The sequence below is a fragment of the Rana temporaria genome, chromosome 4 (assembly GCF_905171775.1).
Source record: "Rana temporaria chromosome 4, aRanTem1.1, whole genome shotgun sequence".
NCBI classification, from domain to species: Eukaryota; Metazoa; Chordata; class Amphibia; order Anura; family Ranidae; genus Rana; species Rana temporaria.
The window spans coordinates 442726882-442798970 of NC_053492.1; the positions used below are offsets into that span (position 1 = coordinate 442726882).

The 72089-nt window shown below is 44.1% G+C and overlaps 1 protein-coding gene across 2 annotated transcripts; it reads right to left on the reverse strand.

Moving 5' to 3' along the window:
* Positions 1 to 10221: 10221 nt before the first annotated feature.
* KCNG3 (potassium voltage-gated channel modifier subfamily G member 3) lies at positions 10222 to 53269 on the reverse strand. 2 transcript variants are annotated; one of them, XM_040351524.1, is made up of 2 exons: positions 52093 to 53269; positions 10222 to 11236 (listed from the first exon to the last, which is right to left on the reverse strand). In XM_040351524.1, the coding sequence occupies exons 1-2, from the start codon at positions 52725 to 52727 to the stop codon at positions 10588 to 10590; spliced, it is 1284 nt and encodes a 427-aa protein (XP_040207458.1). In that variant the 5' UTR covers positions 52728 to 53269; the 3' UTR covers positions 10222 to 10587. The 2 variants fall into 2 exon arrangements, with proteins under 2 accessions (XP_040207458.1, XP_040207459.1); XM_040351525.1 differs by having other exon boundaries at positions 52123 to 53268.
* Positions 53270 to 72089: the final 18820 nt, after the last annotated feature.

The window sequence follows — 72089 nt, forward strand, 5'->3', positions numbered from 1 at the left end:
TTATTGCTGGGATTTGGGGATTTGTAGTCCTCTGTAACTGCTGGTATTCTGCATTGCATTTTATATAATGTATGTGTGTGCGTGTGTACGTGCGCACCGGAGGGGCGGCAAAATGCACCTTTGCCCTAGTTGGCAAAAATCCTTGCACCGGCCCTGGTGCAGGGCGTGAGCTCTCAGCAAAGAAAATTGTTTACATAAAGCGGGAAGAGGTTAAATAAAAACCTCCAAAGGCCTTGATAAGTGGATGTCAGTATGAAGGAGTAGGCATTCCAAGGCAGAAGGCATTTGTATGCAGACCACCCTAGGCAATGCCTATATGTGATGCTGAGCCTCCATGAGACACTAGATTCCAATGAATGAAAGGGGCGGGCCAGGGACAGTCAAGAAGGCAAAGAATAAAATAGCTAATGCTGGAGGTCGGTCCCTCAGGGAGAGAATGAGGCAGACTCTATCCTTTTTGTTTCAGCTTCTAATGCACATTGTATGAGGCTCTCAAAGAATTTCAGTACAGGAGACGAGTCTATACACCGGTGCAAAATTAAAGGTAAGGCTGGAGTTCAGGTTTACCAGCAAGCCAGCACAAACTTGTATTCCGATACTGTGAAAATAAATTGCAGTATATCTTTAATTTTTCATTATATTTTGAAATTCTGCAACACTCTATATTATTAAATTACTATAAAGGTAATAAACCAAATACTTTATTATCAAAGTGTTTTTATAAGAGACACCAAAGATAAATTACATGGTAGTTTATGTACTGGAGCAGTAAATGAGTGGAAGGAGAGGATGACTATATGATTGAAAAATAATGGTAAAGAATAATTGTACTTTTAGTGTATACAGCTGTCGTTGTCCATGAAAAAGAGGTCTGTGTACTTTAAAGCCTGTACTTTAAAGAGCATGGCCTGTAGCCCCCTCCTTCTGCTTATGTGCTGTGCATGAAGTTGTTGCAACCAACTACCACTAGAGGGAGAACTTGAGAGACAGGAAAGTGCCTCTGCCTTGAAATGAATAATAACCCAACTGCTGCCTCTTAAGATTGGTAGTTCTTCAGTTACACAGCAGGATATAATCTGCAAGTGGTAGGTTGCGGGTTGTGGAGTTGGAACACATTTATTTGTTTATGTAAGATAGAGAGCCTCATTTATCTGTGTAGTTTACACAAGAAGCCACAGCTGCCTCTGTGAAGGAGGTTAAAGTGGAGGTTCACCCAAAAGATAAATTTTTAACATTACATTCAGCCGAGTTGTCCTAATGACAATCGGCTGTTTTTTTTTTATTTTCCCATACATACCGTATTTTCACCGCCGCTTCCGGGTATGTCTTCTGCAGGACTGGGCGTTCCTAATTGATTGACAGGCTTCCGACCGTCGCATACAGTGCCTCACGAGTTGCCGAAAGAAGCCGAACGTCGGTGCGGCTCTATACGGCGCCTGCGCACTGATGTTCGGCTTCTTTCGGCAACTCGTGACGCGCAGTATGCGACGGTCGGAAGCCTGTCAATCAATTAGGAACGCCCAGTCCTGCAGAAGACATACCCGGAAGCGGCGGAGAATACGGTATGTACGAAAAAAAAACAAAAAAAAAAACAGCCGATTGTCATTAGGACAACTCGGCTGAATGTAATGTTAAACATTTATTTTTGGGTGAACCCCCGCTTTAAAAAATAAGGTGAAATTATTCTTTAAACACGTATCACAAAAAGCATAGCTCCATAAGGTACCACATCCATGCTATAATTAGAATGCAGAGAAAATTAAAACAGACTTCACTATAAAAATCAATTATTGATATGTCAAATTAAAAATACTACACTCGATCTTAAAAATAAAAAAATGACATATCTAAATAAAGCGTACAAACACTTATTTAACTATATGTATAATTACTTTAAAATGCTGTATATCCCAGAATTTGATTTGAATTAGGCATATTGTTACAAAAAAATATATATATTTGTATGCTTTATTTAGATATGCTAGTGTTTAAAATATATATGGGATTAAAGGTTAATACAAGATTAATGTTTGTTTTTTGTTTTCAATGTGTGTTTAGTGTGGAATTTCTATTGCATCTTGAAGAAACAAAGTCTGTGAAATGCGTAGAGATGGCATTCCAATGCACTATTGATTCCACCAGCATTTCTCAACCTTTTCAACACAGAGGAACCCTTGAAATAATGTTACAGTCTCAGGCAACCCCTGCTAAAATGACTATCTACAACTAATAAATTAGTGTAATAGTCAGTGGAAAGAATGCTCCTTACTACTTGTGGTCATTGGGAAGAATTACCCCCTTAGCCTAGGTTCACACTGCTGCGAATTCAAAATCGCGGTAAAATGCGCGATTTTACCGCGATTTCGCGGCTGCGATTTTGGCCCGAAATCGCAAAAAGTAGTACAGGAACTACTTTTTGAAATCGCAGATGCGGCGTCGCACTGATTAGGACAGTGCCATTGCCGACAATTGCCGCCGATTTGAGATGCGATTTGACATGTCAAATCGCATCTCAAATTGTTCCAAATCGTACCCAGTGTGAACCAGGGCTTACAGTTGGAAAAAAAGATCAGTGGTGTCAGTGGGAACTTATCTGAGAGGCAGAAATTGCTCATTGCTCAAGGAACCTCTAACAACCTCTAGAGCAGTGGTTCTCAACCTTCCTAGTGCTGTGACACCTTGATAAAATTTCCCAAGTTGTGGGGACCCCTAACGGTAAAATTATTTTCGTAGTGTAAGTTGTCAGCACCCAAGACAAAACAAGTAATTTGCGCCCCTAACCCACGGACAATTAGCGCTCCCTGAGTCTCTTCTACTCGTACAGTATTAAAACCCCTTGTGGTACATTTTAGGTTTTACCGCTCTTTCTCTTCGTTCTCATTTCTTTCCCTTTTATCCCTCTCTATCCTAATTTCTTGTTTTTTTTCCCCATCCCCTTTTCTAGCCGTCTTTCTCTTATTCTTTCTCTCCCTTTTTCTTTGTTCCTCCCCCTCTTTTCCTCTCCCTTCCATGTTTTCTTTATTTTTATTCCTTTTACTACTCCTTGGTTAGGGGAATGGAGTGAGTGGTAGTGCTGGTGGGGAGTTGGTATGAGTGGCAATGTTGGGGGGAGTTCTGATCAGCCAACTTAGGTGCTCTTGATCAAGGTCATCTGCTGATCTGAGAACTGTAGTTGGGACTCTTAATGGCAACTCTAATCACAGGTAGTGTTACTCACTGTGTCTCCGACTTTGTGGTGTCTCGTAGCAGTGACACATATGCTGAAATCAGGTTCTCCTCCAGCCCCTCCCACTTCACATTTCTCACCAGTCATCTGACCTCTAGTCTCTGCCCCCCCAGCCATGCCATGAACTGAATGGGCGGCTGCGAAGAGGCTGAGTGGGTGGCCGCGGGCTCCAGGAACAGCCCAGCTGGGCGGCCGCGAAGAGGCAGGGAGAGCGATGTGGGCTTCAGAAACAGCCCAGGATTCGGTGACCCCTGGCAAATTGTCATTCAACCCCTGAGGGGGTCCTGACCCCCAGGTTGAGAACCACTGCTCTAGGGGAACCTTAGGGTTCCATGGAGCCCTGGTTGAGAAACCCTTATTACACAATTGGAAAGCATAGGTCCTAATAAGATATTGTAGCTGTAGAAAGGGCTTTTGACATGATGGTGTTAGGTGTACCTAATGGAACTCTATAAATAATGGTAAGGGGTAAGGTAATTTTTTGCTTTAAAAAATTTATGGAGTTTTTTTTATATCTGATGTATCAATATCAAATCAAATTATTTGATGTTTATATTATTCTCGAGTGGTACCGGTAAAGTCTGTTCTAATTTGCTCTGCATTCTTAAAAACACAGTTGACTTTCTAACCATTAGGATAAATCTATTAGCTGTCATTCTAGTACATCTTTTATTTTTTTGCCTAAAATGGCACTAAGAGTAGCCAAACAGGCTAAGCAGAAATGTTACATTAATGTGGTATACTGTATATCAGCTTCTGCGTATGGTGAATATTATTAGATGCTCTTTTACATAATGCAACTTCTTAATGTCATTTAGATTGCTCCTAGAAAAATATGAAGCTATGGGTTGAACTGATTGTTCACAATCACCAGTTGTTCTTGGCTACATTTGCCTTTATTAATTAAAACATTCACTTAAAAGGTATCCAAAACAGGCAGCACTAAAATTGTAACTCCATCAAAAACTATCCACATACTTTTAGGTGGACAACAAAAAGGACAATGACTTGTTGGCTATTACAAAGAATTGGACAGGCCAGAGATGAAAATTTCCCATAATATACCGACATCTCTCCCCCACCATGGCAGTAACCAGCTCAATTTGTCATGCAACTCAACCTTACAGGTTATTACAGAGACTCCTGCAGTGACCAGGGTCGCTATTAGAAATCATAGGGCCATGTATAGCCTACCTGACAGGGACCCCTTGAACATCCAGAGGACAAAAATGAGGCACCATGCCAAACACACAGTGGTAAATTGTGGGTATGGAAAAATTGTAAGATCATTGGGAAAAGCTTAACAATACAGAGCGCAGGTGTCAGGAGTATCTATTGTACAAAGTGCAGATTAAGGGGTATCTACCATACAGAGTGCAGGTTCAGAAGTATGTTATGTACAGAGTTCAGATGTCACTTAATATTACATCATCTTCTCCCAAAAGCAAAAAAGAGTCCACTGTCGGGTCTGGGCCCTCCTCCTAAACTAATAGGATCCAGGAGAACTTTACTATAAATGCTGGGAACCATGGACCACAATAATACTCTACCTGCACCCCACAGAAAATATAAATTCCCCTCTTTGCCTCCTAACCCCAACTGGGCTAATGGGGTAAGGGTCCAGTACAGGAGGGCAGACTCTGCCCTCCATCAGCAGCCCAGGTAGTAACACTCCATCCTACTATTAAAAGGGAGCTAAATATATCTTAATGGGTCAAACTGCAAGTTTGGATATGGAATCTCAAGATTTTTTTTGAAATGTTAGCAGCTAACTGTATTTACACAAAAATAGTACTCAATTTTGAATCAATTTATTCAAACATATTGCAGTGATCAGAACACCTAATTGGTTTTCTCTAATTGTTCCATTGAACACAATTTAGTACAATAAAACTACTCAGCAAGGCCTTAACTGCAAGGGTAATTGATTGGCAATTTGCAAATAATTGGTAGTGTTGCCAAACTATCCCTTTAATTAATATATCTAAGTTATAGAACTTCCCCAGTAATTAGATTCACTCAATGCCTTACCTACATTTAATCAGATATAGAACCCAGGTAATCTATATGGATCAGCAATCAATAGGATGGATTAGCAACCTGGATGGCTGTCATTAGATACTGCATTTCATTACTGACTATGATACTGTGGGGGAAAAATTATTTGATCCTCTGCTAATTTTGCAAGTTTGCCCAATTACAAAGAAATTAATTGTCTATAATTTTTATCATAAGTGTATTTTAAATGATAGAGACAGAATATCAACCAGAAGTTCAGAAAAAACACATGATACAAATGTTATAAATTGAGTTGCAGTTCAGTGAGTAAAATAAGTATTTGATCCCCAAGCAAAACATGACTTAGTACTTGTACTTGGTGGAGAAACCCTTTTTGGCAAGCACAGATGTAAGACGTTAGTGACCAGGGTTGCACCCATCTCAGGAGGGATTTTGGTCCACTCTTCTTTACAGATCTTTTCTAAATCCTTACAATACATGGCCCCACCCATTGGCCCCTCTATGTGGCAAACTCAGTCTGTACCTTTAGCAGAGAAATGGCCCCAAAGCATAATGTTTCCACTTCCATGCTTGGCTGTAGGGATGGTGTTCTTAGGGTCATAGTCAGCATTTTTATTCCTCCAACATGGCGCATCCCCCTCCTCAAGAAGGCACATGTACAGTAATGCCCATGAACATCTAAATGATTCAGAGAAGGATTGGGAGAAAGTGCTGAGGTCAGATGAGACCAATATTTAGCTCTTTGGCATTAACACGACTCGCCGTGTTTGCAGGAAGAAAAATGCTGACTATGAAGCCTCGTACACACGACCGAGAAACTCGACAGAATCCATCAAGAAACTTGGTGGGAGAGCTTTTTTGCTGAGGAAAACAGTCGTGTGTACGTTTTTCATCGAGGAAACTGTCGAGGAACTCGACGAGAAAAAAGTTCCCTTTTTCCTCGACAGGAGTCTCAATTTCCTCGTCGTGTTCCTCGTCGGGCTGGTTTTCGACGAGAAACTCAAGCGTGTGTATGCTAAGAAACCCTTGCATGCTCAGAATAAAGTATGAGACGGGAGTAAAAGTAGCATTTGTAATGGAGATAACACATTTTTCACGCTGTAACAGACTGAAAAGTGCTAATTGTCTCCGACCAAACTTTTACTTAACACGCAGTAACATGAGATTAGAAAAAGCAGCCCCAAGGGTTGTGCCAGCGGAATCAAACTTCCCCTGCCATTGAATGTGTTGTACGTCACTGCATTTGAGAACGAGGAGATTTTGTCTTGACCGTGTGTACGCAAAGCAAGCTTGTCGAGTTCCTCGACAAGCCTAACAAGGAACTCGTTGAGGAAAACGATGTGTCTTTTCAGACGAGTTCCTCGGTCGTGTGTACGGGGCCTTACCCTAAAAACACCATCCTTACGGTCAAGCACGGCGGTGGAAACATGATGCTTTGGGGCTGTTTCTCTACTAAAGGTACAGGCCGACTTTGATGCATTGAGGGGCCAATGGACGGGTCATATTTTGTAAAATCTGAGATGAGAATCTTTTTCCCTCAGCTAGAACACTGAAGATGGGTTGTGGATGGGCCTTCCAGCATGGCAATGACCCAAAACATACCACCAAGGCAACAAAGAAGTGGCTCAAGAACAGACACATTAAGGTCATGGAGTTGCCGAGTCAGTCTCCAGACCTTAATCCTATAGATACTTTATGGAGGGAGCTGTGACAGCGAAGAAACCTTAAGATCTGTAAAGAAGAGTGGACCAAAATCCCTCCTGAGATGTGTGCGACCCTGGTCACCAACTACAAGAAACGTTTTATCTCTGTGCTTGCCTACAAGGGTTTCTCCACCAAGTACTAAGTCATGTTTTGCTTAGGCATCAAATACTTGTTTTACTTATTGAACTGCAACTTACTTTATAGAATGTGTTTTATGTTTTTTTTTCTGGATGTTTGGTTGATATTCTGTCTCATTTAAAATACGTCTATGATAAAAATTATAGACCCTTCATTTCTTTGTAAGGGCGCAAACTTACAAAATCTGCAGGGGATCAAATAATTATTTTACCCACTGTATATCATTAATTGGCAGGTGTGTGATTAAAAAAATTATCAGTTTGTTTTGGTACCTCTCGAAAGAAGCAGTTAAAAGAACAATGGACACTAAAGTAATTTTTTAGTTATCAGTCCAGCTTGTTGATTTGAGTTGACCTTGACGATTTTTAAGATCAGGGGCGTGCCACAGATGAGGCAAAGTGAGGCAACCACCCCAGGTGGCACTTGATGGTGGTGGTGGGGGGGGGGGGGACACTAAGATCTGAGTGTCTATACCTGCACCATGACAACCAATAGTGCTGTACGGTCCAGCCACCTGCGACCAGGCAATCAATGACACTGTATGGCTCAGTCACCAGCACTCTAGTAACAAATAATGCATAGCCATACAGCCTCATTGGTTGCTGGACCGGTTTCCCAGCAACCAAAAGGGGGGGGGGGGCAAACATGGGGTGGAATTTGGAGTGTTCACGGGGGGAGGCAACAAAAACAGTGGTTAACCCAAGCATGCTCCTATATAGGATTCTCCAGCAGTGAGAGCTAAATAACCTGACTCTGTTCCTGTCAACCATGGAATTTTGGTGTTCTCACCCATCTGTGCATGTTTCTCTTGTTATCCCCATAATCTAATATATAGTATATATTATGGAGATATCATGGAGATAACTTTGCATACTGTAAAGTTTATATTGGTGACGTCCTTATTCAACCTTACAATGTATGTAACAAGCTATGCAAAATGCTCTAAATGTTTTGTTTTCTAGTTATCCTCAAAGAATACTGTTTTTGAATGAAAGAAAACAAAAAAAAAAACAACTTACTAAATAAAGGAAACACATGCTAAGTGCTGCAACCCATAATGACCAATCAGGTTTCAGTTCTGAGTTCTGATTGACTCCTACAAGTTACTACATCTTGCATATTTTACATTATACTTAAAAGCATGTCAAAACAGGATTATTCTCAGAATCACAATAAAAAGATCTGTGAAATGTGGGTCTAACGTAGCAAATAATCTTGGGGTATATCAGTTATGTTTTACTTTTCGGATATGTCAGGAGTGCTGTTTTTATGCCATGCTTGAAATTACACAGACACTACTAATGGTCTTTAGGTCGTTCGGTCGTTTTTTCCAGCGTTTTTTTCCGGCGTTTTGTCACGCGTATTCATGCTTATTTGCGCGTTTGCATACAGCGTCGTCCGACGTTTTTGTACTCCAACGTTTTTTTATTTTAGCCAATAGGAAAAATGAACATCTTTTCATCATTTGTTGTTATGTTGGTAGATTTTTTTTATCTTCTGCCTGGGTGAAATGTTTTATTGATTAAAGCGACAAAACGCCCGTAGCAAACGCTCGTTGTCGCGCTAGTCGCTTGAATCGAGCGTTTCCATTACTTTCTATGGGAAATAGAAACGCTCAAAAATGCCCAAACCGCCCGATTCCCCCGACAAAAAAGGGTCCGGAACTTGTTTGAGCTTCAGGCATTCGGCGTCAGGCGTTTTGGAGTGGAGATGTGAACCATCTCCATAGGCAATAATGTATTTTTTCCCCGTTAGCGTTTTTGAGAGTCGCGCTTCAGGCGCCAAAACGCTCAGGTGTGAATGCAGCCTTAGGATTGCATTGTTAACATTTGTTCAGTGAGTTGTTCATTTAGATTAGACTAAATGGTGCTAAGATCCCAAGGGCGAATTTTCTTGATAACTATGATCCAAAGATATATAATATAATATAACATTATTGGAGGATAACAAGACAAAGTTTTCTAAAAAGAAAAAAATGTCTGTAGGTGTGGGTGAATAAGGCAGAACAAATACAGTAATTAGTAGTTTATTGCCATGTGATATAATCTAGATGCTACATCCAAAAATTCAGTTTTCATTGTTTTATTACATGGATCCACTGACTTTGCCACATGCGTGTATTATGTTCTTTTCCTTTGTTGTATTTTCAATATAAAAGCCAATGAACAAATGTTATTACATGGGTTTCTCCTTTTAAATATACTGGAACCTTCTGTCTAATATAAATCTGAGGTTGCTGTCTACCGAGGAGAGAAATAAATAGAGCTAATCCAAGTGGAGACAAAATAACATTTCATAGGATAAAACAGTGATTCACAAGAAATGAGGTTTTGCAGTGGTTATATAACTATTTCAAGTGAGAAAGAATTGATTGCTCAACTATGAAATATTTCAGTATGGGAATTGTATGGTTTAGGGAGAAAATAACCATAAGATAAAATAATGAATACCTTTGACTCATGCAGTTTAGTAAATTTACCCTTATATCAAACTAAAGATTGTTAATGAACTGGTGGTAAACAAGTTAGGCCCCGTACACACGACCGAGTTTCTCGGCAGAATTCAGCCAGAAACTCGATCGGAGCTGAATTCTGCCGAGAAACCCGGCCGTGTGTACACTTTCGGCCGAGGAAGCCGACGAGTTCCTCGTCGAGCCAAATAGAGAACATGTTCTCTATTTCCTCGTTGTTCAATGAGGAAAGTTGGCTCGCCGAGATCCTCGGCGGCTTCACACAGAACTCGACGAGCAAAACGATGAGTTTTTCCCGTCGAGTTCCTCGGACGTGTGTACGGGGCCTTATAGTTGTGCAGAGTAGTGCAAAGAAAATACACTGAAAACTTCACAAGGCGTCCTGTAAAATGATGGAAAAATACCCCTCAAAAGAGAAGTTATTTTCTAAAACACTCTCTAATCTGGTGTCCCAGTTTTGGCAGAAGTAGGGACAGTACCAGTTGTGCATTTCTGCTTAGGCTTGGGAAAAGTTCTGGACAGCTGCACTCAAAATGAATGCCTTTATTGTAGAAAGATTATAATCCAAAGATACAAGCCACAGTAAACAGCAAACAGCAGAACACAGGCGCTGACACGTTTCACACGTTCAACAGTGCTTATTCATTCACTGTTGAAAGTGTAAAACGCGTCAGCTCCTGTGTTCCGCTGTTTGCTGTGGCTTGTATTTTTAGATTATCATCTTTTCTACAATAAAGGCATTAATTTTGAGTGTGGCTGTCCAGAACTTTTCCTTACCTAATTGCTATATGCCTAGCCTGCACCTGTTGTTTCCATCTTGAGGGGGAGCTTCATTTCCAGACACCCACCTGGAGCTGTAATTCCTCTTCCCCTTGGAGCTTTAAAACCAATTAAACCAATGTTGGTTTATACCAGGGATGAGACGGATGACACTGTGCTTCCTTACTTGTGCTGCCTGTTAGATACTGAAATTTAAGTAGAAATGGCTACCATTGCGTAATAAAATAAATATATAACAAAGCTTTTGATCCTATTGACTTAAGTATTCATTCGATAAAGTCCTGCCATACCTGGCAGATTTAAATTTCAGTTCGTGATAACACTGTACAAAACTGTGGTATATGAATGTTATAGGCAAGGCCAGAAGAACAATCCCGCTGACAACACAAATTCCACCGAGTATCCTGCCAGGGACAGATATCGGGTACATGTCCCCATAGCCCACCGTGGTCATGGAAATGATCACCCACCAGCAGGCTGCTGGTATGCTGGCATAATCCTCGTTTTTTGTTTCAAGGTCCAGGCCATGCTCCAAGAGCTGAGCAAGTGCGCCAAATATTGACATTGCAACGCAAATAAACACCAACAGCATGACCATCTCCCGATAGCAGCGTTTCAGAGTGAGGCCTAGCGTCTGGAGGCCTAGGAAGTGTCTGGCGAGTTTTATAACCCAAAATATTCTCATCATCCTCAGGACCCTCAGGGTTACCCCAGCCCTTTGCAGTTGCAGGTTTTCGTCAGTGAAAACTGCCATGAAGATGGACACATAATAAGGAGAGATGGCCAGCAAGTCAATGATGTTCAAGGGCTTTCTGACAAAGTCACATTTATTCTTCGAGACAATGAACCTGACGATGCACTCTGCCGTGAACCAGCCAATGCAGATAGCTTCAATTATCCTGTGAAAAGAAAACACACTGAATAATTTATTTCCATAGGAACATTATTAAAAGGACATCATTCTTTGCAATACAATAGTTTTATTAATGTTTTTCTAGATTAGGCAACCTATAAAAGCCTGCAACACTACATACTGAAAAGTAAATGCATATCAATCAAATGGCAGAATACCTAAAAGGAAAGTACCGGTATATTGTTTTTTTTATATGTTTCATTTTAAGGTGGAGACTAAAAAAAATAAAATGTATAATTTTGAAACTGGTATAAAATATTTAAATATGAATAGTTTACATTTTAATTTTCAGCCAACAGGTGAAACGGTAAGCTTTTTTTATGTGTTTTACAGGCTATCCTTATTTGCTTTGCTAAAAAAAGTTCTGTATACAGAGCTTTATAGCTCAAGCTGAAATGTATACAGACAACTAAATATGTCTGAGAAGTGCCTCCTTCTCAGACATATATGCTTGTAACGGAATGACCCGTGACAAACAGAGACTTTGGAAGAATGAGGGGTACTCCTGTACCGGCGTCACCAAGGAGTCTTATGTCTAGGGTCACCTTATGTCCGATAGGGCCATAGGGTGACTGAGAAATTATAGCCTAAATTACAGCACAGGGGACATTACTGATAGCTCAAATTGCAGGAGATATTGCAAAGTGTTGGTTTATTCTATGACTCATCTCTCTGTGTAGACTGTTGACATGCTAATTGAGTCTGGTCCAGGATCTCTCATTATGTATACTAAATACTGTTTTGTGTGTGGAATGGAACTTGTCAAGCTGTATGCAGAGACAGAACGTCTGTCTAAAGATGTGGATTGAGGGGAATTCATTGTGTGATGGTGTTTTGTTTGAATTCTGTTAATGAAGGAATGTGACTTCTCAGGTGCAGTGATTAGGTCATGATAATTATAGACCGGCGCCGAGATGTCTGGAATGTTTAGCAATTAGCCATCTGAAGGTGTATTGAAGCCCCCCCCCCCCCCAGGGTGTGATGTGTGGGTGGAGAGTTTGATTGTTCCTGTAATCACTGAAACATGCCTTGAAAACTGTATATAAACTTGAGAGCTAACCATTAAAAGTGTTCATACATTTTGAAGCAGAGAATAGAGCGGTCAGTCTCATTTTCTGGGGAATTGATATGGATCGTGCCTGCTGGTTTGTCTGTGTGCCGGATAAGCTGTCGTGGGTTGATGGAAGGTTGTAAACGGTGGTGACCGTTACAATGCTCCACTGGAAATTTTAAGCACATGAGGGTCTGAAAGTAAACAGCTTCTGCTGTACACTTTCTCTTAATAAATACCATAGTGCTTAGTGTGCATAGTGCTTTTTGTGTTTAAAATGTGTATTTATACTATATATACACACATAAAATATCAGTTTAAAATAATATAAACCTAAAAATAAAATCGACCTAATACAATAATGCTTTCTCTTTAAAGTGATTGTAAAGTCAGAAGTTTTTTTTTTACCTTAACCACTTAAGGACCGGAAGGATTTGCCCCCTTAATGACCTGGCCATTTTTTTGAGATACGGCACTGCGTCGCTTTAACTGACAATTGCGCTGCGTGCGACGTTGTACCCAAACAAAATTGATGTCCTTTTTTTCCCACAAATAGAATTTTCTTTTGGTGGGATTTGACCCCCTCTGCGGTTTTTATTTTTTGCGCTATAAACAAAAAAAGAGCGACAATTTTGAAAAAAACAAAACAATATTTTTTACTTTTTAGTATAATAAATATTCAAAAAATGCATTAATTTCTAATCAGTTTAGGCCAATATATATTCTTCTACATATTTTTGGTAAAAAAAAATCGCAATAAGCGTATATTGATTGGTTTGCGCAATAGGTATAGTGTCTACAAAATAGGGGATATATTTATGGCTATTTTATTATTTGTTTATTTTTTTGCTAGTAATGGCGGTGATCTGCAAATTTTTTTGGAACCATTGACATTTATACAGCGATCAGAGATAAAAATAGTCACTGATTACTGTATAAATGTCCCTGGCAGGATAGGGGTTAACACTAGGGGGCGGTCAAGGGGTTAAGTGTTTCGTAGGGAGGTGTTTCTAATTGTGGGGGGAGAGGACTGACAGGCAGTAGAAAGGGATCGCTGCTCCTGATCACTGGGAACAGCAGATCTCTCTCTACTCACCTGTCAGAACGGGGATCTGTCTGTTTTCATTGACAAATCCCTGTTCTGGCTATCTGAGGAACGATCGGCCATGAGCATCGACTCCAGCGTTGCATCGTGGGCATGCGCAAAAGTAGCTGACCTACACCTATGGCGATTCGCACAGCTGTACCAACCTGCCGCAGTATAATGACGGCGGCTGGTCGGTAAGCTGTTAATGCTTTTTATGCATTAAGATAAACAACATCCTCCCTAATACTTACCTGAGCCCCATCTAGATCCAGAAATGTTGTAGGAGTGTCTCGGCTGCCTGGGACTCCCCTCCTCATTGGCTGAGACAGTAGCACGGTGTCATTGGCTCCCGCTGCTGTCAATCATAGTCAGTCAGCCAATAGGGAGAGAAAGGGGAGGGGCCAGGCCGAAGCTCCATGTCTAAATAGACACAGGGAGCTGTGGTTCGGCTAGGGTGCCCCCATAGCAAGCTGCTTGCTGTGTGTGGACTCTACAGGAGCAAGGGGCCAGGATGCCAGCGAGGGACCTGAGAAGAGAAGGGATGGGGCTGCTCTGTGCAAAACCACGGCACAGAGCAGGTAAGTATAACATGTATGTTATTTTTAACTAAAAAATGTAGAGTTTAGTATCACTTTAAATAGTAAATAGAAACCATAATAATATAATATATAATGTAATATAACTTATTATATTTATTAAATTTCAGTTTAAATGCAGGCACACTTAAAGGAGTTTTAAAGTCTTGAGGTTGTTCACCTTAATGCATTTTATGCAATAAGGTGAAGAACCTTCTATGGTGCAGCTGCCCATCAGAGCCCCCCTTTTACTTACCTGAACTCATCCGTTCCAGCGACGAGCATGAGCCCAGAAGCTCCAGCCGCTGTCTTGGGTCCTCATTGGATAGATTGATAGCAGCAGGAGCCATTGGCTTCTGCTGCTGTTAAAAAAATGCAGTGACACGGGAGCCGGGGGAGGGGCAAAGTCCTGCTGTCTGTGTCAATGCGGCTTTTCGTGGGCGCCCCTTGACAGTAACGCCCACATGGTGGCAAATTTAAAGGGACGTACCTGTACGCCCATATGCCTGTTCATGGCATTCTGCCGACGTAAATGTTTGTGTGGCGGCCGGCAAGTGGTTAAGGACAGTGCAGCATCACTTGCATTTTGTTTATAATATTATTTCTCTGTTATTAAAAATATAATATTCTAGCATTATAGTAAACATTGCTCTCTTCACATTTATAACTTAATATACTTTTCCCTTGTTCTACTCAGGTGCAAACCTGCAAATGAGGCAACGCCAACGTGATAAAAGAGCCCAGACTTCCTGCAATGTGTGACGTCAACTCCCTGCTCCCCAGCTTTAGCTGCACAGACTTAGTCAATATGTTCTAATTAATAATTAATTCATTAATAACCAGAGTTTATTCTCTTCATCCACCAAACAAATGTAAACCTGCCCTGCAAATTTATATAATATTGGTGGCATTGGGGAAAAATTCAATTCCTTAGTGAGAACACATTGATACATGAGGCTCTTTGTGTGCAGGTAGTCTTAGGCCCCGTACACACGTCCGAGGAACTCGACGTGCCAAACACATCGAGTTCCTCGTCGAGTTCAGTGTGGAAGCCGCCGAGGAGCTCGGCGGGCCGACTTTCCTCATTGAACAACGAGGAAATAGAGAACATGTTCTCTTTTCGGCCCGACGAGTTCCTCGTCGGCTTCCTCGCTGAAAAGTGTACACACGACCGAGTTTCTCGGCAGAATCCAGCTCCGACCGAGTTTCTGGCTGAATTCTGCCGAGAAACTCGGTCGTGTGTATGGGGCCTGAGAAGACTTCACAGGTAATTAGGAAAAGATGAAACCAAGTGGCAAGCTCTGACACATGTTAGCGTCAGAACACAATTATTGCCATAGAATCCAGACTGTCATGATTATTCACTAAAACAATACAGAAAGCAAAGTGCCATACCTATGACAATCAGTCAAAGACTTACTTTTCTGGTTTGCCTCCAGTAAAGTAACATTCGAATGAATGGTATGGGTTTTTGCAATGTGCACTTGCTCTGTTTATTGAATGACCCTGTATACGTGAACTAGACAGGTTTAGTATCAGTTCTAGTATGTAGCTATGCCATTAGAAATTGGATATAGTTTTTCATATTGCACGGAATACCTATGTAGTTTACAATGAACCTGTGCTATGACTACAAAGGAGCTTACATGGGGCTGGGGACTTCTCTGCGCAGAGATCACTGGGTGCTTGTCATTACCCGCAAGATCCCCGTTTGGTCTTCCAGGATTCCTTCCAGGAATCAGATCTCTACTGGGATTCTTCACAGTACGTTGATGTGTTCCCAGTGATGCTGAGTGTGTCCTAGGCAAGAAGGGTACTTAAGTACCAGTCTTTGAAGTGGATGTTGCTGTGTCTTATTGTCAGTTTACCTTTGAACTAAAAGTTCTATAATGCCCCGTACACACGTGCGGGATTTCCGACGGGAAAAGTTCCCGTTGGAAATCCAGAGGGGAAAGCCGAGACCCTGCTCGGTCAGTATTTCCCCCTCCACATGAGAGGTTTTCCCATAGGGAAACTGACAAACCCTGCCGGGCAAAAGTCCACCGGTTTTCCCGGCGGGAAAAAAGAGAGCAGGTTCTCTTTTTTGTCCGGCGGTTTTTGGTCAGTTTTCCCGTCGGAAAAACTACGAGGAGCATACACACGGCCAAAAGCTCTCCTTGCAGTTTTCCCGCCAGGAAAACCGGCCGTGTGTACGAGGCTATAAAACTACCTGCTAGTTGCCTGCCTGATGCTCACCTGAATTCCTTAATTGACCTGATTAAACTCTTGATGGCTTCGACCCAAGCTTGGACCTGACTATTCTCTCACATGCCACAACTCCTGCCAGAAACCTGGACCACTCTATTGTCTACAGCAGGCATGTCCAAAGTCCGGCCGGGGGCCAATTGCAGCCCCCCTGGTGATTTAATATGGCCCCCCTGGAGATTTGGACATATATAGCCATTGCAGCCTCACATGTGCCTTGTGCCCTGGGGGCCACAAAAGATAAATACCGTATTTATCGGCGCTGCCTCGGAGGGGACAGGACATGCGCCGTCAGATTACATAAAGAGAATCTCCTGTTTACTCGGCAGCATCTGTAATAGGAAGTCCCGTTTCCTGGGATGCCATTGGATGACTGTTCTGTTTATCATAGGAGGCGGGACTTTGTATTTAAGAGGCCACGAGTAAACAAGAAATTCTCCTGTTTGTAATCTGACAGCACTTGTCCCTCCCGGTCCCCTCCGAGGCTGCAGATGGGCATCGATCAGGCTGCACTGATAGCAATGGTAAGGCTGCATTCATGGCACATGTGAGGCTGCATTGATTGCAATGATAAGGCTGCATTGATTGCAATGGTAAGGCTGCATTGATTGCAATGGTAAGGCCTCATTCATGGCAATGGTGAGGCTGCATTCATGGCAATGGTGAGGCTGCATTCATGGCAAAGGTGAGGCTGCATTCATGGCAATGGTAAGCCTGTACGTGTTATACGCTGATAAATACGGTATATCCAAATAACACGTCCAAGCTCAACCTTAGTCCTGAGCAGCACTCAGGGATTCGTTGGGGCCACAAAAGAGATATATACAGTATATCCAAATAACACGCCTGAGCTCATCTCTTCACCACATACAGCTACAAAGGCAAGAGAATTCTCGTTAAGCAGTGTATTAGTGCTCGGGCAAGCACACTTAGATCATTTTAATGGTTCAAAGAATGTCAGGCAAAATGGTCGGCCCTCGAGCATGTTCTCTTCATCAAATGTGGCCCTCTTTAAAAAAAATTAGGACACCCCTGGTCTACAGTCTCCACATTATAGCTCCTCTGTTCTAGCCATGGCCTTAGTGGTGCAACTTTGTTGACTGTGAACTAGTGCCAGTTTTCAGCAAAGAAAACTTCAAAATGAGCTTGGGAGTTTGTACATGTGAACTAATATTCTAGTATAGCTGAGTTACTGTAGTGGTAGATTTGCACATGTGTGAACCACAGACAGATTTTTAAAAATGTCCATATGTTTAATAATAAACAATATTTATAGCCCATAATGAACAGCAGACTAAAATTAGACCCTTTATAAAGCTCTGAACTGCCACATTTCAGCTATAGGTGGTGGTGCTGCTGGTACAAGTAAAATAGGATGGTTGAGTGAGGTGTATAGTGGGAACAATTCATGTATCTTAACCCTTATTACACTATATTACCAGCTTTGATGGTTGTACAGAAGGCCATTTGTTAGCTGTTCTCCTCATGATGACTGCAGGATGAAAATATATTTGACAACGTGTGTAGTACATTTTATTTTTTTATTTATTAATGTTCTTTCTTGCTTGCGTCCACAATGTCTATAATAATAGGTCTCATAAAAGAGATTTTATGTCCTGACTGAGCAGCCTAAAGGGAACCTATGGTTTGCCAACAAGGCCTATAGCAAAAAGATCATAATAATGGCAGCCCCACCAACAGCACATAGTTATCATCTGTTTCCACATACACCCAGGTATAGGGGAGCATGTAAGTCACTTCAATTCACCCCAGGCAATAGTGGTGTTGGTTGCCATTTGGTCTCTTATGCCCTGTACACACGGACGGTTTTCCCGTCGGAATAAGCTCAGGCGGTTTTCACAACGGAATTCTGCTCAAGCTGTCTTGCATACACTCGGTCACACCAAATTCCGACCGTCAAGAACGCGGTGACATACAAAACACTACGACGAGCCGAGGAAAATGAAGTTCAATGCTTCCGAGCATGCGTCGACTTGATTCTGAGCATGCATGGTATTTAGTTTGTCGGAATTGCATCCAGACGAACGAAAATTCCCTTTTTTTTTCATCGGAAAAATTGAGAACATGTTTTCTATCTAATTCCGTCAGAAAGTCTGATGGGGCATACACACGGACGGAATATCCGATTAAAAACCTTCTGTTTGACTTTTTCCGTCGGAATTTCCACTCGTGTGTGTAGCACCTGGCTACCTTCAGAGCCGTTTGCTATGTTAAATTTAGGGGAGAATTCAGAGAAGTAGTTAGCTCTGAATTCGTTTGACTGTTTAAATTTGGGTCTCTGCTCTGGCTTGGCTGTACTGTGGGCTAACCTTTTGTCCGGGGACTCCCGTCACCCCGGACGGCAGGTGGCAGCAGTGGGGTCAAGTGAGTCTGAGTACCACTCCTTGGCAGCCAGTCAGGGGTTGGCTGCCTCGCTGTGCATGCTGGGAGGGGGTATAAAGGGGGCAGACGCCATTGCCTTAAGGTTCTTCCTCGTGTGGCGCCCACCATTGGGGTAGCCATTCCACGACACCTCCGCATATGGCCCTCCTGGCCGAGGTCGGCATGGGTAGCAGTGTTCCTGGTTCCGGGACCACGTTGGCCCGGAGCAATTGATCTGCTGTGTGGGCCCAGTAGTCGACTTGGACCCCAATCTGGAGGGGGTCCCGAGCTGTCCATCCGATTGGAGGAAGCTGACCGATGAGGAGTCTGTCCGAAGGATACCAAGCACGAGGCTGGTGTTCCAGGAAGGGCCTGTCCATTCATCGGGGGACTACCTGGGATCTGACAGGCTGGATGTTGGTCGCCTGTCAGTCGCTAATTTGCAAAACTACCTGAAGGAGATCCGGGTGCTGATTCTACTGAGAGAGGATTCCGGATCATAATTGTCTCCATTCTTTTAGGAGGGTTTGTGGTAGAGACTTGATCCTAAGTTCGAGTGACACTCTGGCTGCCAGGCTGGTGAGAGAGGCCTGTACAGGTGCGCTATACCCACTCCGGCTGGAGTGGCGAAGTAAAGTGTTGTTGGAAGCAGGACTGTTTTCTGTATGCAGTTACACCTGAATCTGCTGTCTCCTATTTGCTATCCCTTCACCTTTCTACTGTTTAATTGTTTTTACCCGGCTGGGTAATAAAAGAACAGAAAAGATGTGGACATTCCCTTTACTACAACCAGGGGCGGACTGACAACTCATGGGGACCCCAGGCAATAGAAGATTATGGGGTACCCGTGGCCACCAAGCCAGGAAGCAGTACAGAGGCAGAGCAGCTAAAATCTCTGGATTTTCACATCAAAAGCATGTCGGTTTTGGACATATCAGGGACAGATGTAAAAAAAAACACAGATTTTTACATACTGTCCCTGGTTTTACTGAGCCTGGCAACCCTGATGGGGCCCCCTAGTGGTATGGGGCCCTCGGGCAGTGCCCGAGTGCCTCAATGGTCAGTCCGCCCCTGACTACAACTCTCATCAAGTACCCTAGATGGCGGAGATACAGAGGTAACATGCCACCCAAAACAAACCAGCAGCTCCTTCGGGGGTAGTGCTATATGTACAAGGCATTAGGCACTGTTATAGTGATGACATGAACTGGAGTATAAATGGAAGTTGGTCTTCAGTACAGCTCCTGATGGTGAAGATCAATGACTTAGATCAATGGGAACTTTAACAGACATTATTAAAAAAATTTAACTGACAAAAAATTTAAAAATAATAGACAAAAACATTCCACTTTGTTTTAATCCAGAAAGTAATACACAGATGTTAGTTTACTAAAGGCAAATAGTCTGCTCATTATATCACAGTAGTGGCACTTTGCAAGGGTTTCGGCAGAGCTTAGTAGATGAGGTGAAGTTCTGCTGATTTCCATCATCCAATCATGTACAAGCTATTTTCCTTGCACCTGGGTATTCTTTGCAAGTGAAACTTCACCACATTCACTAAGTTCTGGTGCAAATTCCCTTGCAAAAGTGAACAGCCTATTTTCCTTTGGTAAATCAGCTTCATTATGTATAAGATACTACGGGCCAGATTCACAGAAGAAGTACGTCGGCGTATCTACTGATACACCGGCGTACTTTCAAATTTGCCGCGTCATATCTTTAGTTTGAATCCTCAAACCAAGATACGACGGCTTCTGGCTTTGATCCGACAGGCGTACGGCTTCGTACGCCTTCGGATCGTAGGTGCAATACTTCGGCGCCCACTGGGTGGAGTTTGCGTCGTTTTCCGTGTCGGGTATGCTAATTAGCTTTTTCCGGCGATCCACGAAGGTACACGCGGCCGTCGCATTCTCTTACGTCGTCGCTAGTCGGCTTTTCCGGGCGTATAGTTAAAGCTGCTATTTCGTGACGTATAGATAGACCTGCCATGTTAAAGTATGGCCATCGTTCCTGCGTTGAATTTAGAATTTTTTTTTGCGTAAGTCGTCCGTGAATAGGAAAGGACGTAACTCACGTCTACGTTCAAAAAATTACGTTGGTGCGACGTCATTTCGCGCAAATCACGGCGGGAAATTTCGAAACGGAGCATACGCAATTCAATCGGCGCGGGGACGCGCTTCATTTAAATGAATCACGCCCCCTACCCGCCCAATTTGAAATACGTGCCGAGAAATACACTACGCCGCCGTAACTTACGGCGCGAAATCTTCCTGGATTCGAAATTCCGCCAGGTAAGATACGGCGGCGTAGCATATCTCTGATACACTGCGCCAGGGCAATTCTTTATGAATCTGGCCCTACACGTCTTATTTTACTAGTTGGGTAGTTGCTAACAAAGTCAGTGACTTGCTAATTTTTTTTTTATGTCCTGGAGACTCTGGTAACGAGATGTCCAATAAAATCACAACATTGAGAGTGGTCCATCTCTTCTGTAGCACACGGGTAGAGCTGGAAATTACAGTAAAACTGTTATTCCCTGTATACACGATCGGTCAATCCGATGAGAACGGTCTGATGGATTTTTCCATCAGTTAACCAATAAAGCTGACTGATGGTCAGTCGTGCGTACACACCATCAGTTAAAAAAACGATCGTGTCAAAACGCGGTGACGTAAAACACAACGACGTGCTGAAAAAAACGAAGTTCAATGCTTCCAAGCATGCGTCGACTTGATTCTGAGCATGCTTGGGTTTTTAACCGATGGACGTGCCTACAAACGATCGTTTTTTTTCTATCGGTTAGGTATCAATCGGTTAATTTTAAAACAAGTTTCACATTTTTTAACCGATGGATAAATAACCGATGGGGCCCACACACGATCGGTTTGGTCTGATGAAAACGGTCCATCAGACCGGTCTCATCGGATTGACCGATCGTGTGTACGCGGCATTAGGTGATTGGTGAAATTCACTAGAAGGGGATCATTTCATTTTGGGCTGACGTAACCTTTAAAGTACACCTGTCATGAAAAAGATATGTATAATTTATTTTCTGACCTCTCTTGAAAATGCTAGCTACCTACCTATCACACTGATGCTTTGTGACATCAATTTCATAAGCTATGGTTGGAAAGGTCAGAGATATATGTGTTGAGTTTAGGGTTGTCCCGATACCGATACTAGTATCGGTATCGGGACCGATTCCAAGTATTTGCGGGAGTACTCGTACTCCCGCAAATACCCCCGATACCCATATAGAATACTTACAAACCCCCCTTCCCCCCCCCGCCGCCGCCGCGACGCCGCATCCCGCCGCCATTCGCCGCATCCCCGCTGCCGCCGACTGTGTAATACGCCGGGAACATTACAGCTTTGAATAGCTGTAATGATTCGCACCGCACATAGACACTCCCCCTCGCTCGGGTGAACTGTCCAATCCCGAGCGAGGGGGAGTGTCTATACGCAGCGCGGCGCCAATCATTACAGCGATTCAAAGTTGTAATGTTCCCGGCGTATTACACAGTCGGCGGCAGCGGGGATGCAGGTAAGCGGGACATGGCTGCATGGGGGGAGACGCTGGATGGGGGGAGACGCTGGATGGGGGGAGACAATGGCTGCATGGGGGGAGACGCTGGATGGGGGGAGACGCTGGCTGCATGGGGGGAGACGCTGGCTGCATGGGGGGAGACAATGGCTGGATGGGGGGAGACAATGGCTGGATGGGGGGAGACAATGGCTGGATGGGGGGTGACAATGGCTGGATGGGGGGAGACAATGGCTGGATGGGGGGAGACAATGGCTGGATGGGGGGAGACAATGGCTGCATGGGGGGTGACAATGGCTGGATGGGGGGTGACAATGGCTGGATGGGGGTGACAATGGCTGGATGGGGGGTGACAATGGCTGGATGGGGGGTGACAATGGCTGGATGGGGGGTGACAATGGCTGGATGGGGGGTGACAATGGCTGGATGGGGGGAGACAATGGCTGGGGGAATACATTGCTGGATGGGGGGTGACAATGGCTGGATGGGGGGATACATTGCTGCATGGGGGGAGACAATGGCTGCATGGGGGGAGACAATGGCTGCATGGGGGGAGACATTGGCTGCATGGGGGGTGACAATGGCTGCATGGGGGGTGACAATGGCTGGATGGGGGGAGACAATGGCTGGATGGGGGGATACATGGCTGTATCTGTGGGGGGACATCGCTGCATTTGGGGACACATTTTAAAAAAAGTATCGGTATTCGGTATCGGCGACTACTTGAAAAAAAGTATCGGTACTTGTACTCAGTCCTAAAAAAGTGGTATCGGGACAACCCTAGTTGAGTTCCTCCAGGGAGTCCTTGAAAAGGAGAAATGTCTTATGCCGCGTACACACGATCGGTCCATCCGCTGAGAACGGACCGATGGACCGTTTTCATAGGTTAACCGATGAAGCTGACTGATGGTCCGTCGCGCCTACACACCATCGGTTAAAAAAACCATCGTGTCAGAACGCGGTGACATAAAACACAACGACGTGCTGAAGTTCAATGCTTTCAAGCATGCGTCGACTTGATTCTGAGCATGCGTGGATTTTTAACCGATGGTCATGCCTACTAACGATCGGTTTTGTCCTATTGGTTAGGAATCCATCGGTTAAATTTAAAACAAGTTGGCTTTTTTTTAACCGATGGTTAAATAACCTATAGGGCCCACACACGATCGGTTTTGACCGATGAAAATGGTCCATGAGACCGTTGTCCTCTGTTTAACCTATCGTGTGTACGAGGCCTTAATGTCCTTTGGGAAGGTTTCAAGTTTTTTGTTGCAAGGCCATAGTTCCATGTTGTGACTTTTCATACTTTTAGTTTACATCTTATCTTTTAAGGCTATGTTAGCTTACCTTAATTTGAGGGTATGTTATTAATATTTACACATCAGCTTTCTGCTTTATAAATTCTTAAGTAGCAGCTGGTTCAATGTACGCTGTCTAATCTATCCACTGAGATGCCAGTGGTGGAACTAATACATACAGTAGCTTCTATGGGATTCAGAGAGAAGGAGATCCATAATTAGATTCTTCAGTCTTCAAAAATTCCCACCAGAATCCTATCTCATGATTCCTGTAAGCTTGAATGAATATAAGTAAATCCGAAAAAAATTAAAACATAATTTTTAACCACTTCAGCCCCGGACCATTTGGCTGCCAAATGACCGGGCCACTTTTTGCGATTCGGCACTGCGTCGCTTTAACTGACAATTGCGCGGTCGTGCGACGTGATTCCCAAACAAAACATCATTTTTTCTTACAAATAGAGCTTTCCTTTGGTGGTATTTGATCACCTCTGCGGTTTTAATTTTTTTGCGATATAAATAAAAATAGAGTGACAATTTTGAAAAAAATGCAATATTTTTTACTTTTTGCTATAATAAATATCGTCTAAAAATATATATAAAAAAATATTTTTTCCTCAGTTTAGGCCAATATGTATTCTACTTCATATTATTGGTAAAAAAATTGCAATAAGCGTATATTGATTGGTTTGCACAAAAGTTATAGCGTCTACAAAATAGGGGACACACTTTTATGGCAATTTTATTAATGATTTGTTTTTTACTAGTAATGGCGGCAATAAGCGATTTTTATTGTGACTGCGACATTATGGCGGACATATCGAACACTTTTGACGCTATGTTGGGACCATTCACATTTATACAGCGATCAGTGCTATAAAAATGCGACTGGCAGTGAAGGGGTTAACCACTAGGGGGCTAGGAAGGGGTTAAGTGTGTCCTAGAGAGTGATTCTAACTGTTAGGTGGCGTGGCTTACTGTGATACGTCACTGATCGCTGCTCCCGATGAAAGGGAGCAGACGATTAGTGTTGTGTCACTAGGCAGAACAGGGAGAGGCCTTGTTTACACTGGCATCTCCCCGTTCTGCATCTCTGTGACCCGATCGTGGGACACCGGCGGACATCTTGGGGCACGGTTGCGGAGCTCGTGGCAGGGGCGCGCACGCGCCCGCACACGCGAAACTCAAAGTGACATATATATACGTCACTTTGCGCAGCTGTGCCATTCTGCCAACGTATATCCTCGTGACACGGTTGTCAAGCGGTTAATATCTACTTATAAGTAGATACATTTAAGTTGTAATATAAATCTTATTTGTTGTGTACTAAGAATAAAATGTATATACAGTATGTATATTTATGTATATGTAAAAAGTTTAGAGTTTAAGTGATACCCTTTATTAACAACTTAAAATGTTAATAACTTAAAGTGATATTAAAGGCAATGTTTTGTTTTTTTTTAAATAACAAACATGTTATTCTTACCTGCTCTGTGCAGTGATTTTGCACAGAGCAGCCCCGACCTTCTTCTTCTCAGGTTCCCTGCCGGCTTCCTGACCCCTCCCTCCTGCTGAATGCCCCTAGAGCAAACGGCTTTCTGTGGTGGCACGCAAGCAGGCTCGCTCCTGAGTCACTGCCCTGTGTGTCCATTCAGACACAGAGCCGTGGCTCAGCCCTATCCCCTCTCTCTTCTCATTGGCTCACTGGCTGTGATCGAGGAGGAAGAGTCCCTGGAGAGTCAAGGCTCTTGTGCACATCATTTTTTACCTTCATGCATAGAATGCATAAAGGTAAAAAAAACTTGAGCCTTTAGAACCACTTTAAGCTGTTAAAGATACAAGCTTTTGGGCTAACTTTTGGGCTGCCTTCTCCAGGCTTTATACTGTATATTGAGAATAGACTGTGAAATGTATAAAGCCTGAAGAATCGATAGAAGAAAGATTGCATTTTAAAACTTAAACAAGCCAATAAAGGTTATCACCCCCATTGAAAACGTCCTTGATGACGAAACGCGTCTGCGAGGCCACGCAGTGACGTCACCACGCAGAGGAGGAGGGCTCCTTGTATGCCGGCCGGCATTTGTTTGGGTTTTTACATGCTGTTTTAATCCTTATGTTTGTGAGTATATCACATTTTTTTAATAAACCCTTTTGTAAAATGGAGTTACGCTATGGTGCACCTCTCTTTTATGTCCTAACCGAATGAATTGGAGCTGTTTGCCATCGAGTGCCTGCTGTTAACCCTTTCCATCCTGGGTTCCTGAGGAGCTAAAGGCCGCGGCTGGGCTATAGCCAAATGCTCGATTTGCTTGCCCTCTGGTAAGCGGCCTCTTATTCCAGTGGAGGGTTCACCTATATTGCCATACATGTCACTTGGTGGTGTGGAATTTAGGACATTATCTGCAGTGATCCAATTAGTAGGAGTCCTATCAAGCTCGAGAGAGGGACGAGACAGGGTTGCCCCCTTTCACCGCTCCTGTTCGCACTTGCCATGGAACCCCTTGCTATCAAAACTAGATTAAATAGAGACATACAGGGGTTTAGAAGGGGTTTAGAGGAAGACAAGATATCGCTCTTTGCGGACAATGTCCTGTTCTTTGTAGGAAACGTGGATAGCTCGCTGACCACAGTGGTCCAAATGGTTGGGGAGTTTGGAAGGTTTTCGGGATTAATTGTCAACTGGGATAAGTCGGCCCTACTTCCAATAGATCCGTTAGGCGACCAGACAATAGCCGAAATGCCCCAGTTGAAAATCTCAACAAAATTGAAATATTTAGGGGTCTGGATCACTAGTGAGGTCAAGGAGTATACCAGCAATAATATAGCTCCACTGTTGTTGAAACTGAGATTAAAAAAAGATATCTGGAGCCGCCTCCCCCTTTCTGTAGCTGGGAGATGCAATCTGATAAAAATGATCTGGCTCCCACAGATATTATATGTTCTTCATAACTCTCCAATTTGGGTGAACCAAATATGGTTTAAACGAATGGAAACACTATTCAGGGAGTTAATGTGGAAGGGTGGCCAGGCCAGAATCAGATTGCAGACCATGCAACTCCCAGTGAAGGAGGGGGGATGGCGGTCCCACACCCGAGAACATATTTCTTGGCATCTCAGCTACAGCATATAGTGGGGTGTGGTTCCCAAAATCCGGGCAATAACGGTTTTAGATTAATGCTATCAAGGGCCCCACATAAAATTCTAATAGAAGCCCTGGAGGCCAACTCATTCTATCATCAGTGCCCAACTGTAAAGCTAATTAACAAAGTGTGGCAGACCACGAAAGCTCTGCTGGGATATACTGGTGTAACTGAGTTTGCCCCCCTTTGGCATAATGAGAAACTAACAGAACTTAAAGATATAGAAATTCCTAAAATCTGGGAGAACCAAGGGATAACACGGTTACTACACATGTATGAGGGAAACTGTATTAAAACGTTTTCGGAACTGAGAGATAAATTTAACATACCAAATAAAACATTTTTTAAGTATCTACAGATTAGACATGCCCTCCAGACCCAGTTTAAGATCCATCAGATGGTCAAGACTCATACCCCTGCGCTTCTTAAAATGATTCAGACTAATATCACAAAAGGTCAAATCTCTGTACTATATGATAAATTGGGGGCTAAAGCTATAAGTCAAATCGGGGTCTCCAGGAGCCGAGAAAGGTGGGAAAGAGACATTGGGTTGTTAACCTCAGAGCAGTGGAACGAAATCTTATACAGAGAAACATTGGTGTCAATTGCCCCAGCACAGAGATTGTCCCATCTATTTCTACTGCACCGGGTCAATTATACACCTAAAAAAATGTTTGAACTAGGCTGGAACCCAAGAGATGAATGCCCCAGGTGCAAGGCAACAGGGGATCTTATCCACATGTTCTGGAGATGCCCCAAGCTTTTTAGATATTGGACAGAAGTGATAAACAGGGTCAATAAAATATTTAAGACTTCCTTAGAGCCGGAGGCCAGAACTTGCCTGCTAGGAGTTATCGAAGATCATAGAATCCCCGCAGGAGCTTTGGAAAGTGTGCTTAGGTGCCTATTCCAAGCTCGGAAGCTAATAGCACAGAGATGGCAAGCGCATGCTCCTCCATCAATTGAGAACTGGGTAGAAACCATCAATGCATTGATTTGGTGCGAGAGGGTGGCCTTTATTAAACAAGGAAACTATAATAGATTTAGAAGAGTGTGAGGGCCTTGGTTGGTAGAAATGGGAGTTCCCTTGGAGAGATAGCCTCTATATGGGGTGCGTAAATCTCCCCAACTCAGAAATTGTTAATGCTCTCTAACGACAAGGAGAAATCAAGCTCCCTTTGTTCTCTTTGGCTTCTGATCGGCTCGATTCCTTTTCTAGGTCTCTTAGACTTGACTTTTTTCTTCTTTTTTTTTTTCTTCTCCTCTCTATTAACTAATTAAAAGACAAGCCCAGACAAAGATACCTGCTCCTATCTTTCTATAAGATTAGCAGGGGGGGTGGGAGGGGGGAGAAGAGAGGGAGGGGATATGTTAAATCAATGAATTTAAACAATATATGCTTGTCTACATATATCAATAGAATTGAACTACAATATGTACATTACTGATATGTAAACATATAAATCTGTTTTTATATTTATTCTTTGGAAAACAATAAAGAGAAATTAAGATAAAAAAAAAAAGTAGGAGTCCTATGCTAATCACTCAAGTGTTATGCTACACTTTCCCACGGACTTGTATATATTTGAGAGTGATTCATGGTGCAAGATACATGTATATGGACTTTAATATACCTTATCCTCTGAGATTCTTATCAAAAATGTTGTAATATTTGTGGCGCGGCTTTTTGTTTATGAAATTTGTGTATCGCACGCCAGCTGCTGCCTATAGTGTGTTTTTTAGTGGTATTATTAGCTCAGTTTTTGTGTTTTTTCCAAAGGTTATCATTAACCTCTGGGGATATATCCCCAAACCCAGGGCCTCCATCACTTAATTACACCCATCACCCTGCACCCTCTGGCAGCATCGACATTCCACACATTTTATTTCCCATTCCTCTTCGTCCCAAAACCAGACTCCCCGTTTTATGCGCCCTCTGGAATGCCCGCATTGTCTGTAACAAACTCATGTCTCTCCACGGCCTCTTTATCGCTAACTCATTTAATCTACTCGCCATTACTGAAACTTGGCTTCATTAATCCGACGCTGCATCCGACGCTTCTACTGCCCTCTCCCATAGTTATATTCTCTGGACTCACTCCCCAGGGCTTGGTGGACATAAGGGAGAGGGTGTGGGAATCCTTCTCTCCCTACATAGTAGCTTTCATGTACTTCACGCAACCTCCTTCTCTGTCACTCTCCACATTTGAGTCCCACTGCATTCATCTTTTCTCTCCAGTTCCTCTAAGGATAGTTGTGATCTACTGGCCCCCTGCAACGGTATTAGACTTTTTTACTGACTTCTCTGCCTGGCTACCCTACTTTCTCTCTTCTGAAATCCCCACAATCATCCTTGGTGACTTCAACATCCCTGTAATACTAACACTCCTGCTACTTCCAAACTTCTCAATCTAACCTCCTCCATTGACCTTAAGCAATGGATACCTGCTTCTACTCACTCTGATGGCAATACCCTTGACCTGGTTTTCTCCCACCTATGCACTCTGTGCAACCTCTCCAACTATCCTTTCCCGCTCTCTGACCACCACCTTATTAGTTTAATTCTCTCCCTCTCCTCCACTCTCTCTCCCTCCAACCGCCTAACAGTTAAGCCTCGTACACACGACTGAGAATCTCGTAAAGAAAAAACCTGTAGTTTTCCCTGATTCTTGGCAAGAAACTCTTGCCGCCCGAGTGTACAGACTTTCGTTTCAAAAGAATTGCGGTTCTCTTAAATGGAAAGAACGCGGCGATGTCATCGCGTATGACGAGCATGCACTCGTCACATTCGATGTCGTCGCCGCCATCTTGCTTCACCCTACCAATGCCGTGGAAGCTACCGCGCATGCGTTGAAGTAATTTCGAGCATGCGCGGGTTTCCATGGCGACAGGTAAGTATACACACTCTCGGGTTTCTCGTCGGGAAACAGGCCGACAAGAATCTCGGCGAGAAAAAAGAGAGCAGGTTCTCTTTTTTTCTCGTTGAGATTCTGGCCAGATTTCCTGACGAGAAAGTTGAATGCCTCGTACATACGAATGGGAATCTCGGCAAGAAGCATTTTTTTTGCTGGATTTTGCAGAGAAAACCGGTCATGTGTACGAGGCTTCACCCATAGAAACCTTCGCCATCTTAAACCTTCTCTTCTCTACTCTGCCACTGACCACCTCTATGACAAAATCTCACCCCTGTCCTGCCCTAACCTAGCCACTTCTACCACGCTTCACTGTCATCCTCTCTGGACACACTAGCCCCCCTCACTACACACAGAATCAGGCCCTGACCCCTACAATCCTGGCACACAGGTGACACCAGAAGCTTGAAAAAATCTAGCCGCGCTTTTGAGCACCTGTGATGTAAGACTAACTTTAAGAAAGATTTCAAACAATATAAATCTGCCCTCCAAACTTATAATTCATGCCTCCTCACTGCCAAGCAGACCTATTTTATCACTCTCATTAACAACTTATAATCCCGTCCCATCAACTCTTCTCTATCTTCAACTTTCTACTTAGTCCTCTATTGCCTCCACTCAGTAAGATTGATGCAATTTGTGAAGAAATCTGTGCTGTACAGATTCCCTCTCCACTTAACACTCCATGTCCAATCATTACTTTCCTCATTCAATCTCACCACTAGAGACGAGGTTGCTAAACATTTTTTAACGTCCAGCAATCTCCTTGCAGGCTGATTCCCAGTGCAGCTACCAACCACTGGAAAAATGGATAGCAGGATACAAAAAAAAAACACAAAGGCAGCGCTCGATGGGAATCGCATTAAAACTTTTATAGTCTTCAAGTAGATAACAAAATAAATATTGCAGAGATAAAATCGATGTAGCTACATAAACGGTAAAAATGGTGCGAGTAATACCAAACGGTAGCAAAAGCAGTCATAAAAACATGTAGCCAAGTATGATACTAGTATAAAAATGTGTACAATGATACCACTGCTGAATCCAGATGATTGTTATCAATTTTGTACTCATTAAAATGTATATATTTTTAAACTAATTTCATTCTGTTTATGGTCACTCTCAAAATCCCACCCTTAGGGGGTTCTTTGTTTTTTTCCCGCTGAATCCAGTTGAGGAGGGGTTAACATCAGTCCGTCGGCATTTAGATGTCCCGTGAAGGGAACTATCACAACTCCCAGTGGATGGTTGTAGGATCCCAGGTTGATAGAGGGAAGTGATAGAGGGAAGTGTAACAGCCCTTGCATGTGGCAGATAGTGAGGTCCCGCCGGCATGCAGATATGAAGGCACAGCAAAGGAGCCCTTCAGATGGACACGGCAAGCCCCGCCGGTGTCCGTGATGTCACCGGATCTCCGACGGAACTCCCTGAAGACCTGGAAGCCGGCGGAGAGGTGAGTACCAATCAAAAGAATTTTGATGGATCAAAAAAAAATTAACGATTAATTGAGGAACTAATAGTTAATTTCCACAGCCGTAATTTATTTGCAAAACGTTTTGAAAACCATTTATCATTTTATTTCCACTCAGTGGCGGCTGGTGCTCCAAATTTTTGGGGGGGCGCAAACAAAAAAAAATTGAGCGTCACTGTGCCCATCAAATGCAGCCACTGTGCCATCAATTGTCACCACTGTGCCATGCCATCGAATGCAGCCACTGTGCCATCAATTGTCACAACTGTGCCATGCCATCAAACGCAGCCACTGTGCCATCAATTGTCACCACTGTGCCATGCCATCGAATGCAGCCACTGTGCCATCAATTGTCACAACTGTGCCATGCCATCAAACGCAGCCACTGTGCCATCAATTGTCACCACTGTGCCATGCCATCAAACGCAGCCACTGTGCCATCAATTATCACCACTGTGCCATGCCATCAAATGCAGTCACTGTGCCATGCCATCAAATGCAGCCACTGTGCAATGCCATCAAACGCAGTCAATGTGCCATGCCATCAAACGCAGCCACTGTGCCCCTCAATTGTCGCCACTGTGCCAATTGTCACCACTGTGCCCTTTAATTGTCGCCACTGTGCCCATTGTTGCCACTGTGCATGTCACTGTGCCCTTTAATTGTCGCCACTGTGCCCATTGTCACCACTGTGCCCTTTGTCACCACTGTGCCCATTGTTGCCACTGTGCATGTCACTGTGCCCTTTAATTGATGCCACTGTGCCCTTTGTCACCACTGTACCTACCCATTGATGCCACTGTGCCCTTTGTCGCCTCTGTGCCCATTGTCGCCGCTGTGCCCTGTAAAATGCACTTACCTTTCTGCTTCTACGTCCCTCGATGTCCTCTCCCGCCCTCGATGACGCTTCAGCCAATCAGGTTACCGATAACCAGAATCGGTGAACCTGATTGGCTGACACGGCCGTCAGTCTTATCCAAGGGACGCAGCCCCCGTACGTTCCGAGGATAAGACATCCGGGAGCCGAGGGGCTGTAGGGGGCTGGCTCTGATAGGCACTTTCGCACAGCCAACCAGCTGCCGTTATTCAGGTATCCGGCGCCCTATGTCCGGCTATCTGAATAGACCAGCGGCAGCTGCAGAAAGACATCCCTATGGACGGGCTGCCACTGTTTCCACTTCACAATTGTGTGCCACTTTGTGTTGATCTATTACATACAAATCCAATAAAGTACATTTATGTTTTTGGTTGTAACATGACAAAGTGTGGAACATTTCAAGGGGTATGCATACTCGTTCAAGGCACTGTATGTGCTGTCAGTGGCACACAAATTCTCCATGTGAATTCTGGCTGGTATGTGTAGCTTCACAAAAGTCAATCTGTCTGCGTTTTGTATACAGTTGGGCAAGGTGTCTGCGCCGGGTGTGTACATACTACGCAGTAAGCCAGACTCGGTAGTAAAGCTGTTTTCTCCAGCACAATAACCTTAACCTTTTTAAAAGGAGGCTAACAAGGCAGTTGGCAAGCAAGGTAGAGGTTAAATGGATGGGATCAACCACTTTATAAAGTACATTCTGCAAACATTCTGCCCCGGGAAAAGACGTTTCCCTGAATTGTTAATGGTTTCTATGGATCGCGCTGTGAGTCTGTAGATAAATACATTAGACTGTCCAATGTTCTCTTCACAGTTTGCAGTCTCTGCTCATTTACTGTGAAACCACTCAAAATGAAAACATATTAATAAGCAGGACAGAGCCAGCCCTGCGAAAATTCTATTTGTTTTCCAGTTTGGGCTCTCCCTAGGTGGCAAGTAACATGAACAAATCCTTCAAAAACTGCTCTCCCATCCTTTCTTTTCTGGAAGTGGATCCAAATCCCAAAATGTAATATATAACAGCTTATCAGCCCATGCATGCATTTTATATCTTTTTTTCCAGACCTTTCCCCTTGATTTTCACCTGGTGATAATGCGAATAACACACTTCCTGTACCTTAAAGGGGTTGTAAAGGGTAACTTTTTTTCACCTTAATGCATTCTATGCATTAAAGGGTTACTAAAGGAAAAAAAAATGTTCTTTAACCACTTAACCCCCGGACCATATTGCTGGTCAAAGACCAGAGCACTTTTTGCGATTCGGCACTGCGTAGCTTTAACTGACAATTGCGCGGTCGTGCGACGTGGCTCCCAAACAAAATTGGCGTCCTTTTTTCCCACAAATAGAGCTTTCTTTTGGTGGTATTTGATCATCTCTGTGGTTTTTATTTTTTGCGCTATAAACAAAAATAGAGCGACAATTTTGAAAAAAAATAATATTTTTTACTTTTTGCTATAATAAATATCCCCCAAAAATATATATATATATAAAAAAAAAAAAAATCCTCAGTTTCGTCATCATCAGATGTTTTTTCACCTTGATGCATAGATTGCATTAAGGTGAATTTTTTTTTCTTTACAACTCCTTTAAGGTGAAAAAACATCTGTGTATTAGCGCCCCCCGAGCCCCCTTTTACTTACCTGACCCTTCGAAAGTCCTGCGCTGTGAACGCACAGGCTTCTGGGGCGTCTTCCTGGCTCATTCATTGGTTGATTGAAAGCAGCGCAGCCATTGGCTTGTGCTGCTGTCAATCACACCCAATGACGCGCGGCATGCCGGGGGTGGGGCCGAGTGATACAGTGAGCGGCTATGGCCGCCGGCTGTATCACGGGAGCGCGCCCCACAAGGACTCAACACCATGCAAGCTCACATTAAGGTGTTGAGTCCTTGCGGGGGGAGCCAAGACAGCTGCCGAGGGACCCCAGAAGACCAGGTTCGCGGCGAACGAGCTGCACAGTAGAGGTAAGTATAACATGTTTGTTATTTAAAAAAAAAATACCCTTTGTGATCTTTTAAAGCATATCTAAACCCAATAAGTAAACATTTTATATTTTGCAGCTTACCAATTCTTATGCCGCGTACACACGGTCGTTTTTTGTCTTGGAAAAAAAACGACGTTTTTTATCATGACTTCAGACTTCATTTTAAAAAACGACATTGCCCACACACCATCGTTTTTTCAAAATAAAAATAAATAATCAATATCAATAAACTGTTTTAAATTGTCATACAAATATATATTTGAAATCAAATCTTTATTATTTTTTTGGCAACAACATGGTGTGGGCGGATTTCTGACAGTCACAGGCTGTCACATCTCTCCAGCTTTTGTCTAAAAATAATAGGGAGGAGAAGCCTCCATCAATCTACATGTAATATCCCATCCCCATTGTGTTTAGCTGGTTAATGTGGCATGGAAGAGGGAGGAAGAGGGCTGTCATTTACCACTGTGACTCTATAGTCACATGGGCTGATCAGACGTAATATAGAGGAAATGCTCAGCATAGAAACTCACTGAGAACTAAGCAGGTGCAGAGCTGCCAACACAGCTACAAAATCCCTAGCTGAATTGGGGACATGAACAGAAGGTGTAGATAGAGAACAGCAGGATCAACCAGGTTTTTTTGCAGAATACAGAAAACGGATCTCATAGTGACTGAGTGAGTATGAACAGCATGTAATACACCATGCATGCTTGGAGAGCATTCCCACTAATTATGCTTTGGAAGCTTCTTGGATATAGGTATAATGCATATATATATATATATATATATATAAATATAGTTCACATATAAAGAAACTTTACATAGTTACATTGCATGCTGTTTTTCTTCCAAAATTATATTGTATTTTTTTTTCTTTTGCATTTCTTTTTTTTGCATTAAAATTCATGAAAGTGTATTTTTCGTAAAAAATGTAATTTGAAAAATCTCTGCGCAAATACCGTGTGACATAACAAATTGCAACAATCGCCAATTTGTTCTCTAGGGTCTCTGCTGAAAAAAAAAAAACCTATATAATGTTTGGGGGGTCTGAGTAATTTTCTAGCAAAAAATAAAGATTTTCACATGTAGGAGAGAAATGTTAGAATTGGCCTTGGTGGAAACTGGTTATAGTGGTAGTAAAGACTCAAGGTTGCATTCTCTGCATTAACCACTTCAGCCCCGGAAAGGATTTGCCCCCTTCCTGATCGGGCCATTTTTTGCAATACGGCACTGCGTCGCTTTAACTGATAATTGTGCAGCCGTGCGACGCTGTACCCAAACAAAATGTATCTCTTTTTTTTCCCCACAAATAGAGCTTTCTTTTGATGGTATTTGATAACTTCTGCGTTTTTTATTCCTTAGCGTTATAAACAAAAAAATGTGGCAATTTTGAAAAAAAAACACAATATTTTGTAATTTTTTCTAAAATAAATATCCTCCAAAAATGTTTAAAAAAAAAAAAATGTTTTTATCAGTTTAGGCCAATATGTATTTTTCTACATATTTTTGGTGAAAAAAAAATCGCAATAAGTGTACTGTATATTGATTGGTTTGTGCAAAAGTTATATTGTCTACAAAATAGGGGATAGATTTATGTCATTATTATTTTATTTTTTTACTAGTAATGGCAGCAATCTGCGATTTTTATCAAGACTGCGACATTGCGGTGGACAGATCAGACACGTTTGACACTATTTTGGGACCATTGACATTTATACAGCGATCAGAGCTAAAAATAGCCACTGATTACTGTATAAATGTCACTGGTAGGGAAGGGGTTAACACTAGGGGGCTATCAAGGGGTTAAGTCTTGCCACAGATTCTCAATTGGATTTAGGTCTGGTTTTTGACTGTGCCATTTTAACACATGAATATGCTTTGATCTAAACCATTCCATTGTAGGTCTGGCTGTATGTTTAGGGTCGCTGTCCTGCTGGAAGGTGAACCTCCGCCTCTCAAGTCTTTTGCAGACTCTAACAGGTTTTCTCTAAGATTACCCGTATTTGCCTCCATCCATCTTCCCATCAACTCTGACCAGCTTCCCTGTCCCTGCTGAAGAAAAGCATCCCCACACCATGATGCTGCCACCACTATGTTTCACAGTTCGGATGGTGTGTTCAGGGTGATGTGCAGTGTTAGTTTTCTGCCACACATAGAGTTTTGCTTATAGGCAAAAAGTTCAATGTTGGTCTCATCTGACCAGAGCACCTTCTTCCACATGTTTGCTGTGTCCCCACATGACTTCTTGTAAAATGCAAATGGGACTTCTTATGGTTTTCTTCCAACAATGGCTTTCTTCTTGCCACTCTTCCATAAAGGGCAGATTTGTGGAGAGCACGACTATTAGTTGTCCTGTGGACAGATTCTCCCACCTGAGCTGTGGATCTCTGCAGCTCCTCCAGAGTTACCATGGGCCTCTTGGCTGCTTCTCTGATTAATGCTCTCCTTGCCCGGCCTGTCAGTTTAGGTGGGCGGCCATGTCTTGGTAGGATTGTAGTTGTCCCATACTCTTTCCATTTTCGGATGATGGATTGAACAGAGCTCTGTGAGATGTTCTAGATTGTAAGCTCCAACGAGCAGGGCCCTCTGATCCCTCCTGTATTGAATTGTATTGTGACTGTACTGTCTTCCCTGATGTAAAGCGCTGCGCAAACTGTTGGCGCTATATAAATCCTGTATAATAATAATAATAATAATAATGTTCCATGCGTGGGATATTTTTATAACCTAACTCTGCTTTAAACTTCTCCACAACTTCATCCATGGCCTGTCTGGTGTGTTCCTTGGCCTTCATGATGCTGTTTGTTCACTATGGTTTTTCTAACACACCTCTGAGGGCTTCACAGAACAGCTGTATTTATGCTGAGATTAAATTACACACAGGTGGACTCTAGTTATTAATTAGGTGATTTCTGAAGGCAATTGGTTCCACTAGATTTTAGTTAGGGGTATCAGAAAAAGGGGGGCTGAATACAAATGTACGTCACACTTTTCAGATATTTAGAACCATTTATCATTTTCCTTCCACTTCACAATTTTGTGCCACTTTGTGTTGATCTATCACATAAAATCCCAATAAATATATAACTATGTTTTTGGTTGTAACATGACAAAATGTGGAAAATGTCAAGGGGTATGAATACTTTTTCAAGGCATTGTATCTGTCCTCTGAGCCTGTAAAGTACAGCATGTCGGGTATGAAATTCAGACACAGGGTGCTGACTTTATGCTGGATCTCTAAATATGTCTGCTGAGAAATGCAGGATAATTACATTGGCCAGGACTGGGAGTTTTCACCGTATACAGTCTCAGTGGGGGGAGGGGTATGTGCAATTGTTTTTTTCCTTCGCAGTGCTGCTACTTATTATTTATGTTTTCCACTGCCGAGCATGAAGCTCCCTAATAGATTGCAATGAACATCTAGTTATTTGCTTTTCTACCCTTAAAGTGGTACTAAACCCAAAACCAAAATATATTGCAGCTTAACCACTTAAGACCCGGACCAATATGCAGGTAAAGGACCTGGCCCCTTTTCGCTTTAACTGACAATTGCGCGGTTGTGCGACGTGGCTCCCAAACAAAATTGGTGTCCTTTTTTTTCCCACAAATAGAGATTTCCTTTGGTGGTATTGGATCACCTCTGCGTTTTTTATTTGCACAAAAGTTAATGGGGCAGATCCACGTAGCGGATCGTAATTTTCGGCAGGCGTAGAGTATCGTATTAACGCTACGCCGCCGCAACTTTGAGAGGCAAGTGCTGTATTCACAAAGCACTTGCCTCTAAAGTTACGGCGGCGTAGCGTAAATCTGCCGGCGTATGGGCGCGGAATTCAAATGTTAAAGATGTTGGCGTGTTTTATGTAAATTTTACTTGACCCAACGTAAATGATGTTTTTTCTGAACGGCGCAAGCGCCGTCCGTGGGGGTATCCTAACCCGCAACAAGCCAATGCTTATGACGTGAACGTCATTCTACGCAAAGCCCTATTCGACTTACAGAAACGACGCAAGATTTTCAAAATTCGACGCGGGAACGACATCCATACTTAACATTGAGTACGCCTCATATAGCAGGGGTAACTTTACGCTGAAAAAAGCCTTACGGAAACGATGTAAAAAAAAGCGCCGGCCGGACGTACGTTTGTGGATTTGCGTATCTAGCTAATTTGCATACTCGACGCGGTATTCGACGGAAGCGCCACCTAGTGGCCAGCGTAAATATGCACCTTAAATCCAACGGCGTACTAAGACGTACGACAGTCGGATCTAGCCCAGCTTCAGGCGTATCTTGTTTTGTGGATACAAAACAAAGATACGCCGGAGCAAAATACAAATTACGCAGCGTATCAATAGATACGCCGTCGTAACTTTTTTTTACTAGTTATGGCGGTGATTTGCGATTTTTATCGTGACTGCGACTTTATCGCGGACACATCGGACACTTTTGACGCTATTTTGGGACCATTCACATTTATACAGCGATTAGTGCTATAAAAATGCACGGATTACTGTTTAAATCTGACTGGCAGGGAAGGGGATAACCAGTAGGGGGCGGGGACGGGGTTAAGTGTGTCCTAGGGAGTGATTCTAACTGTTTGGCTTACTTTGACATGACACTGATTGCTTCTCCCGATGAGAGGGAGCAGACGATCAGTGCTGTGTCACTAGGCAGAACAGGGAGATGCCTTGTTTATAAAGGCATCCCCTCGTTCTGCCATTCCATGACTCGATCGCGGGTCACCGGCGGACATTGAGTCCACGGGGTCCCGCAGGCACGGTCACAGAGATCGCTAGGCGGCAGATTCAAAGCAACGTACGCAGGGGTCAAGTCCTGGGAAAAAAAGTGTGGGAACTCCCACCCAAGATCCACTCCCCCACCAAAAAAAAAAAAAATGATACGCTCATATGCATAATTACTAAACCGCATGTTTTTTTAAGCAAGTTCTTTCTAAATCCTGTGATTACTCTGGAATGTCTCCTGGGAACAATGACAAAAGCTCCCAGGAGACATTGCGGCATCGAGGAAGTGACAGAATACCCGCACACTACCGATGAATCCATATACAGGTAGTGGCCAGTAACATAAAGGATTACTAAGGTTCGCCTGCCAGTGACTCGAGCTGGGCATCGCCGCTTAGTGAAGGATTGGCTCGGGCGGCGCGGCTGCTCTCGTCTGCTCTACTCCTGCAAAGGGAACTGCGTTCCTGCTGTGAAAATAGTGCAGGAACTCCATTCCCACGTGTTCCCGCAGGACTAGAGCTGAAGGACCTGAACGTACGTATTCGTTGCTTTGCCTGGCCGTGCCATTCTGCCGACGTATAAGTGCGTGAGGCAGTCGGCAAGCAGTTAAACACTTTTTGCAGTAGTACAGTGTTACAACATTCTTTCTCCTCTTGTACCCTGAAAGCACACATTCCGATGACTGGTCATAGTAATAACAGTAATTACTAAACAACCTCTGGCACAGCAAGGATTTCCCTCCCTCCACTCCTACCACGGCACTCATATTGCCAGTGGGCATAGCTGTGTCCATCCATCACAAACATTAACCTTGTTACATATAATACATCAATGTATTCTTCCTTCCCTTTATATGAAGCTGGTCAGCTGCCCACTCTTTGTTATATATCTGCAGGGTCTCAGAAATCATTAGCGCTCGGATGATTCTCTGAAGAAGTAAAATTAAAAAAAAGAATGAAGGATTCCAAGAATCAATGACAGTGTAGAGCAGTTTTCTCAAACTTTTTTTTTTTAACCATAGAAGAACCCTTGAAAAAAAAATTCAGGTCTTGGGGAACCAATTAATTGGGGGTCAGTGGGAAGAATGCCTTCTTAACATGGTCATCGGAATGCCACCCTTACGGAACGCCCATTAACACACAGCTCCTTTATCTGCAAAGTAGAGAGTGTCCTGACACTCCTGCTCGCCCCCTCCCCCCTCAAGAGGCTTTCTCCACCTCAGGGAGAAAGCCTTGCATTACTGTGTGGAGTTACAGACAGAAGAACAGGAAGTGAGGATTTCTCAGAAGAAATAAGGACATTTAAAAGCAAAATGGAAGGATGAGGTAAGTGAAGGAGGACTGCACTAAGGTAAAGGAAGCTATTTAGGGGGGAAAAAAATTACCTTTACAACCCCTTTTTAAAGGTCATTGGTGTCATGCATTTGTGTTGTTGGCCCTGGGACTATGCAGGCACCATCAAATAGCAAGTCAATTAACCCTGAGAATGACTGGTATAGAGGTAGTATAGGGGCTGCCATCTCTGGTCTACTTCTGACAATGCTAGACCCTTGTCTCTCATGCTTATTAGTTGGCTTCTTAAAGGGTTTGTAAAGGTAATTTTTTCCCCCTAAATAGCTTCCTTTACCTTAGTGCAGTCCTCCTTCACTTACCTCATCCTTCCATTTTTCTTTTAAATTAAGGTGACCAGGGCCCAGATTCACAAAGGACTTACAACGGCATATCTCCACGTACGCCGTCGTAAGTCCGAATGTGCGCCATCGTGTCTTTGCGACTGATTCATAGAATCAGATACGCCTCACTGTTGCCAAGATACGAGCGGCGTAAGTCTCCTACGCCGTCGTATGTTGGGGTGCATATTTACGCTGGCCGCTAGGGGCGCTTCTGTATATTTCCACGTTGAATATGCAAATGAGCTAGATACGCCGATTCACAAACGTACTTGCGCCGGCGTCTTAAAAGACGCTGTTTACGTAAGGCGTACGACCGGTGTAACTTTACCCCTCATAAAGCAGGGGTAAGTCATGTTAAGGTATGGACGTCGGAAACGTCGGAACAGCGCCGTATTTTACGTTGTTTACGTAAGTCGTACGTGAATGGGGATGGGCGTAGGTTACGTTCACGTCGACTAAGCATTGAGCCGGCGTAATTTAGGGAGAAAATACGACGTGATACTGAGCATGCGAGCGCATGCGCCGTTCGTTAGGCGCGTCATTTACGTGGGGTCACGATTCATTTCCATACAACACGCCCCCTACCAGCTTACTTTGAATTACGCAGGCTTACGCCGGCCCATTTACGCTACGCCGCCGCAACTTACGGAACAAGTGCTTTGTGAATACTGCACTTGCCTGTCTAAGTTGCGGCGGCGTAGCGTAAATAGGATACGCTACGCCCGCACAAAGATGCGCCCAGATATGTGAATCTGGCCCCAGATATTTAAAATGAAATCCGGGGACATATTTTTTCTTTACTAGTAATGGCAACAATCAGCGACTCCCTGCCCGTCGCCGCCCGCCTCACAGCCTCTCAAGTCTTACTCTTCGGACCCCGGCTACTACTGGGTGGGGAGCGGAGGAAGATCACTCCGCCAGGGAAGACAAGGAGATAAGCAGGCAGGTGGCTGGCCAGGATTTGAGCCAAGGCAGATAAACATGTGAGTGGAGCAGAATGGGCATTCACCCGAAACTGAAGAAATATTCCCTCCGCTCCGACCAGCACATGATCATCAGAAAGGGGCACAGATAATGGAAAAAATACAACCCCCCTATGCTAGTAGGCACGGCGGAGTGGGGGTGTGTAATTCAATTTTTTTTATTTTTATTCTGCACTGACTTTCTTTGAAATTGCCCCTGCCCCCTATTAAATCCAATCTGGGGACAAAACCAGGGACAGACTTGGTCCGGGGACAGTGTCCTCAATCAGGGGACTGTCCCCTGAAACTGGGGATGTCTGGTCACCCTATTTTAAATGTCCTTAATTCTTCTGAGAAATCCTCACTTCCTGTTCTTCTGTCTGTAACTCCACACAGTAATGCAAGGCTTTCTCCCTGGTGTGGAGTGTCGTGCTCGCCCCCTGCCTTGATCTACAAGAGAGTCAGGATGCCCACTGACACAGCTCCTTTCTCTATCTGCAACATAGAGAGCATCCTGACTCTCCTGTAGTCTAAGGGAGGGGGCGAGCACGACACTCCTCACCAGGGAGAAAGCCTCGCATTACTGTGTGGAGTTACAGACAGAGGAACAGGAAGTGAGGATTTCTCAGAAGAAATAAGGACATTTAAAAGCAAAATGGAAGGATGAGGTAAGTGAAAGAGGACTTACTAAGGTAAAGGAAGCTATTTAGGAAAACAAATTGTACCTTTACAACCCCTTTAAGCTGGCCATACACTGTTAGCAGGGTGGGCAGGCGGGATAAATGCTTCTGGCACAGGGAACTTATGTGAGGGAGGGGGGCACCACATTGTGTGTTCTCACCCCTGTAGCATTTTAGATCTGTAAGTTTCATGTATGGAGGGGGGGGGGGGGGGAATTGTATTGGAGACACAATGGGGGACTGGATTTGTGGTAGAAGGGGGGATTTGAAAGAGACATTTGACAAGTGGTGACAAGAGGTGATTTGTGCAAGTGGGGATTTGGGGAGTTGATAACATTTGTGCTAGGAAGGGGGGGGGGGGGCACGGGAGGGGGTAGTTGTGCTAGAAGGGGAAATATTGTGTGATCGGATTTGTACTAGGAGGGGTGTCTTTTTTTTTGGGGGGGGGGGGGGGGGATATGTGCTAGGGGGAATTTGAGATGGGAGAAGGGGGGGGGGGGGGTTGCTGTGGTGTGATGCTCACACTTTGCGGGGGTAAGAGTACTTTGCCATCTTCACCACCTTCGCCCTGAGCACTAGATGACCTTGTCCCAGCACTCACGTAGATTTTGGAATCCCCACCACCAGGACAATGTATTCTGACAGCGACACCCAGAGCTGAAGCCATTGATTGAGAAAAGCTATCCATAATCTAACAATCAGGAGTGACCACACAATAATCTAAATGTGTTTGGTCCCTGCTGAACCAGCTGAATTTTAATCAGTATATGGGCAGCTTAAAGGGGTTGTAATGGTTTGTTTTTTATTTTCTGAAAAAGGTTCCTTTAAGCTATAGAACACAGCGCCCCCTGCAGGCATGTAGTCCCAAGGGAGGGGGCGCGCACACTGACTAACCCCCAGCCAGAATGGCTCGGATGATGGGGGCAAGCTTACTGAGGAGGAACAGGAAGTGAGAAATTCAGACAAAGAAAAAAAACATTTAGAAGGGAAATGGAAGGAAAAGGTAAGTGAACCAACAATTCACTAGCTTAAAGTAACCCATTTAGAAAATAAAAAAACGAACCTTTACAACCCCTTTAAGTCACTGAATCAGAAGAAATATGCAAATAAAGACTTCAGGCCAGATTCAGAGAGAACTTACGCCAACGTATCTGTTGATACGCCGCGTAAGTTCTAGGATGCGCCGTCGTATCTATGCGCCGTATTCACAGTACAAGATACGCCTGAATTTTGGCTTCCTACGACCGACGTAAGTCTCCTACGCCGTCGTATCTTAGGTGCATATTTACGCTGGCCGCTAGGGGTGCTTCCGTTGATTTACGCGTCGAATATGTAAATGACCTAGATACGCTAATTCACGAACGTACTTGCGCCCGTCGCAGTAAGCTACGCCGTTTACGTAAGGCGTACGTCCGGCGTAAGTTTACCCCTCATAAAGCAGGGGTAAGTCATGTTAAGGTATGGACGCGGGAACAGCGTCATATTTTACGTCATTTACGTAAGTCGTACGTGAATGGGGCTGGGCGTAAGTTACGTTCACGTCGTACGCATTGAGCCGTCGTATCTTAGGGAGTATATGACGTGATTCTGAGCATGCGCGCGCATGTGCCGTTCGATCGGCCATTCATTTACATGGGGTCACGGTTCATTTCAATACATCACGCCCACTACCTGCCTACTTTGAATTAGGCGGGCTTACGCCGGCCCATTTACGTTACGCCGGTGCAAATATGGGAGCGAGTGCTTTGTGAATACTCAGCTTGCCTCTCAATGTTACGTCGATGTACCTGAATCTGGCCCAGTATTCTGACTTTCCTTATCTGCATGCTTGTTCTAGGTTATTCACAAAAAAAATGCAGACAGCCAGGCAACTAGTATTTTTTTTGGAAGTCAGCAATGGCAACCTTCACATCTTTTCTATTTATATAGGTTTCCTTCAAAGGGACATTCCACTTTTACTTTGCTGCTACAAGGACAGGTTGCTCCTCTCACCCTTACCATACAGTTTTTGTAGTTGCCGCACACTGACATTCCTGTGACCTGGTCTTCCACATATTTGCCCAGGCTTTTACAGTACTGTGCAAAAATTGTAGGCAGGTATGAAAATGCTGTAAATTAAGAAAGCTTAAAAAAATCCAAATCAAATCCATATTTGGTGTGACCAACCTTGGCCTTCAAAGTAGCATCAATTCTTCTAGGTACACTTGCACACAGTTTTTGAAGGAACCCAGAAGGTAGGTTGTTCTAAACCTCATGGAGACTAAGCACAGATAGGGCCAGATTCAGGTAGATTAGGACGGGCGTATCAGTAGATACGCCATCGTAAGTCCGAATCCCTGCCGTCGTATATTTAAGCGTATTCTCAAACTGAGATACGCTTAAATATTGCTAAGATACGACCTGCGTAAGTCTCATACACCGTCGTATCTTAACTGCATATTTACGCTGGCCGCTAGGGGCGTGTAGGCTGATTTACGCCTAGAATATGTAAATCAGCTAGATACGCCTATTCACGAACGTACGCCCGGCCGTCGCAGTAAAGATACGCTGTTTACGTAAGGGGTTTTCAGGCGCAAAGATAAACCACCAAAAAGATGGCGCAGCCAATGTTAAGTATGGACCTCGGAACCGCGTCAAATTTTTCAAGTTTTACGTCGTTTGCGTAACTCGTGAATGGGGCTGGCTGTAATTTCCATTCACATCGAAAGCATTGACGATTTGCCGACGTCATTTGGAGCATGCGCACTGGGATACGTCCACGGACGGCGCATGCGCCGTTCGATCGAAACGTCATTTACGTGGGGTCACACTTAATATACATAAAACACGCCCACAGCTTCAACATTTGAATTAGGCGGGCTTACGCCGGCCCTAATACGCTACGCCGCCGTAACTTTGGGCGCAAAATCTTTGAGAATACCATACTCGCCTCTCAAAGTTACGGCGGCATAGCGTATAGGAGATACGCTACGCCCGCCTAAATGTATGTGAATCTAGCCCATATTCTTTAGATGTAGGCTGCCTCAAACTCTTCTGTTTGTTTGTGTAATCTCAGACAGATTCCATGATGGTGAGACCAGGGCTCTGTGGGGGCCAAATCATCACTTCCAGGACATCTTGTTCTTTACGCTAAAAATAGTTCCTAATGACATTGGCTGTATGTTTGAGGTCATTGTCCTGCTGCAGAATAAATTTGAGGGCACCGTTGATCCGGCCCAAATCTCCAACTACATTTCAGAAATGCAGCCTCAAACTTGCAAGGAACCTTAATCATGCTTCACTGTTGCCTGCAGACATTCAATATTGTACCGCTCTCCAGCCCTTTGGTGAACAAACTGTCTCCTGCTGCAGCCTAAAAATGTTGACTCATCCGTCCAGAGCACCTTCTGCCATTTGTCTGCAACCCCAGTTCCTATGGTTTTGTACATAGTTGATTCGCTTAGCCTTGTTTTCACGCCGGAGGTATGGCTTTTTGGCCACAATTCTTCCATGAAGATCACTTCTGGCCAGGCTTCTCCGGACAGTAGATGGGTGTACCTGGGTCCCACTGTTTTTTGCCAGTTCTGCGCTGATGGCATATCTTCCAATGTCAAAGGGAAGCAAGCATGATGTGTCTTCCATCTGCTGCATTAAGTTTCCTTGGCTGACCGCTGTGTCTATGGTCCACAACGTTGCCCGTTTCCTTGTGCTTCTTCAATAGAGGTTAATGTAAACGGCGCTTCTCGTCACCATATTGCGTTCCACGCTGGAACGCATACGGCGACCGCGTACTGACGTCATCGCCCGGCGCCGCGTGCATTCCACCGTGGAAAGCGGAAGTGCCAGTGTAATCAATGCCTCATTAGCTCCTATAAACAGAACACCGTGCAGAGTACACAGTGTTCTATTATTGTCGGCCGTAGCCAGACCACGCTACAAATAAACTACAGGCATAATCCCCTCAACAGGATGTCATTGCAACGTGGATCCATGCCACCACAAACCTGCAGCTGATTCCTTCTAAGTATCCATTTACCTGGATCCACGCTGCCATCTTTACTGCAGTTGCTGGGGACACCCTAAGATATCTTCCACTAGGAGAACCTCCATGACAGAATCCCATTCCAGCTACAATACTCTGCTTACGGAACAATTCTCATCCTCTGCAAACGGATAAGTACCATTGCCACGTTACATTTATTGCTCTAGAATTACCCTGTTCACATCTAGCCTTACAAAGTACTGTATTTGAACCTGGCTCTAGTTTATACTACCGTGCTGCTTGGGATTACTTATCGTGCCTTCATGTAACAGCTGTGGAATATTTTAAAGGGACATACACTCTTAAACCAATTAAGCTACTGTTGCCTCTCTCAAGTAAATGCTGTTTGCATACAGTACTTTCACATGCTACGTGCTTGACATTGGTTCTTTATAGTATAGGCCCTTCTGGCCTAAATTATTGAACAAGTTCGCTATACCTTTTTAAAGCTAAGGGTTGAAGGTATGTTTTACCTCCTCCCTTAGTAGCTCAATGCATTCCTATATGTGAGTGATATGATGTAGTGAACCCCCAAACTCTTTTTTCTCTGATTAGAGTGAGGCCTAGGGTCCGATACTGATAATCACTTTACATAGAGTAGTGAATTGAAATCTTTTCCCTAATGCAGATGTGCTTCACTCACGTTTATCGTAACCTTTTAAGGCTAGGGGTTGAAGGTATGTTGTAATACCTCCACCCTTAGTAGCTCAACGCATTCGTATATGTGAGACAAATGATGTAGTGAACCCCCAAGCTCTTTTTCTCTGATTAGAGTGACTCCTGGGGTCGAAATACTGAAAAGTCACATTGCATAGAGAATAGAGAAGTGCATTGAAATCTTTACTTAACCGCAGTTGTGGTTCACTCTCATTCACCGTAGTTTGTGACACTTAAACAGCACATCTTGAAATCCCAGTCTGCTTTGAAATGTTTGCCGGGGAGAAACCTTGTTGATACAGTAGAGCTACCTTGTGTCTTGTTGCTGTGCTTGGACTTGACATGGTGTATGTCTTGTGACATGAAACTGTCTCCCACAACCTCACCTTAGTAGCAGAGTTTGGCTGTTACTCACCCAGTTTTAAGCCTCTTACACAGTTGTTTCTGTTTCAGTTAATGACTGTGTTTCAACCTACATATGAAATTGATGACCATTAGCACCTCCTTGGTAAAATTGGTTAATCATACACCTGAAGCATGCAAGTGTAAAGCCCCATAAACACGATCGGAATTTCATCTGACTTTTCCGTGGATTTTTGTCCGAATGGGCGTTGGCCGTGAACTTGTTCTGCATACACACGGCAGAACACTTTCAGCCAACTTTCACGAAATCACGTGATTTTTCAGCTCTTTACCGCCACTTCTGCTATTGTTGGCTGATGTTTAGCATTGGTTCTGAGCATGGGTGTTTGTACTTTGGACTTTAGTCCAAAGGACTTGTGTACACACGATCAGATTATCCTCCATAGGACATTTGTCTGTTGAAAAACCAGCAATTGTCCGATGGCGCATACAGATGGTCGGATTGTCCGATAAAACAGGTCCGTCTGACATTTGTTGTCGAAAAGTCCGATCGTGTGTATGGGCCTTAAGAATTGATACTGGTTAAAGCCAAACAGTAGTCAAAACACATATTGATTTGGATTTGATTTTGCTTCTATTCACTCACTTTGCATTTTGTAAATTGATACAAATAAACAATTAAAATATATATTTTTGAAAGTAATCTTACTTTACAGCATTTCTTCACAACTGCCTAAAACTTTTGCACAGTACTTTATATTACCAAAACTGCAAGATACAAGTTCTTGGATATGAACTGAGTATAAGCCTAGGGTGTCCATCTGCATGCCTCACTGTGCCTCATTTTGCCTCACTGTGTCCATTTCCATGCCTCACTGTGCCCATGCCTCACTGTGTCCATGCCTCACTGTGTCCATGCCTCACTGTGTCCATGTCCATGCCTCACTGTGTCCATTCCTCACTGTGTCCATGTCCATGCCTCACTGTGCCCATGCCTCACTGTGTCAATGTCCATGCCTTACTGTGTCCATGTCCATGCCTCACTGTGCCCATGCCTCACTGTGTCCATGCCTCACTGTGTCCATGCCTCACTGTGTCCATGTCCATGCCTCACTGTGCCCATGCCTCACTGTGTCCATGCCTCACTGTGTCCATGCCTCACTGTGCCCATGCCTCACTGTGCCCATGCCTCACTGTGCCCATGCCTCACTGTGTCCATGCCTCACTGTGCCCATGCCTCACTTTGTCCATGACTATACTGACGTTTAACATGGGAGTCTATGGAAGGGGTGCCCGGCTTTGAAAAATCGGTGCTCCCCAGCCGTAGGTCCCCCACACAAACTTTGCACACTTGTAGAGGAGAAATGGGGCTACATGTGTGCCAAGTTCCGAGTCCAGAGGACCTATGACTGGCCAGTACCGGGTCCCCAAATTCACCAGAGAAATTACCATTTAACATGGGAGTCTATGGAAGGGGTGCCCGGATTTGAAAAATCGGTGCTCCCCGGCCGTAGGTCCCCCAGACAACAAACTTTGCACACTTGTAGAGGAAGGTGGCTACATGTGTGCCAAGTTTAGGGTCCAGGGGACCTATGGCTGGCCGGTATCGGGTCCCCAAAGTCTGGGAGATCAGGCGCAAATAGGTGACTCGAGTATAAGTCGAGGGGGGCATTTTCAGCACAAAAAATGTGCTAAAAAATTTGACTTATACTCGAATATATACAGTAATCATTATAGAACTGGATTTTCCTTTTTTGCATTTTGATGTCTGAACGAATAGAGATCATCCAGCACAGTAGCAAGACTTTTATACAGGGCTCCATAAGTGGAATTTGCCTAGAGGTAACCAATAGCAATTTTCTGCTTGCAGTGGAAATGTACAGCTCAAATGCAAATTTCTATGCATGTAGCAGGTGCCCCTTGCTCCATCTTGTTATCATTTTCTACCTCCTTCCCAGGAGCAATTGGTCATGGTGTTTCCTGCAGTTTAAATTTAACACCACTATTGTTGGACAATCCCGCCGGAGTAGGCAGCTATCATATAACATCTGTGGTCACCTTAACATGAACTGATCCGTCTGGCTTAATTTGTCAGATAATCAACCCTCGTAAAGACAAGAACAACAGGACTGCCATCACACTTGAGGAAAGTCGCTAAAACAGCAGCTTGAAGCTTTTCACATTCATTAAATGTGTGAAGGGTCTAAATAACATTCAAGTGGAAAGATTGTATCTAGATCAACAGGAGATTATTATTTTATACAAAGAATAGTATTGGTCATCTGGAACAGGCTTATAGCAAACACAGCAGTTAAAAGCAGCAGCAAAGGCACATAGACATCCCTGGTATGTGTATGTACAGTGGCGGCTGGTGCTCAAATTCTGAGAAAAAAACAAAACATCAATTGCAGCCTCACTGTGCCATCAAACGCAGCCACTGTACCAAACGCAGCCACTGTACCATCAAACGCAGTCACTGTGCCCATCAAACGCCACTACTGTGCCATCAAACGCTGCTACTGTGCCATCAAACGCAGCCACTGTGCCATCAAACACAGCCACTGTGCCATCAAATGCAGCCACTGCGCCCATCAAAAGCAGCCACTTTTCCCATTAAACGCCGCCACTTTGCCAATCAAACGCAGTCACTTTGCCCATCAAACGTTGCCACTGTGCCCCAAATGCTGCCCCTTAACCCATAAAACATTGCTGCTGTGCCCAAACGCTGCCACTGTGCCCCAAATGCTGCCACTTTGCCCATCAAACGTTGCCACTGTGCCCCAAATGCTGCCACTGTGCCCCCCGGCTGCCACTGTGCCCCCCCAGGTGGCGACAGGAGGCAGCGAGCGGTGTTTGGTGTCCTCCATTTCTTCCACGACCCGATATCTTATACCGCCCGCTCCTCCTCTGCTATGATTGGACGCCTGATAGGTGTCCAATCACAGCGCTTGTCATTTCAGCCAATCAGGTGACAGGTAACACAGACCCGGCACACCTGATTGGCTGAAAGGGGGTTCAATGTTAGCAAAGCAAATTCTTTCGGCTTTGCTAACATACAGCTGAGTGAGAAGCGAACGCGCAGCGTTGCGCCCGCTTCTCACATTTTTGAACGCCTATTAGAACCAATAGCTCTAATCAGGTGCGTCCAAAAAACACCCCTACCACTGTAATTCAGGTGCCTAGTGACCGAAAAGGGTTCAGACACCTGAATAGGGGGTGTCAGCAGCGACCATAGATAGATTCATGCAAACAGGGGGGGGGGGGGCGGCCCTCCTGCGCCCTTTATGGACGCACCGCCGATGAGTATGTATATATCTTGTAGGTACCTATCAGAGGTAGGCATACCATATGTGCAGATTGTGAGGCTTGCACCAGGATCCTAAGGGTTCTATTTTTACCAGATGCACATTAGATGGGTGCTGGGACCCCACATAGACTTGGACACTGCTTGCTTAGATCTAGCTGCCAATTGATACATACAAAGTGAATCCGTCTTTTTAATAACCCTGTAGGTGCCCAAATATTGGTCTTTCACAGGGCACCCTAGACGACTCTGTCAACCTTTGATATCTTTAAATCAAGATTATCAAGATGTCTCCTCTACTTTGGAAAGTTTGCTGAACACAGATTACTACTGATGTCTTAAAGTGAAGATTTTGACAAAATAATTTTAATCTTTGGTCAACTGTAATGCCCCGTACACACGATCGAAAATTTCGACAAGAAAACCGTGGATTTTTTTTGACGGAATGTTGGCAAAACTTGTTGCATACACACGGTCACACAAATCTTGAAATTCCGACCGTCAAGAACGCGGTGACGTACAAGACTTACAACGAGCCGAGATCAATGAAGTTCAATAGGCAGTTCGGCTCTTCTGCTTGATTCTGAGAATGCGTGTTTTTTTGCACATCAGAATTGCATACAGATGAGCGGAATTTCGGACAAGAACTTTTTCCGTTGGGAAAATAGAGAACCTGCTTTCAATCTTTTGCTGGCTGACAGAAATGTTGGATGGAGCATACACACGGTCGGAATATCCGACCAAAAGCTCACTTTTTTTGATGGAAAATCCTATCGTGTGTAGATGACATAACGAAGAGTGAGTGAGTGAGTGAGTAACTTGTATAGCGCAACAAATGCGAACTTAATTGCCTCAAGGCAAAGATTTGGATTAGTTCATGTAAGCAAAAACTGGACTTTGGCTTCACTTGTTTTGCCCATATTCTTATGAATCATTCCAGTTGACATACAGTCTTCTACAGTAGGACAGTATATGCACACGTGTACTTAAAATAAATATATATTTGCTAGCATCTGTGAAAAGTTTGAGAAAAACTGGTCATGCACAGGGGTCCCTTGATACCTCTGTCCACCTTTGATATCTATAGACAGAGATGATCAAGATGTCGACTCTACTTCAGGAAAGTCTGCTGACACAGATTACTACTGATGTCTTTAAGTGAAGATTTTTTCCAAAGGGATTTTAATCTCTGGCCAACTGTAACTAAGATTTGGATTGGTTCATATTAGCAAAAACTGGACTTTGGCTCCATTTTATTTTGCCCATATTCTCATGAATCATCCCAGTTGTCATACAGGCTTCTACAATAGGACAGTATATGCACACGTGTAATTGAAATAAATATAGATTTGTTTGCATCTAAGAAAATAATCTGTTGTCAGTTTTCAACAACATTTTTTAAAATATTCTCTATGCAGGCATATACAACACAACCAAATACAAACCTACGGACATAAGGTGCCTTCTAAGAAAATATACCTTTAGAGTGACGTTCTTTGAGTTATAACAATCTAAGCAGAGTTAATGATGTTGTGCACAAGCAGCATGATGGCAAGGAACATGTTAATGCCTAGTATGTGACTCCCGGGTAAACACGCAGAGGTCTGATAATGAGGTTTATCAGGATCACTGTACAAGTGTTTCTATGTGATGTAATCCCAGAGCTTGAATAATGTTCTAAACTCTGCTAACTTCTAGTGTGGCTCTCTATTTCCTATTCAGCTAGAGAAAGAAAGATGGTACTAATTGCTGCACAAGCCCTGGCTTATGTTTTGGTTTATGCCCTCCTGTCACATGATTGTCTTGTAATATAAGCAGCCCCCCCCCCCCACCCACTCAGACAGACGTACACTGATAATACTGAGAATGACTGGTCGTACCCCGAAGGTTCCCACAGACTTGCTGTATACCTGTGCTCCTCCGAGCTCCTATTCTCTGCTGTCTTCCAGTCAGGCAAAGTGCTGGCACAGAGGACCACCATGGAAACAATGACAAACAGTATGGACACCACCGCCAAGATCTGGGCTGCCAAGGATGAGGTGGGCTCCTCAAAAGTCCTTCTCATGCGCTCCAGCCACTTCTTTTCCTCAGGAGGAGGCGGAAGGTTCTCTTTCACGGTGCTCTCGTCAGGTTTGCTCTCGTCGGACAGGTAGGTGTAAGTGTCTGACATGCGGTCATCAAGCCTCCTCTGGCAGCAGTACTCTAGTTGGGAGCACTCCAAGCCCCAGTAGATCATCTCGTTGTAGAAAGACAGCTCACACATTTGGGGCACGAACCTCAGTTTGCCATACTTGACGTACATCATGATAAAGCCAAAGGCTTCAGAATGCCTGTCGAAAAAAAACTCATTCCTCTCCTGGTCGTAGTCATCACACACCTCCAGAAGATCCTTCTCCGAAGAACAGTCGTGTAGCCTGCTCACCCGTCGTAGAGGGAAATCCTTAATCACCTCCTGAGAGAAGGAATACTTTGCACCCCCGACATTGAGAGTAAAGGAATCTCGGGAAAAGTTCATTGCGGTGGCCGAAATGTCGGTGCTATCCTTCAGTACCACCCCAAACCTCGGAGGTCCTTCCACCTTAAAGTTTTAGCTCTGTTTCCACCTCCAGATTCCTTACACCCCGTCTGTCTGGGTGGGTCCAGGCAGGTAAAAAATACAGGGCACAACATGATGAATTACCTGATGAGGATAAAGAAAACTTTGGCAGTTCTTGACCCAAAAAAGGGTCCAACATCCCTCTAAGGCTCCTCCTGAGCTACATATTTCTGCCACATCATCCGAATTGTCATGCAGTCCCTTGCAGTCATCAGGTCTTTCCTCGACAATGTATTTTCAGGGAAACTCTCGGGAGATAATGAAATGAAGAGATGGGAGGAAGAGGGAGAGTGCTGAGAGCTACCAGCTCTACTGCCTGCTCTGTGTCTGGTGAACTTTACTCAATGTGAGAATCACTCAGAGGCAGGCAGGGAGGGGAGGGAGAAAGGAGGCGATAGGGGAGGTGGAGTGGCTTGTGTCTGCTACACAAATCTACAAGGTACTTTCCTATAAAGCTCTATTACAAAGATGACTGTAGCGTTACTGTATACATGCTGCACACTGTGACAGCTGTTCCTCCCTTACTAATCATTATTTCATTAAAAGCATCAGTAGAGGGGCAACTGAAAGGAGCAGATGAAGCCAACTTTATCATTTCATTGTTTCAGTGTCCGACACTTTTCTTCTGAGAAAAATATCTAAAAGAAAAATGTGGAGAGTAAAACGAAAAGACTTTGTATTCCTTTCCATTATTCTCTCCAGTCTTCTCTCGCCCTCTCTTTTTCTCTCTTTCTTCTTTCTCTCTCTCCATCACACATGAAATAATATAATAAGCAATCCATAATTTAGGAAGTACCATGTCAGCATTTAGATGATTATGTTGTAATTCTCATGACGAAATATGACGCCTTTTGAGGAAGTCCAAGAGGGACGAAACGTCAGGGCAGTGTTCTCATCACTCGAGATAGACAGACAGGGACGGTTTGCATCTCTCAGAGGCATCCCCGGAAGTGTACGGCATTTCAGCTGGTGGTATCGGTAATTAGAGCTCTGAGAATCATCTATGCATCCTGCATTTCTACTGTATTTATATTGTGTACGTATATAGTGTGAGGGGGGCACCGGGATAAGCAATAAAAGTTTTAAACATGTATACAGTATCACGCTATGTGGAGCATTCTTTTATTGTTTACATGAGCCAAGTGGACCCCATCCTCTGTATAACGTGTGGAGTTTATAGTGACGAGAAAAGGATAAGAGCAGATCTTTGAAGGCTTGGTTTACTTATCTTTTTGGTAAGTGCATACCCAAGAGGGGTTTCTTGTCTGCACATGGTGACATTCTGGTGATGGGTGGACTGTGAAGAGGAATTATCTCTTATCTTCATCTAGAGCAGGGGTCTCCAAACCCCGGCCCGCGGGCCACATCCGGCCCGCTTGTGTGTTTTATCCGGCCCGCTGTGTAAACAAAGCTGCCCATGCTACCACACCATTTTTTTTTTAACTAGACAAGCAGCGCCGTTTTTTTTCATTGGATGCTGCCTGGGACCACCGAGGCTTGGCACCTCCCCTCTTCCCGCCGCTGTATCAAGTTATGATCCCTTCACGAGTGACATCACAGGTGCGGCACCTCCCCTCTTCCCGCCCGCTGCTACACTCGTGGAAGGATCGTTAATTCAAACGAAGTTTGCAAGTGCCGCACCTGGACGTCACTCGTGGAGGAACTGTAGCTTCAAACAGTGGGCGGGGAGAGGGGAGGTGCCGCGCCTGGACATCACTCGTGGAAGAACTGTAGCTTCAAACAGTGGGCGGGAAGAGGGGAGGTGCCGCATCTGGACGTCACTCGTGGAGGAACTGTAGCTTCAAACAGTGGGCGGAAGAGGGGAGGTGCCGCATCTGGACGTCACTCGTGGAAGAACTGTAGCTTCAAACAGTGGGCGGGAAGAGGGGAGGTGCCGCGCATATGATGTCACTCGTAGAGGGATCATAACTTCAAACAGCGGGCGGGAAAAGGGGAGGTGTTGCACCTCAGAGACGGGAGCTGCAGAAGAGCTGCAATCAGCTAGTATGGAGGTAAGAGGCTGACAATGTTATTGTGTTGCACAATGCTGATAAGCACACTACAGGGGAGATTGCTACATTGCTGTGCTGAAGGGAACATTGCTGGGGACACTGCTGATGGGGACACCTCTGATGGGGACACAGGTGTCCCCATCATGGTGTCCCCATCAGCGATGATGGGGACACCGGTGTCTCCATCAGCGGTGTCCCCATCATCAGAGTCCCCATCATTGGTGTGCCCCTCAGCAGTGTCCCTATCAGCAATGATGGGGATGCTGCTGATGGGGACTCCGCTGATGGGGTCACTGCTGATGGGGACACCGCTGATGGGGACATGGGGTTTTACCGCTGATGGGGACACCACTGATGGGGACACCGCTGATGGGGACACTGCTGATGGGGACATGGGGTCACTGCTGATGGGGACACTGATGGGGACACCGTTGATGGGGACACTGCTGATGGGGACACCGCTGATGGGGACATGGGGTCACTGCTGATGGGGACAACGCTAATGGGTACACCGCTGATGGGGACACTGCTAATGGGTACACCGCTGATGGGGACACTGCTGATGGGGACAACGCTGATGGGGACATGGGGTCACTGCTGATGGGGACACTGATGGGGACACCGTTGATGGGGAAACCGTTGATATTATCACTGCTGATGGGGACACTGCTGATGGGGACACCGGTGTCCCCATCAGCGGTGTACTCATCAGCGATGATGGGGACACCGTTGTCCCCATCATTGGTGTGCCCATCAGTGGTGTTCCCATCAGCAATGGTGATGGGGACACCGCTGATGGGGACATGGGGTCACTGCTGATGGGGACATGGAGTCACTTCTGATGGGGCACTGCTGATGGGGGCACTGGTGAGGAGACCGCTGATATTTTATACATACTTGATTTTTTTTCGGCCCCCAAATACTTTTAAAATTTACAATGCGGCCCTCGTGTTGAAAAGTTTGGAGACCCCTGATCTAGAGCTTACACAAGCTTGAGCACCTCTCCTTCTTGTCTATCATTTACCTTTATGACAATCATTGCATAAAGAAGTTTGTTCATTTCCCATTTTGAACAAAGAGCGCTGCTACAATTTATATGGGACATTTGTTTTATATGGATTGATTGATTTTGAAATATGCATTGTGCTATAATTTTTTTTTAGATCAATACAGCAATGAAGGAACTCATCGATGGGATGACAAGGGGAAGATTCCAGCCATACAGAATATAATCGGTAACTTCTGCTGCTCCAGCTGCTAGTACATTAAACCGTTCTTTGAAGCATTGTTGTTCCCAGCCAATACAGTACACACAGCGCTCTATCTCCACCACTGTGCTGCCACAAAACATAGTTTGCTTTGAATTACAGTGCGGTTGTGCCTACTGTCAGTACTTCGTATAAATGAATTACAGATATCTATCTAATACAAGTGTCTATCTAACACAAGTGTGGTAAATGTGGTATACACTATATACAATCACCTGACACTAGTTAGTTTCCACAATCAATGACTTAAAGGGGTTGTAAAGACAAAAATATTTTCCTCTTAAATTAAAGTCTGACAGTAGCTGATAAAGTAAAAAGTAATGTTTTGCATTATAACTAGTTTGATACCTGTTGAAATCGAGCTGTTTTATTCACCTCCAGCACTCCTGAATCGTTATTCTCACTGACTTCCTGGTTTGCGGTGCGCATTCATTCTTGCTACATCACGGGAATAATGGGAACTACAGTTCCCATTATGCTTAGCCTCCATGCCTGTGAGGGATAAGAGAGCATCTTCACGCAGGGCTGTAGTCATAGGGAGGGGGTGAGCACATTCTGCTTTCCACCATGCAAAACGGCTCAGATGCTGGTGGAAAGCAAGAAGAGGAGAGACAGGAAATGGCATTTTCAAACCTGGATTACTGTATTTTGGAGGTCAAAAGGAAAAACGAGGTAAGTGATATTTAAATGCTCTAGCTTACAGCAATCAATTGATCTAATAAAAAACGAACCTTTAGTGTTCCTTTAACTTCACAGTTCACACAAATATGTTTTTAATTTAAACTGTAGCACTGACATAAGTAATTTTTCTTATTAAACTTTAAGAAAAACGTAGAAAGTTAGTTTAACTTTAATTGTAAAACGTATCTAGTATATTGACTGTCAGTCACTTTATAGTAGGCAAGTAGGCATCAGGCATCAGCCAGTCACGCAGACATACCAGAGTGTTTACATTTTCTGGAAGCAGACATGATCACATTTTATTGACAATATACCCTGAAGAACTGAACAGTCTTTCGCACGGAACCGATGTTGCCGATGCACAAAGAATTGTCTGCACAAAACTGCTTAGGACAGGAAAACAATGGTTATTTTTGCCCCCTTCCCCTGATGGAGCCTGATGCATCCTTCTGCTCCACAGATGCAAAGGTACCTCAATCCAATGGGTGCAGTTTGCTCGCATCCAGCAGGGTAAGTCTCACTGTTCTGGCTGTCCGGTGACGTCAAGAATTTTGATCAATCAAAAAAATTTAAGATTAATCGAGGAATTAATCTTTAATTTCCCCAGCCCTAATATATATATATATATATATAAAACTGTTTAAGAAATTTGACCCACTATGAAACAACATACATTTATAAATATTCCACATATAATGTGAGTAGCAAAAGTTCCAAGAAAAACCTAGAAAAGATTGAGCCCAGAAATAGTCCTTCAGAGCAAATGGTGATGGTATTTTCGACCAGCTGATACACAGCAGTCCACATATAAGAGAAAATATTACTCGAGAGGAAGGTGTGAAGATACTTTGGAAAGACACACGACCATTTTTCATGTCATGGAAAAAAACAACGTTTTTCTCGACGTGATTCTTCTCAAGCCTGCCTTGCATACACACGATTGTGATAAAAAATGCTCGAGCAAAGCGTGGTGACGTACAACACGTACAACGGCACTATAAAGGGGAAGTTCCATTCGAATGGCGCCACCCTTTGGGCTGATTATGTTAATTTCCTGTCTCATAACTTGCTTCTGAGAATGTGTGTTTTTTAGAATGTGTGTTTTTTTCCCCGTCGTTAAAGCCTACACACGACCGTTTTTCACGATGAGAAAAACGACGACGTGAAAAACGACGAGAAAAAATATAGCATGTTCGAAATTTTTAAAGCCCATTTTTCTCATCGAGAAAAATGCTCTGGAGCCTACACACGACCGTTTTCAACGACCAATTTTAAAAATGCAATTTTTCTCGTCATGAAAAACGGTCGTGTGTACGCGGCATAAGAAAGGTCACTCCAACACAAGTTAAAAAATAGGGGGCATACCAAATAATTGTGACCCCGTCTAAGGTGGTCGAAATAGACTTTAGTGTATGAAATAGTACATCAATGGCATCATCCTTGGTAAGGAAGGTGCTTCAGGCACGTCTGCCATAGCTTGCCCACCTGGCGCTCCTGTCAGAGCCGCTACCAGTTTTGACATGTAGCCTGCATAAGTACTAGTCATGTAAACATCCTCCCGTAATTCATATACTGGATCATTCACATAAGTATTTTTTCAGTAAATATGGTTCTTTAAAAATAGAAATGATATAAACTGCTTTTTTTTTATGCCGTGACTTCTCTGTACTCATGTCGCTTCTGACAAACATTTCAAACTTCAGTATTTCAATAATTCTTAAAAATAATTATATAAATATACATATATATATATATATATATATATATATATATATATATATATATATATATATATATATATATATATATATATATGTACACTGTATTTATTAGTGTATAACACTCACTTTTTCACTCAGCAAATCGGTTGCAAATAGTGTGTGCATGTTATACGCCGATACTGCAATTTTGGCTGCCTCGGAGAGAACAGGGAGGGGGGGCGGGACGAGCGCCATCAGATTACATACAGCAAGAATCTCCTGTTTACTCAGTGGTCTCTGTAATAGGAAGTCCCATCTCCTGGGCTGGCATTAGACCAATGTTCTGTCTATCAAAGAAGCCGGTCCAGGAGGCGGGACTTTGTATTAAAGAGGCCGAGTAAACAGGAGATTCTTGCTGTATGTAATCTGACAACGCTCATCCTGCCCCCCTCCCTGAGATGGGCATTGATCAGGCTGCATTCATGGAAATGGTAAGGCTGCAGATTGGCATTGATCAAGCTGCATTGATGGGCAATTTTGAGGCTGCAGATGGGCATTTCTCAAGCTACATTCATGGGCACTAACCCTTATTTTGTTCAAAGTTCTTTATTTTAAATTTAAGTTTTTTTTTTCCTGAAACTTTCTGAAACTTCCCTCTTAAAAAGAAGGTGCGTGTTATACGCCTGTGCGTGTTAGATGCCGATAAATACGGTATTTAACTATGAATTATGCTTTAATTCCTTATATCATTTAAAATGTTCTGTAGCTACAAGTGTCACTGATTCTGGTGTTCCTTTGCCCATGGTTTAGAAACATCTCCTGTGTGCACTGTTTTGTCTTCTGAGACTCTAATGGGCTGCACGGGGTATGAGTGTAAGGCCTCGTACACATGACCGAGGAACTCGTCGTAAATGAAACATCGTTTTCCTTGACGAGTTCCTGGTTAGGCTTGTCGAGAATCTTGACAAGCTTTCTTTGCGTACACACTGTCAAGACAAAATCTCGTCGTTCTCAAACGCGGTGACGTAAAACACGTACGACGGCACTATAAAGGGGAAGTTTGATTCCAATGGCGCCACCCTTCTGAGCATGTGCGGGTTTCTAAGCATACACACAAACGTGTTTCTCTTCGAAAACCAGCCCGACGAGGAACACGACGAGGAAATTGAGACTCCCGACGAGGAAAAAGAGAACTTGTTCTCTTTTTTTCTCATCGAGTTCCATGACAGTTTTCTCGATGAAAAACATGCACACGACCGTTTTCCTCTGCAAAAAAGCTCTGCCACCAAGTTTCTTGATGGATTCTTTCGAGGAAAACGGTCGTGTGTACGGGGCCTAAGTTATATTAGCTAATGGTGATTTCAGCAGCCATTTTTTTCTGAATCAAGATTTGTGAATTCAGAACCATGAAAGGGGACAAGAAACTTAATTTAATGTAACTGAGATTGTCTGGAAAACTGAATTACATTGAGGCTGAAGAGGCAGATATTTAATTAAATATGCAATTAACATTTACCTATTTTATATAAGCTTCACCAGTCTGCAATATTATCAATCTGAAAATTCATGGTAAATCCCATATTTTTAGCGGTATATTGATAGACATATTGATAAATCATTTGCTGTACATTTGTATTTGTCGGTCTGATTTACTGAACATATGTGTTAGCAATATCTAATTTTAAATGCGGACTGGTGGTTACTGTAATATATCTTATACAGTAAAACGTTGGTTTGAGAGTAACTTGGTTTGAGAGCACTTTGCAAGACAAGACAACATTTTTACACACACACACACTATATTGCCAAAAGTATTGGGGCGCCTGCCTTTACATGCACATAAACTTTAATGGCATCCCAGTCTTATGCCCCGTACACACCATCACTTTATGTGATGAAAAAAAAACGACGTTTTTAAAAACGTCACTTTAATTGACCATGTGTGGGGGAAAACGTCGTTTTATGTCTTGTAAAAAACGACCCAAAAAAATTGAAGCATGCTTCAATTTTATGTGTCGTTTTTCAAAACGTCGTTTTTTACTTCACAGAAATTGACCGTGTGTAGCAAAAAACGTTGTTTAAAAAGACGGTTTTACACCCGCTAGTTATGAAGCGAGCTTCAATGGAAAAAGTGGTGAGAACGTAACCTCGCTTTCCTAGAACATTGTGAGAAAAACGATGGTGTGTAGGCAACTTCGTCTTTGAAAATTGAAGTTTCAAAAACTTCGTTTTTTACTTCACAGAAAATGACGTTTTTTTCATCACATAAAGTGATGGTGTGTATGCGGCATTAGACTGTAAGGTTCAATATTGAGTTGGCCCACACTTTGCCTCTATAACAGCTTCAACTTATCTGGGAAGTCTGTCCACAAGTTTTAGAAATGTGTCTATGGGAATGTTTGACCATTCTTCCAGAAGTGCATTTGTGAGGTCAGGAGCTGATTTTATAAATATTTATACCTGTAGGTTTAATATTGAATTGCCACAAAGCAAGGTCCATAACGACATTGATGAGCGAGTTTTGGGTGGAGGAACTTGACTGGCCTGCACAGTGTCCTGACCTTAACCCGATAGAACACCTTTGGGATGAATTTTATTGGAGACTGTGAGCCAGACCTTCTCGTTCAACATCAGTGCCTGGCCTCACAAATGTGCCTCTGGAAGAATGATCAAACATTCCCATAGACACAGGGATTAAACAATAGGAATAGTGTGAAACGCGTCAGCTGTCCAGTTTGCTGTTGCTGTGGCTTATAGTGCTGTTTTTGATTTCACCAATAAAGGCAAAGTTGTTTGGAGTGCGGTTGTCCAAAAAAATATTATTTTTTTCTACCATTCCCATATACACGCTCCCAGGCCCGGACTGGCCATAGGGCATACCGGGCATATGCCCGGTGGGCCGCGGCGGCCCGCGGGCCGGTAGTGGCCCGCGAATGACCATTGGCGGCCCGCGGGCCGATCGCGGCCCGCGAACGGCCCTCGGTGGCCCGCGAACGGCCCTCGGCGGCCCGCATGTCACTTCTACCCAGAGGTGTACCAAGGCCCTTGGGGCGGACTGGGCTGGGTTGCAAGAATGCATTTGCCCCCTGGGCTGCTCTAATGTCCTGCAAAGAGGCCACTGAGCTGGCCGAGTGCGCCACCTGCCACAAGTTGTGGATTGTCCACTGGCCACGTCACCTGCCATGTCACCTGGCCACGTCACCTGCCACAAGTTGTGGATTGTCCACTTGCCATGTCACCTGGCCACGTCACCTGCCACGTCACCTGGCCACATCACCTGCCACATCACCTGGCCACATCACCTGCCACAAGTTGTGGATTGTCCACTGGCCACGTCACCTGCCACGTCAACTGGCCACGTCACCTGCCACAAGTTGTGGATTGTCCACTTGCCACGTCACCTGACCACGACACCTGCCACAAGTTGTGGATTGTCCACTTGCCACGTCACCTGCCACAAGTGGATTATGCACTTGCCAAATCACCTGGCCACGTCACCTGCCACAAGTTGTGGATTGTCCACTGGCCACGTCACCTGGCCACGTCACCTGCCATGTCACCTGGCCACGTTACCTGCCACAAGTTGTGGATTGTCCACTTGCCATGTCACCTGCCACGTCAACTGGCCACGTCAATTGCCACAAGTTGTGGATTGTCCACTGGCCACGTGACCTGGCCACGTCACCTGCCACAAGTTGTGGATTGTCCACTTGCCACGTCACCTGCTTCAAGTTGTGTATTGTCCACTTGCCATGTCATCTGCCATGTCACCTGGCCACGTCACCTGCCACAAGTTGTGGAATGTCCACTGGCCACGTCACCTGCCACGTCAACTGGCCACGTCACCTGCCACAAGTTGTGGATTGTCCACTTGCCACGTCACCTGACCACGACACCTGCCACAAGTTGTGGATTGTCCACTTGCCACATCACCTGCCACAAGTGGATTATGCACTTGCCAAATCACCTGGCCACGTCACCTGCCACAAATTGTGGATTGTCCACTGGCCATGTCACCTGGCCACGTCAACTGGCCATGTCACCTGCCACAAGTTGTGGATTGTCCACTTGCCACGTCACCTGCCTCAAGTTGTGTATTGTCCACTTGCCACGTCATCTGCCATGTCACTTGGCCACGCCACCTGCCACAAGTTGTGGATTGTCCACTGGCCACGTCACCTGCCACAAGTTGTGGATTGTCCACTTGCCATGTCACCTGGCCACGTCACCTTCCACGTCACCTGCCACATCACCTGGCCACGTCACCTGCCACGTCAACTGGCCATGTCACCTGCCACAAGTTGTGGATTGTCCACTTGCCACGTCATCTGACCACGACACCTGCCACAAGTTGTGGATTGTCCACTTGTCACGTCACCTGCCACAAGTGGATTATCCACTTGCCAAATCACCTGGCCACGTCACCTGCCACAAGTTGTGGATTGTCCACTGGCCACGTCACCTGGCCACGTCACCTGCCACAAGTTGTGGATTGTCCACTTGCAATGTCACCTGCCACGTCACCTGCCACATCACCTGGCCACGTCACCTGGCCACGTCACCTGCCACGTCAACTGGCCACGTCACCTGCCACAAGTTGTGGATTGTCCACTTGCCACGTCACCTGACCACGACACCTGCCACAAGTTGTGGATTGTCCACTTGTCATGTCACCTGCCACAAGTGGATTATCCACTTGCCAAATCACCTGGCCACGTCACCTGCCACATCACCTGGCCACGTCACCTGGCCACGTCACCTGCCACGTCAACTGGCCACGTCACCTGCCACAAGTTGTGGATTGTCCACTTGCCACGTCACCTGACCACGACACCTGCCACAAGTTGTGGATTGTCCACTTGTCATGTCACCTGCCACAAGTGGATTATCCACTTGCCAAATCACCTGGCCACGTCACCTGCCACGTCACCTGGCCACGTCACCTGCCACATCACCTGGCCACGTCACCTGCCACAAGTTGTGGAATGTCCACTGGCCACGTTACCTGCCACGTCAACTGGCCACGTCACCTGCCACAAGTTGTGGATTGTCCACTTGCCACGTCACCTGCCTCAAGTTGTGTATTGTCCACTTGCCACGTCATCTGCCATGTCACCTGGCCACGCCACCTGCCACAAGTTGTGGATTGTCCACTGGCCACGTCACCTGCCACAAGTTGTGGATTGTCCACTGGCCACGTCACCTGGCCACGTCACCTGCCACAAGTTGTGGATTGTCCACAATGCAATGCAAACAATTACATTTTTAATGTTTTTTTTATGGTTTTTCATAATTTGCCATAATTTTTGAGATTTCTAATGTAAAAAAATAGGTCACCTTTAAAAACGCCTATAAACGAAATCGCGGCAAAACGCCGGTACCACGTTTTGCCGCGTTTAGCAGCGATTTGCCGCGATTTGCGTCTGAAACGCGAAAACTTTTGCGTCTGAACCCAAAATTTTGCTTCTGAAAAAAACGAGCCTAAACCCAACTGCTTAAAAACGCAAAAAAAAAAAAACGAATGTGTGCATGGACACATAGGATAACATTAAATGTGTTCAGGGGCAGTTGAAAAAAATGCCCAAATGGCCTGCTGGCCTGCATTTGATGGGACAAAGTGGCTGCATTTGATGGGACAAAGTGGCTGCATTTGATGGGACAAAGTGGCTGCATTTGATGGGACACAGTGGCTGCATTCGATGGGACACTGTGGCTGCATTTGATGGCGCACAGTGGCTGCATTTGATGGGACACAGTGGCTGCATTTGATGGGGCACAGTGGCTGCATTTGATGTAGCACAGTGGCTGCATTTGATGGGGCACAGTGGCTGCATTTGATGTAGCACAGTGGCTGCATTTGATGGGCCACAGTGGCTGCATTTGATGGGGCACAACGGCTGCATTTGATGGGACAAAGTGGCTGCATTTGATTAGCACAGTGCCTGCATTTAATGGGGCACAGTGGCTGCATATAATGGGGCACAGTGGCTGCATTTGATGGGGCACAGTGGCTGCATTTGATGGGGCACAGTGGCTGCATTTGATGTTTTTGTTCAGTTTGATTGCTTCCCCCCAAAAAAAATGTTGAGCAACAGTGTGAGCCAAAAGGCTTGCACTCACAGATACTCCACTGAAAAGTTATCAATTCTCATTTCACTTTTCAGAGGCATTTGACAGACAGTAAGGAGGTGATGCCTAATTTCCTCCCTGCCTGTTTTAACCTCAGCCAGTCCCTCCAGATATTTCACTTTGTACTCCACCTTATTTCCATTACTCTTTATAGGTATTAGATGTTCTCTCACCTTATTCTTTGCACATCTAATACATAATGAGAGTTCTGGAAATAAGGTGGAGTTCAAAGTGAATTTCTAAACCTAAGTTGAGAACCCCTTTCAGAAGATTTGAGGATATTATTAAACTCAGAGACTGGTGGACTTAGGCCATCATAAATAGATTGAAATTCTGCCAGTTCAGCAGAAATTTCAATCTATCAATGTGCAGACTGGTTATACAGACTCCGATCTATCAACTGACTTCAGTACAACAATGGGAAATGTCCAACGATTTCTCTCTGTTCCAGCAATGTGGAGTGATTTCTCTCTGTGCCACAAATGTGGAGCAGTCTCTCTCTCTGTGCGGGCATTCCATCATTAACCCCCGCCGCGTGCCCCCCCCCCCCCCCGGGCTGCTCAGTCTAAAATGCCCGGGCCTATTTTTTGTCCCAGTCCGGGCCTGCACGCTCCTAAACCTTGTGGATAGCCTTCCCAGAAGAGTTGAAGCTGTTATAGCTGAAAAGGGTGGGCCAACTAAATATTGAACCCTACAGACTAAGACTGGGGGTGCCATTAAAGTTCATGTGCGTGTAAATGCAGGTGTCACAATACTTTTCACAATATTGTTTATATTATGCAGAAAAGCGAATGGTTTCTATCAGGTCAATTACTTACACTTCTTGCATTTAAAAAAATACATGTGAAATTGCATTACTGAATATGTATTACTCAACACAGAGCTGAATTAGTCTGCCTTTTATATCTGCCTGGAGTTCAGCTTAATTTATAGTCATGTAAAAATGAAAATATTGGGTCTTACCACCAGTGATCACTGTGTGCTCTCACTGTAAAATTTACATAGAAAAAGTTTTCTACATTATGTTTATATTTTATTGCTAGTATTCCCTCTAGTGGCCTTTTTGCATGTCATGTAATGTACACTGCTATCCTTGCTGCATGACTGATGTGATCCAACATGTATTCCATATGCAAACTCCAAATGCAAATAAGATCCTTGGATAGCTGCACTCATTTCAATCGGACTGTATACATTCTCATTTCTGTGTTCTGCACACTTGCATGTGTGCATTTTGTTTTTGGTTTTCAATTTGTATTGTTTCTCTGTGCAAATATAAACATCTTAGTAGACCCGGTTTACACTGGGGCGACTCGTCAGGCGACGCAGCCGCCTGACAAGTGGCGTCCCATTCTAGTGAATGGAACCGTTCTAATAGGAGCGACGCAAGTCGCTCCGACTTAGAAAAAGGTTCCTGTACGACTTCGGGGGCGACTCGGGGCGACCAGCATTGACTTCTATACAGAAGTCATTTTGCAAGTCGCCTTAGAAGTCGTCTTCAGGTCGCCTGGCCGAGTCGCCCCCAAAGTCGTGCCGCCCCTGTGTGAACCGGCTCTAAACTAACCCCAATGTTCTTTGAAAAAATAACTGCCCATCAACATGACACAATGTAACCCTCTTTTGGGGAGGGGGTCATGAGAAAAACCTAGGTAAATAAGAAAACCAGAACCTTCAGTAAGTGGAAGAGTGGGTTTGATAATAAAGTTGGCAGTGCCTCCCCCCAGGACAGGCCTCTGGGAACAGAGGGGACTTCCTTCCTAGCAAATTAGCCAGAAATCTAAGCAAAGTAATAGGGAGTAGAAGAACTACTGCAACTTCCATATAACATTAACTACAATTACATCGTTTTAAATTACGCTAAATATTGGGTGTGGCTTAAAGGGGATGTGGTTAAATAGTGCCTGACGTGACTCACATAGTGGAGAATGTGTTAATATATAGGGAAAGAGAAAGAGGGATGGAGGGAGAGAGAAATAAAAGTAAAGGGAAAGAAAGCAAAGAAAGAAAGAAAGGAGAGAAATAAAAAAAAAGAATGAAAGGAGAGAAAGGGGAGAAAGGAAAAAAAGTAGTGCTGTCAAACGATTACAATTTTTAATCGCGATTAATCGCATTAATGTCATAGTTAACTCACGATTAATCTATCTAATTTATGACGAATTTCCCCACAAATATCGCACAATTCTGCAAGTGATTATAATTTATGATCGCTGTTTTCTAGCTGATCTAAAACCATTTTTTACATAAAGGGACACTTTTGGACAATCTACAGTTTTTCAGGCAGAAAGAATAGTTTTTATTTTATAAAAGTACATGTAGGACACTGGGCAGACCACTAGGGACAAGGGGGGTGTGTATTTTTTACATACAGTACTGTAATCTATAAGATTACAGTATACTGTGTGTATTGTGTTTGTTTACTTTTTTGAATTTGGCGCCGTTCTCCGCTCCCGTGCGTCGTAACGTCGCAGGGAACGGAGCTCGGCGGCACACAGGCACTGTGAATCGAGCGAGGAGGACCCGCCAAGCGAGGAGGACCCGCCAAGCAAGGAGGACCCGCCAAGCAAGGAGGACCCGCTCAATCACACAGCGGGGTGGCATCGCTGGATCCAGGGACAAGGTGAGTAACTTGCCTGTGAATCCAGCGAGAAGGTAAGCCACGTCGCGCCGCTGCACACTCTGCACGTCCACCCCGAGGGCTCCTGCGTTAATCGCGCGATAAAAATATTGACGGCGTTAACATGGGTTCGCGTTAACGCCGTTAATATCGCGTTTAACGCACAGCCCTAAAAAAAAGAAAGAAAGAAAGAGAGGAAGAGAAAAGAATAGAGAGAGAGAGAGTGAGAGAGAGAGAAAGGAGGGAGGGAGAGAGAAATGAGAGAGGGAGTGAGGTAGAGAGAGAGAGGAGGACGGGAAGGAGGGAGGGAGAAAGGAGGGATGGAGAGAGGAACAGAGAAGGGAGAGGGGGAGAAGGGAGAGAGGGAGAGAGAAAGGAGAGGGAGGGAGGGAGAAAGAGAGAGAGAAAAGAGGGAATGAGAGGGACGGAGGAAGAGAGAAAAGAGAGAGGGAAAGAAAAAAGAGAAAAGAGGAGGAAAAGATAAATAGAGAAAGGAGGGAGGGAAAGAGAAATGAGGGAGGGAAAGAGAAAGGAGGGAGGGAGAGAAAAAGGAGAGAGTTATAGTGGTAGGAGAGAGGTAGGGAGGGAGAGTGGGGGAGAAAGGGAGGGAGAGAGAAAAGAGAGAAGAAGAGAGAAAAAGCGAGAAAGGGGGGAGAGAGAGAACAGGGAGAAAGAGAGAGAAGGGAGGGAAAGAGGAGGGAGAGAGAAAAGAGGGAGAGAAAAGAAAGAGAGAAACAAGGGAGTGAGAGAGAAAGGAGAGAGGGGGAGAGAAAGGATGAAGGGAAAAAGAACAAGAGAAAGGAGGGAGGGAGAGAGAAAGGAGGGAGTGAAAGAGAAAGGAGGGAGGGAGAGAGAAAAGGGAGAGTGAGAGAGAAGGGAGGGTGGGAAAGAGAAAACGAGAAAGGGGAGAAGAGAGGGAGAGACAGAGAAAAGAGATAGGGAGGGAGAAAGAAAGTAGAGAGGGAGAGAGAGAGAAAGGAGGGAAGCAAAGAGAAGTAGAGAGAGAGAGCGCTGCCCCTGCTCCCTACTAACAGGTACAATACAATATAAGTTGGGCCATAACACACTTCATCACCTCAATCACTTGCAGCTTCTTTCCACAGCAGCACCATGCCACAGCACAGGCAGTAATGGACAGTGCAACCTTTGGCTGGGACTGTTGGCAACTATGCAATTATAAAGATGCACACCAGTATGGAAACAATATTTGTACATACATCCAATGTACAAACAGGTATTATCAGCAAAGGCCCCAATAGTAGTCCTGGTGCAATTGTACACATATATAGGTATTTACAGAGACACTTCCAGATGAATGTTGCAGCAAAGTTCCATTGCAGGGGCCCCTGAGAATGATCACGATGCAGGGTAAATTTTTGTGTCAGAGACCTAAAGACAAGATTAGAGGCATTGAGGAGATCCACCAAATGTTGTCCAACCAGCCTGAAATGCAGCTTCTCACACACAGAAACTGTGGTGTGGCACTGGAACTCAGAGTCAATCTACTGTGCACTTTAGTCCATCTCTAGTTGTTTCTAATCTGTCATGCAAGCGGACCTTTAACTACCAGAAGTGACCATCGGATGCCTAACCTGGCTCTAGCCTATGCTAGTTATTGAACCCTGAGCTAAAACTAGCTATAGAACCCCAGACCAGAAGGGTGATGATTAACTAAAATAGGGTATAAACTCTGATGCATTTGTAGCACTACCCCCGAAGGAGCTGCTGGTTTGTTTTGGGTATCTATACTCTGGCTATCAACCCCTTAAACTGGCTCCAACCCTCCCTTGGCACAACTGGTATTGGTACCGTTACCTTGTGTTGTACTGAGCCTAGGATAATGGATAGACAGCACACAAGTTTAAACTTAAAGGGTCACTAAAGGAATTTTTTTTTTTAGCTAAATAGCTTCCTTTACCTTACTGCAGTCCTGGTTTCATGTCCTCATTGTTTGTTTTTGCTTTGATGTTGCTGTAATACTCCTCTGTTCTAGACACTTCCTGGTTGTCTGGCTCCTTATGAAATAAGTCATGGGAGAGTTTAGTTTCGTTTTCCTAGCCATGACTCTCCATGGCACTGTCCAGCACAAAGGCATAAAATAACATGCAAAGACTAAACTAGTTTCAGTTTCGTTTTTGGATCTAGGAGGCACATTATATGATTGATTTTTATCAATTTTAACCATTTTTAAAAGGAATCAGTTAACTATTATGTCTCTATACCCTGTAAACAGTAATTTCAGCAAAAACAAAAAATTTCCTTTAGTGATTCCTTTAGCAATTAAAGTAAATAACAAGGTAAAACAGATAAATAAATAAATAAATAAATACAGGTTTTATTATATTACTAGAGATAGACCTGTGTAAGCACACGGCAAAGGGATTCCTTCAGTGAGATATGTCTAATACTGAAGCACCTCTTCACCAGGCCTCACCCAGCTCTCGCTAACAACAACACTGTGCAACCTAATATAAACAAATGCCTTAGATAAACGAGTATATGTTTATATGGATATAAGCAACTGCCTCTTCCTAACAGACAGTCTTTAAAACTTATGTCTCTCTAGGGAGGTTTGGTTGATCAGACCAAGCCTCAATACGATCATTTTCAACAATCCGCGAATATACTTGTTGGCATGCGTTGGCGCGCAATAAGTAATTTGTAATTCAAATATTGTTGGGCAGGTGCCTGTCTCACCCAACCAGGCCTGGCCTCTCTGGATTGTTCTGTCAGTAAAAACTCCGACACTCTGTCCTTTCCGTCACTGACAGTTCCCGATCTTCCACGCAGCTGTCACACACTGCTGATCGAACTGGTCACCAGATGCTCTTGGACACGGTCCGGTCACTCCATCAGGAATCATCCTCACAGGATGGGGGGATCCGCATAGGCGAGTATAGGCACCAGGCTTCTCAGGCCTACATTTCAGGAGACAAGCCTCACACGGGCCTCCTTCTTGCTTGGAGAGGCGGTGCAGAGAGAGAGAGAGAGCCAAGGACGTCCTCCTCCTTAAATTCTTTCCCCCAACAGGCAATGCGGGGTGCAAAGCACTTTGGGATCACACAGTTGCACTCTGGATATTGTAGTCTGTCCATTGACCAGGGCAATGGAGACTTTATCTCCCTGTACTTCATTTCCCAAAGTTCATTGCTGTACCATGGTAAAAAAAAACAGCAGGGGACTATGACAACAATTGGCCACCGGAGGGAGCTGAGTTCCTTCTTTATCTACAGGCGGCAGTCTTCCATCCATATCAAAGTGGCACCCCGCTACACATTAAACAGGTTCACCTATGTTTTTATACTACATACATACTGTAGCCCAGACCTAGCTATCTGGCACTGTTTATGTGAGAAAATACCCATTGGTCAGAGGCTTGTCTGTCACTTGGATTCAGATCAAGAAGTTATGGGCAGCTGCAGTTAAACATCTAAAACACAGGAACAATTACCTAATAGTCTCTGATACTGGTCTGGATAAAATACAGTATTGCAGTAATGCAGCTCCTGTATGTAGACTTGGTGTCAGCTCCTCTCTCTCCACTTCCTTCCTGGGGGTTTTAAGCCAACCCCTTTAGAGACAATAAGTGATAATACATAATTATAATAACACTGTGATACTAGCAGCTAACAGTAGAGGGCAGCAGATCCCTACACTTTTTTTTTTATGTTAGTAGCAAAAATAGATATGGAAAATGAATATATGAAAATCCAAAAATGTGTGCAATGAAAAGGATTAATATCTTAATATCATGAGACCACCTCCTCAATTGATATCTATCTCAAATTAACATGGAACTTATATTCCCCTATCTTTGCTCACAAGAAAGAAGACATAAATCCACCTGTGTCGCAACATGTACATAGGAACTTGCTAGTGTACATGTTTATGCTGACTTCTATCTACATGATCCTATGGCATATGGGACTGTTTTTCATTTTAATAGAGACACATACTGCATTCTACATTGTATTACGACATATTATTTCTCAGATGGATTGTGATCAATAAAGTCAAGTATCACGGAATGCCATTTGCTTGCAGCATCAGAATAATATTACACAATATTTAACCCAACTGCACATTACCCAGCCAATGTTTGAAATCTATGGATTTAGATATTCCTGAATTTAACCCTTTATGAAATATATTAATGCAATATTCATCATATACACAGCAGGCAGATTATATATATAGGCCCGGATTCACAAAGCACTTACGCCGACGTATCTTGAGATTAGATATGTGCATTCCCGTTCGTACGAATGTTATTTTCGTACGAAAATGTTCATTTTCGTACCCGCAGAATAATGTGTACATACGAAAAAATGTAAGCACCAAAATACGAAAACGACGGGATTACGAATGAGTCGCATAACGAACAACCGCAAATACGAACGAACGATCCGACGAAAATACGACAAAACGAAAACGGCAAAAGAACGAATATGACATCTATAACAAAAGACTTGCATTCTGTATTTTGTTTGAATCCTTGTTCTGTTCGTATTTTGATTTTCAGTCGTATGTTCATATGACATCTAACAAAAGATTTTCATTCTGTATTTTGTTTGATTCCTTTTTCTGTTTGTATGTTCATATGACATCTTATAACAAAAGATTTGTATTCTGTATTCTGAATTCCTTTTTTCTGTTCGTAATTTGGTTTCAAAATACAGAATACAAATCTTTTGTTATAGATGTAATTTTCGTTTTTTTGAATGGGCAGTGAGTGTAGTTAGTTAGTGAAGCAGCTTCTCTTTTGTGCTGAGTACAGTAGTACAGTAAAGCCAAATAAACTTTTCTGTGGATTTTCGTCTGAAGGGAGAGATCAGTTGGCTAGACTTTTGAACCTGGAACCCAAAAATGGTTTTCTG

Bases quoted from the DNA above. Each gene is read 5' to 3' on its own strand.
- KCNG3 (XM_040351524.1), bottom strand. From the start codon at position 52,727: ATGAACTTTTCCCGAGATTCCTTTACTCTCAATGTCGGGGGTGCAAAG. The intron at 11,237-52,092 runs GTACGACCAGTC...TTCTTTTCACAG, and splicing joins AGTCTGTGGGAACCTTCGGG to GATAATTGAAGCTATCTGCA.